This window comes from Gadus chalcogrammus, chromosome 13 (genome assembly GCF_026213295.1).
Source record: "Gadus chalcogrammus isolate NIFS_2021 chromosome 13, NIFS_Gcha_1.0, whole genome shotgun sequence".
Taxonomy (NCBI): domain Eukaryota; kingdom Metazoa; phylum Chordata; class Actinopteri; order Gadiformes; family Gadidae; genus Gadus; species Gadus chalcogrammus.
The window spans coordinates 25,494,431-25,566,519 of record NC_079424.1 but is presented as its reverse complement, the minus strand read 5'-3'; the positions used below and the strand labels follow the sequence as shown (position 1 = coordinate 25,566,519).

Genomic DNA, 72,089 nt, shown 5'->3' with positions numbered 1-72,089 from the left:
AATTGTAAGATATCTACCTTTATTTGTGTCTCATAGTAAGACATCGTTCCCAAATGATAACGACCAACTGATAATTATTTCAGGTGGAAATGTTATCTTCCACTTATGCTGTGTTCCATGGCTTTATTCACTTTAACCATGTATCATCCCCATTGAATATTTCACTTGCACAACAATCTTTCTTATGGCACAAAGATGACATTATCGCCCTTGCAGTTGTGGAGATATACTCTATTTACTTTGGGTATGTTCTTTCCTGAAAAAACTTTTCCCCTGATATCGAAAATGGTATAGAATATCGATATTTTTCCAGGTATAGTGTCAAAGTTAGAAAATCCAGTATCGTGACTGACAACACTACTAGAAACGCGATTGTGATTATTCAGTTAGAGCTACAAGAAACGTGAAAGTTAAAAAATACATATCTTTGCTACTACCTCTGACATTTAGTTAAGTACATTTGCATGAAATCATGCAGGTCTACACATAACTTGGCGATAGTTTTAATAGGTTGCAACGGTGGACTGAAATCACTTCATGGCGCGATGTGAGCTAGGATGATTTTTCTGAGCCCCCCCAAAACCAGGCCGCGTGCCTGGCAAAAAGAGGCCTGTTCAAGATTCTGATTATAATTTGGGCAGGTGAACATCACATTCGGGCAAGTTGAACCTGACCTGATGGGCAAGTGCTTTTGAAACCTTAATGTCAACCCCTGCCCTTTCACAGGATGGATGGAGAATATGTTTGGGAGGTGGAAAGGCAGAATCCAGTAAGTGCCCGTCGCGGGAATAAATGCAGAGACCGTGTTAATTGTCACCGGCTGCCGTTGTATTCCCTGCGCACGAGGGCTACTGCATCTGCTGATCACCACAGCAGTGGGCGCTACAGAAGTGCCAAGTGCCATTCAGGCTTACATTACCTGAGGGGCCCGACCCTATCCAGCTGTAATATCTAGAATAGTCACACCTATACTATTCTAGTAGAATCGACTGTATTTAAGATAATCAATATCCCGGATTTACTTGAATAACACATTTTAAAACAACCATACCAGACTATGTTTGTTATTGTGTAGTGTTGCTTGGTTGCGAGTGCAACCCGTTATTTCTGAATCGCTGCATTGATAATGGTACTGTTGATCTTTGAGACGGTTGTTTACAGGCCATCTGTTGCTGACACGACGACAACGGAGAACCTGTTTGGAGATTCCCATGATGTAGGAGTAACCTCTCGTTGAGCCCTTGACAAGGAGGGACGAGTCTTGGGTTCATGAATTACAGGCCCGACGGCGACAGAAGAAACAATGGCTACGATAATAACAACGCCCAAAACCACCCACATGCAACAGCGAACCAATGCACGAAGATCACCTGAACCACCCGAATCCATGCTAGGCTATCAATAATCTTGAATTTTTTAAAATTGTATTATGACTACCAATTTTTACTTTACTTTTGCACATGATGAAAATTGTATGACCTTGTAGCACATGACCAAAAGTATTAGCTAAGGATTTCTATGAATAGTTTTTTTTGTGTGCTGTTTGGCCATGTGATTGTATGATAACAAGATTTATGTTCATTGTTGTATTGTTAAATAATGACCTGTATTCCCAATGAGACCCACAAGGTGAATGCCGTTACAGTGTTATGGTAATCCGTGATGGTTTTTGCTCGGTAAAAACCGAGTTTTCCCACTCGGTTGGTGGTGTTGATGAATTATCCTACTTTGACTATGTTTTCGGTGTGGTAAATGGTGTTTATGATTTAAAATATTATTGTATGGTCATCTAAGATGACCAAGGAGGGATTGTTACGTATTTTAAGAATCTAAGTTACCCACACATAGTGGTGCCGAGATGATGCCTCATGAAACGTCAAAGCCTCTCAGCCAGATGAACCACCAAAGTGGTTCATGCTCGAAGCTTCAAATGAGTACGCTAGGGACATCTAGTGGTGAATGAATTTATGACAACCCAACCCAAAATGTGATTTTTGCTTCGTGTGCCGATACAACATTAAATCATTTGAGAATTGAAGTCACTTCAGTGATAAATGTGTGTGAGTGTGACATTCATAAAATGGCACAGAGCTCATGCTAGAAAATAAATAATTTGGCAAAAGTGTGTCTTAGCAGACGCTTTTATCCAAAGCGACTTACATCGGTAAATACACACATTGACCCACCGACGGCAGAGTCAACCATGCAAGGCGACAGTCAGCTGTCAGGAGCAAAGTGACAGGGACACAACAACACTCAGTCAACTGCTCTACCTCCTGAGCTAAGCCGAGCCACCCTGCTTAATAACTGAGAAGGAGTTATTAATTTAATAGCCATTAAAGTGTTCTGGACAGTGGTTATTGAATTCTCTTTTTGGCAAACTCCATGATGAATAATGAACGATTGATAGTACAGAAAATGCAATGCTCAAACTACTACGATCACAGACTAGTGGTATATTGAATATACCACAAGGTTGTGATCGTATACGGGACATCTTTATAGTCGAAATCTCCCGCCAATGCTGAACCCATATTTCGAAGCAGTAGCCCGAGGCAAAGCCTCGAACGTTCACACCCTACGTTCGTTTTCAGCTGTTTTCATTGAAGACGTCAGCCCATTCTGATACACCTACTTCTAGACATCGTAACTCATTCATTTTTCAACCGTTTACCATCGTTCAAACCATTAAACAAATCTACACATTTGTATCTTCAATACTATCGAAACAGAATTTTTATAGCATTTATATTTTTTTCAGAATCACAGTTTTAGTTTCAAACCGGCATCGTTTTCAGTTGCTTATAATAATTGAGGTCACCATAGCAACGCCGGTAAACAAACCCCGCCGAATAGTCGAATCTCTGGACTGAAAAGGCAGATCTGATTCGACTCTAAAATTCAGAGTCGGGGACCCTGAATGAATCTGTGTAAACTGGCAGTTTACACAGATTAAGATGTTCAAATTTATTTAAAAAAGGTTAAGCTAAAACATGCTTAGATAAAGTTGTTAAATTGTGTTAAGAAATATGTTTAAAAACGCATGTTGTAATGTTTCAGAAATATGTTTAAAATATGTTTCAAAAATATGTTTCAAATGTTTTAAAATTATGAATATGAGATGTTTAAAATGTGTAAAATAATTAAGGTAGCTTTCAAAACACAGGTATTTAGAACTTTTTTTTTGGGGAGGGGGGGGGGCTCGGCTGAAATTTTTTCTCTGAGAGGGGGCTCACTCTCTCACACTTTCAAAACCCCTGGATTACACTAACATTCAATAATGTGCATTAATGAAGATTTTACCTTTGCAGATAACTATGGATGAGAATAAAGGGGTGCTGTAACGTTAGGGCTGACTATAATTACATTTCATGTGTTTGAACGTATTACTCCTTCCTTTGAAGTTAACTAATTATCTTTATATTTGCCTTATGTTCCTGTATGGAATAGCCTTATAGATAATGTAAAAATACTGTTTATACTCTGTTAGGCTCATCCACATCATTATATATTATACTTGTTTATCGACCTCCGACAATATATAGAAATGCTTTTAGATACAACTAATGAAAAAATAAAATAGTAATAGTAATAATAATACTAACCTTTCAACTAACGTTAGCGATCCAGCAAAAGGCTATAGGGGCTAACTTGTTGAAGCTAACTTCACTGCTCTTACTAAGACTAACATTAGTTGCTTTATATTTTACATACATTTGACATAAACCGCTACGTAAATATAAATAGCATGACGACATCAATGATGAATCTTATAAAACCCATTTCAAACAAAGAAATTATACAAATTAAAAAATAATTTGAAGCATGCTGATCTTACCAGAGTTCGGAGGAATCTACGGTAATACTTCAACGCTGCTTGTTGTTTTGTTGACATTGACATTAATGGGCGCCCCCTGTTGGTAGTCTTCCATTAAGCAGGTGTACTCTTCAAACTGAGGCCGTTTCTCAATTCCTAGCACGCGTACTACGGACTCGATGACTTGGCAAGGCAAGTCCATACTTCAAGCACAGACTTGCGGACTCGATGACGTCACCACCTCTGCTCGTCCGTAAACTGTGCTACGGCCTAATTTAGTCATATACTACTGAACAATGATATAAAACAAAATCCCAGCCTCTTTCATTTTCAAATAGTATGTAAATATTCTGAATGAATAAAAATTGAAAAGATGCGTGTCCTGGCATGTGTATAAGCTATACACACACGACTTTATATATATAAAGGGTTAAATAAACTCAATTTATTTATTATTATTATTATTTTTCCACAATGTCTTGTTTTTAAACGATTTATGATAACTTTATGCTCTGTAAGGTGACCTTGGGTGTCTTGAAAGGCGCCTCTAAATTAAATGTATTATTATTATTATTATATATTTATATATTATCTTATATTATTATTATTATTTATTATATTATATATTATATAAATATATATATGTGGGAAATGCATCCTGGGATTTACAGCGGTTGCAAGTACACACGAGCCACCTCCGATGCATGCGTACTTCGAATTGGAACAGTGCTCGGGCAACGACTGATGACGTTTCACGAGTCCACGAGCACATGAGCACGCACAAGCACGCAAATAGAAACGGAGGCGAGGACCGGCTTCTTCTTCTTCGCTGGTGGCCAGGCTTAGTTAATGCTAAATGATAACAACTGTACCGAGAGGATGTGGCTGCAGCAGGCTAACCTGACAGCAATCTAAACAATACTTCACCCCTGCTCTCAGATATACGTGTTTCTAACAAGATGATATCATTTAAAGTTACATAAAGTAACGGTTTAATAACACAAACGCAGGAAACACGTGAGCTGCGAGTTTAGCGAAAGCAGCGTCCCTAGAAACCTGACGTCGTTGAAACATGCGAGCGAGCCGATAAAATCTTCCTAATAACTATAAAACAAAAGATCAGACACAACCACTGACTGAATATTATGAAAGGAAAATGTACATTTCTCACTAGAAATGTCAGTAGAAACACGTTTAATGGTTTATCTGTCCTAAAATATTGCATTTCCCATTCAGATAATGACGATTAATATGGCTACGTAACAATTTCACCAAATGCTAGGAGAATGTATCGCCCCCTGTTGGTGCTATTCCCCCATTCATTTCGAATGGAGAAGGACGCGTGTTCAGGGTGACGCTTTGGTCAGGCAAAGCGTGACCCTGAACACGCCTTGGCGTGATACCGGGTTGGTAAATGACACTGATATTCGGTGGCACACTGTCGCGTTCTTGAAGAAAGTAGTTCCATCCGGGTCGCGTTTAACTGACTTTATTTGTTAAAGTATTTCGGTATGGCAACTATGAAGCAAAAGGGGGGCAATTGTATCTAACACGCATGGAGAAAAATACCACAAAGCTAATTCAAGCCCCGGGGCTTAGCCCCGATCCTCTCAACAGGGCTGTCATATGTTTCTGACCTCAAATCTGACTACCGCTCTGGTTAGTAACAAGTAGGCGTGGCCTATGTGACGTATTGGCTCCGCCCTCCTCACCTGTCTAAAGGTGCTGCCATCTGTGGCTGGAGTAGCATTGCAGCTTGTGTGTTCGATCCTACTTCCTAGTGGCTATGTGGGGGCAATGCAGCTTGTGTGTTCGATCCTGCTTCCTATTGGCTATGTGGAGGCAGCTTATGTGTTAGATCCTGCTTCCTAGTGGCTGTGTGGGGGCAGTTTATGTGCTTAAAATACGTAAAAACACACACAGATCCCTGTTTCAACGAGCGAGTCGACCACGGGCGCTTAACTCAAAATCTGTGTTGCACTCACGGAATCACGTTTAGAATCACTATTCGCCGCGGACAAACTGCCCTTTTCAGGGCCACCTGAGAGCGCTCCTGGAGCTAGGTCATTTTCAGGACACCTATGCGCCTCCTTTCCCGCCTCCCTGGCACCGGGTGACGGGCACTTGGCGTGCTTTCGGTGCCTCGGCGCCGACCACGCTGCGGCTGCTATGGCGGCCCCCGTATCCTGTGTCGCCTGCCGGGAGCTGACTGAAGAGGGGATCCTCTCCAGGCATCTCTTCTTTTCCCCTGCGGTGGACCTCGCTGACGCCATCGACCTGTTCAGGGCCGGCCCTGACGACGATCTTGACGAAGAAAGTAGTCCAATCCGGATCGCTTTTAACTCACATTATTTGTTAAAGTAGGCATGTTTCGGTATGGTAACTATGAAGCTTAAGGGAGGGAATTGTATCTAACGCGTGTGAGGGACAATATCGTGAGCCTCAAGCCCCGGCCTTAAGCCCGGTTCTCTCCGCGGGTTACCTATAGTCTGTCCTCTCCACTTTGAATCACCCGCTACTGCCCGTCAAGTGGGCGTGGCCTATGCGAAGTGGGCGTGGCCGGGGTGACGTAATGGCTCCGCCCCTGTCTAAAGGTGCTTGCCTTCTGTGGCTGGAGTAGTTATTGCAGCTTAAGTGTTCGATCCTGCTTCCTAGTGGCTATGTGAGGGTAATGCAGCTTGTGTGTTAGATCCTGCTTCCTAATGGCTATCTGGGGGCAGCTTATGTGCTTAAAATACGTAACAATCCCTCCTTGGCCATCTCAGATGGCCATAATATAAAATTTTTAAGTCATAAGCACCATTTACCACACCGAGGACATAGTCAAAGTAGGAAAATCATCAACACAACCGACCGAAGTGGAAAAACTCCATAGTGGAGATAAACCACAACGCGTCCCCCTAATACTGAGACAGCATTCACCTTGGTGGGTCTCATAGGAAATACAGGTCATTGTCAACAATACAACAATAAGCATATGGATAAAAGGGGAGCGTGTCTATGTTCCCCGGGTCCTATGTTCCCCGGGTCCTATGTTCCCCGGGTCCTATGTTCCCCGGGTCCTATGTTCCCGTCTTTGTATGAGAGTCCTATGTTCCCTGCTTTTCCCAAAAAGGGTCCTATGTTCCCCGATATGTATGCGACCGGGGAACATAGGACCCGTTTTCAAAAAAAGGGTTTGCAGCATTGTTCAAGGAAAGTGGTCAAATCCGGATATCTTTTTAGGTTACTTTATTTGTTAAAGTATTTCGGTATGGTAACTATGGAGCAAAAGGAGAGGAAGCGTGTTGGACACGTGTGAGAGAGAGAGAGGGTGAGCTACTTCGAGCCACGGGCAAAGGCCCATGTCTCTCTGCGGGTGTGTACCTATCGTCTCTGGCCTCTCCACTTCGAATCACCCGCTAGAGGACGTCAAGTGGGCGTGGCCTATGCAGTGGGCGTGGCCGGGGTGACGTAATGGCTACGCCACTGTCTAAAGCATGGACATAATAAAGGATGGACCACAGACTGGAAAATGGCCGCCCATTCATTCCTATACAAACTGCTCAGTGGCGCAGGGTAACATACAGGAGCGATTTGCTTCCGCGTTATGGGGCCAAGACACATGACCTAGTCCGTGACATACCGGATGCAGAGATCTTCTTCTTCTTTTAGTTTTGTGGAGGATCATAGTTTTTCCCCATATACCGCCACCTACTGGACTACTACACAGGAGTTTGTGACAAGGACGTTGGCAAATGATACTTTAAATCATAAAAATAAATTCAAAGAAAAAACCAAACTAACGAAACAAAATAAAACAAACTAACAAAAGAAATGAATAAATACAAATAAAAAATATATATACTTAAGGCACCCAGTGCAACTTTCGAGGCTTAAAAATAAACATTCAATTTCTCGTCTTTTTTACACGTAGTAAGTTTCAATAACTTCATACCATTGCATACCGACATTCAAGCAGCAAAGATGAGACGTCGTTGTGTGGTGAGAACTGATAGAAAATCGATAACAACAACAATGCCACCATTTTCTTTATTTTTTGTAACCTACAATAAATAAAGCAGGCTTCCAGTCAATGGAAAAATGGCTTCTCCCCACCGGTGATTGTTGTTGTTTACGATTTTCTATCAGTTCTCACCACACAACGACGTCTCATCTTTGCTCCTTGAATGTCGATATTTAATGGTATGGAGTTATTGAAACTTACTACGTGTAAAAAAGACTAGAAATTGAATGTTTATTTTTCATTGAATGTTTACATAAAGTTGCACCGGGTGCCTTTAAGGTTAAATTCTTCTAATTAGGTTAGTATCTTTTAGCTAATTTATCAGCAATTTCATTGCCATATATTCCATGGTGGGCTGGAATCCAACAGAACTGAATAACTAAACCAAGGCTTATAATATTAAAAGAAGATGCTTTACCTCTATCACCAAATCTTCACGTATTGAATTATCTGTTATAAAACTTAGTATCTACAACCCATCTAAGAGCGGTTATTATTGTGGCCATCTTGATTGAGTATACTGATAAAGTCACCCACTCTATATCCATATCCTTTTTCAAATTCTGGAATATATATGCCAATACCACATTGTCCTTTGGGATCTTTAGAACCATCTGTAAATATTTTCAGATATCCATAGAATGAAGTATTTAAATAACTTGAGCAGGCATTAGCAAAACTTTGCTTGGTGAGATGCTCGCTTTTTCGAAATGGAATAAGATGCAGCTGGGTAGGCGCTGAGAGGTGATGCATGAGGCATGATGGTGGCACGGCAGACAAGTAGAGGAGCATGATGGACTGGGATCTGATGAGGAAACAAAAAAGATTATCTAACTTAAGATAAAATATACTCTGAAGTTTCCAGTGTCTGCAAACAGAAGAGAAGGGGTTTAATTAAGGCTTTGTATCATTAATAAGATAGACTGTGAATAACAAATGAAAAAATATAAAAGGCCTGGCTTAGTTTAAAGCCCACTCACCACGTCAAGGTGCAGGCCAAGAGTGGAAACATAGAACAAAGACTCACATCACAAACTCAGACAGTCACAACATGTATATGAATACGAGACACAATAGAACAAAGACTCACATCACAAACTCTGACAGTCACAACAGGTAAAAAACATAAATACATGAAACATGCATATAAATACGAGACCAAAGACTCACATCACAAACTCAGTGTGGGGGGTGATCCAGAACGTACCGAAGGAATTACTCTGAAAATAACTTTTGTTATAGTTTAAGTATTTTGGTTGTGATTCAAAGACAATAAAACAATCTCCCGCTGAGGGACGCCAACTCCGACTGCGCTCATTCCTTGGAACCCGTTACAGTGGCGCCCAACGTGGGGCGAGCGCACAGAAATGGACCAGTCCCCGTTGGGAAACGTGCTCGGGCACCTAGCCCAGATGGCGGAGAGACAAGGCCAGCTCCACCAGGCGCAGAACGAGGCGCTCACGGACCTGGCCCAATCCTTGGCCGCCGATCGGGCCATGCTCCGGGAGCTCCTCGCCTCCGGTGGACACGGCGAAGGACCCCGAGGGGCGGGACCCGCTACACACATACACGTCCCGAAGATGGGGGAGGCAGACGACGCGGAAGCCTTCATCGAGACCTTCCAGGGGGTGGCCGAGGTCTCAGGGTGGCCCCGCCCGGAGTGGGCGCACCGTCTCCTGCCGCTCCTAACAGGAGAGGCGCAGCTTGCGGCCCACAGTCTGCCGGCTGGGGCCCAGCGAGACTACAACGCCATCACCAGGGCCATCCGAGACCGGCTGGGCCTCTACCCGGAGGAACATCGCCGGCGGTTTCGGGCGCTGGCCTTCCGTGAGGGAGACCGACCCTTCGCCTTCACCCAGCAGCTGATGGACCAGGCAAGGAGGTGGCTGGTCCCAGACCGGAACACGGCAGAGGACAAGGGGCCCTGGAGAGGTTCGTGGAGGGGCTGCCGGCTAGGACCTCCGCCTGGGTCCGATACCTCCGACCCGAGAGTCTCGCCGCCGCGGTCGTCCTGGCGGAGAGCCACCACCAGCGGGCCAGCGACCACCGACACCGAGCCCACGTACCGGTGCGGCTGCCCCACGGCGGGACAGACCAACCCCGGCGCCGAGGGCGAGATGGGGGGGCGTTCCAGAGCGGGCACATTAGTCGCCTCCCACCCCCACTCCACAGACGGGCGCTCAGGCGGCAGGGGAGGGGTGCTGGCGGTGCGGGCGGCCTGGCCACTTCCGGCGGGAGTGCCCTATGATGGAGGTGGGTCAGGTCGTCCGCGTCACCGGTGCCCCGTCTCCTCCCCACGGTCCCAGCGAGGCGTACCGTATCCCGGTGAGGATACAGCGGGGTACGCACCAGGCGCTGTTGGACTCGGGCTGCATGCAGACCATGATCCACCAGCGCCTGGTGCGGTCCGAGGCATTGGTGGAGGCGTCGAGCGTTTCGGTGCGCTGTATACACGGGGATGTGCACGAGTATCCTTTGGTCCCTATCGAAATTCGTTGTGGGGGGAAAAAGCATAGTGTTAAGGCGGCGGTTAGTCCGAGTCTCACGCACCCCTTGATTCTTGGGTTGGATTGGGCTGGGTTTCCACAGGCGGTTAGGGGGACTATGGGGGTGCGGGAACGACCGGTAGGGACATGTGAGTCATGTGCTGTGTTCTGCGCAGAGGCGGGGGCGAACGACGCTGCTCAGGGATTAGGGGAGGCGGGGGATCCCGAACCTGAGGTCCCAGCGCCCAGGTTCCCACCGGTGGAGGATTTCCCCCTCGAGCAGGCTTGTGACGCCACACTGAGCTCAGCCTACGACCAGGTGATGGTTATTGATGGGAGTAAGGTCCGGCCAGACGCAGCACTGACTTACCCACACTTTATAGTGGTTAGGGATAGGCTTCATCGGGTGGGTCGTGACACCCAGAGTGAGGAGGTTGTTACCCAGTTGCTGGTACCCAGGAGCCACCGGGAAATGGTTTTCCAGGCGGCGCATTTTAACCCAATGGCGGGCCATTTGGGGTACAATAAAACACTTAACCGGATAATGGCCCGGTTCTATTGGCCGGGGATTCGGGCGGAGGTGCGCAGGTGGTGCGCATCCTGCCCCGAGTGCCAGCTGTTGAATCCCCCGGCCGTCCCCAGGGCTCCCTTACGGCCCCTTCCCCTGGTGGAAGCCCCGTTCGACCGCGTTGGCATGGACATTATCGGGCCATTAGAACGTTCCTCACAAGGGTATCGATTTGTGTTGGTCCTGATCGACTACGCAACCCGATACCCAGAAGCAATTCCAGTGCGCAACATCTCTGCGAAGAGTGTTGCGCAGGCGTTGTTTCATGTCATATCGCGGGTGGGAATCCCGAAAGAGATTCTCACTGACCAGGGCACCAATTTCATGTCACGCACGATTAGGGAACTTTACGGGTTGTTAAAGGTCAAGGCCATCCGCACAAGCGTCTATCACCCAGCCACGGACGGCTTGTGTGAGAGGTTTAACCGGACGTTAAAGTCTATGATCCGTAAATTTGTACACGAGGATGCTCGGAATTGGCATCAAAGACTGCGGCGGTCGCGGCCTCCCCTCGGCCCAGGACCAAAAAGGAGGTGAGGCGGTTCCTGGGACTGGCGGGCTACTATCGGCAGTTCGTGCCGAACTTCTCCGACCTGGCCAGCCCCTTAACCGACCTCACCCGTAAGAGAGCCCCAGATACAGTCCAGTGGTCGGAGCCATGTCAGGTGTCGTTTGAGGCTATTAAAACAGCCCTCTGTGGAAAGTCGGTCCTGTGTGGTCCTAACTTTGATCTCCCTTTTTCCCTGCAGACGGACGCGTCGGATAGGGGGTTGGGCGCGGTCCTGACCCAGCAGGTGGAGGGGGTCGACCGCCCGGTGCTGTACCTGAGCCGGAAATTATCAGACCGGGAGGGTCGGTACAGCACGGTGGAAAAGGAGTGTCTCGCCATCCGGTGGGCGGTCGGCGCCCTCCGCTACTACCTGCTGGGGCGCGCGTTCACCCTCTACTCCGACCACGCCCCACTGCATGAAGGACGTCAACGCGAGGATCACCCGGTGGTACCTCGCGTTGCAACCCTTTAACTTTCAGGTCGTGCACAGGCCTGGGGCGCAGATGGCCGTGGCGGACTTCCTCTCCCACTCTGGGGGGGGGGAGTGAGTTGGCGGCCGGATGTGACCCCGGCCTGTGTCGGGCGGTGGGGGTGTGTGGGGGGACGTGCGACGTCTGGCCTGCAGGGGGAGTATGGGCAGGTTGGGAGAGCACCGGATTGGCTGAGGGGGATTGGACCTGAGTGCGAGCAGGTGTCGGCACTCAGGCCAATCAGGGAGTGTTTGTACTTATGTGCCTGCTTTGTGTTGTAATGAGGAGGAAGGTGATCCAGGGGAGAACGGACCAGAGTGATCCAGAAAGTACCGAAGGGATTACTCTGAAAATAACTTTTGTTATAGTTTAAGTATTTTGGTTGTGATTCAAAGACAATAAAACAATCTCCCGCTGAGGGACGCCAACTCCGACTGCTCATTCCTTGGAACCCGTTACACTCAGACAGTCACAACATGTAAAAAACACATAAATACATGAAACATGTATATACAAGACCATAGACTCACATCAAACTCAGACAGTCACAACATGTAAAAAAACATATAAATACATGAAACATGTATATACAAGACCATAGACTCACATCACAAACTTAAGACAGTCACAACATGTAAAAAACATTTATTTTTTTATTTTTTTTATTTAACCAGGAGAAAACTATTGAGATTAAGAATCTCTTTTTCAAAGGTGACCTGGCAAAGGCAGGCAGCAGCACAAAGAACCACAGTTACAGAAAAACACACAGGGACAACAATATAAATACATGAAACATGCATATACATACGAGACCCAAACTCAGACAATCACAACACGTAAAAAACATATAAATATATGCAACATGTATATAAATACGAGACAATAGAATTTATTTTATTTTATAGAGGTTACAGAGGTCACTGATCGGAGGTGCTGTTCAAAAAGAAATGTACTATTCAACTATGCCTTGTGCTCCGTTATGCAAGCTCCAAGTCTACCATTGAACAATGTCTTTGTGCAGTTTTGAGTGCTTTGTGCCAACTTGTGCTCCGTCATGCAAGCTCCAATTATTACACTGAACACTAAACTGTACAAATACAGATCTTATTGGCTGGAGGGTGGTTTGAGATATGCTCTACATGTTCCACTGTTGACAACAATTATCTTGTTTTCTATGGAAGTAAATCTGTGCCATCGGGTTTTGAAAATAAAAACACATTGAATTATAAGCACAGAATATTTATGCATTGAAATAACCTACCTGAATTTTTTGCCTCTGAATTTAACTCTTTACATTTTCAATATATCATATTCACCTTCATTTTTCAATGTTAAAAAATTCAACGTTAAAATATTCAACTCAAATATTTTCAGCGTCCAAAAATTCAGTCCGCCAAAGTCACTATCAAAATTCAATGTACGAAATTCAGTGTTAACATCCGGGGACCCAAGAAAGAGCAATCGATCCTAGATGCTAGATCGCGGTCAAACGAGTGGTCGCGTCATTCGGGTCAGAGGAAAAAACTAACCACCACAACGATGGAGTTTGGGGGATTTATCAATGTTTATTTTGAGCTTGGCCTCAAATATTCGGACATCAAATCAATACTTGCCAGTAGGCACGCCTTCCACATAAGTGAGAGACATCTGAAGAGGATACTGCGAGATAGGGGACACTCTCGCCGCAAGGCGTACTCTGACCTGTGGGTCCTGGTGGATTTTATTAGCGACCAACTGCAGTACTCTGGATACCTTCACGGGTACCGATGGATGTACGCTAAATGCAGGGAGCATCGACTGCGTGTGAGGAAAGAGGATGTGCGGTTGTTGTTGAAAGAGCTCGATCTCAGAGGAGTGTCACGTAGGGCGAGACGTCTCAGACGACGAAACTAACTCCAGTGTAGATAATAGATAGTGTACATAATAATACAACTAGTATTACTTTTCATACCCTGACATGTTTTGATTGTAAATGTTCCTGCAGTCTTCTTCTAAATGTCACATGATGTTGCTGTGGTGTCAAGACAGCTGATTTTATACAGGTTTCAGGTCATCCTACTTGAACCGGCAGGACGACCGCACCCCCTGCTGTATACAATCAGCTGTCTTGACACCTTAGCAACATTTATGTGACATTAAGAAGAAGTCTGCAGGAACTTGTCATGGTATGAAAAGTAATACTAGTTTGATTACAAGAATAATTAAGTCAATTGTTCTTGAACAAGTACAATCATTAATTCATTAAGTTTTTCATCTAGCTAATGTGGCCAGTGAAAAATATGGAGAAAAAAATCAGGAAACAGCACTAAACTTGTTTGGCAATTTTTTGTTTATTCAGAGTTCCACATACGGGATAGCAATATAGTTACAGTAATAAAAAATCTTCCATTCTCAACAAAAACATGAATAGCGTGTGTTGTCGTTTTTTAACCCCTCTCTCAGTATTTGAAACGACAGGTTGTAAATGCAGATAATTTCAAAATGCTTTTCTGTCGGCAACATGTCAATATTTGTACTGATTGGCCATCAGAAGTTCAGAGTTCGATAGATACATACATTTTTTTGGTCCCATCATTTGAAATCCAATGATATTCTATCATGAAAGAAAGTATTCACATTTAGTTACTGAAGCCAGTTACCTTTTTTGTTAAACACAATTCTAACTGAAAAAAGTGATACATTTGTTAAAGTAAAGTTCTGAAATTGATACACATTTGATTTACTTTTTACAGGCTATAAAGCCCCCCCTAATTTCTGTGTTTCTAAACTATCGTTTAAAGGAATATAACATTTGCCAAAAGCTAGAGATGTTGAGCTATGACTTTAAAGGAAACTTATAAAGGAAAAGGACAGCAAGGTGAATTACTTATGTGACCAAAAAATCCTGCCACTTCGAAGCTCAACACAAGACACAACTAAATACGCCTGACCTACACACATGCCCTGATGGCCTCTCTGAGGTGCATGTACAAATTCACTGCCTGATATGAATCTGTTGCTAGAGTGAGATTGGACTCAGCCATAAAGATGTTGCATAGTTCATATAGATCTGGATCACACGGTTTGGTCTGGCGAAAGATACATTCATTTTTGCACAGTTGAAAATCATAATCTTCAATTGGGGAAAGGAAGTCTCTTGTCCCAGAGTTCAGGTAATGCAAACATCACGTTCGGCCGACCGCTGGGGACGTTAAGGTTTTTCGATGGCCTGATGGTGTGTGTGTTCCAGGCCTGTGCAGTGTCATCCAACTCATCCTGTTAAAAGCAAGAATATAAAAACAGTAAATACATTAAGGAAGAACTATAAATGCATATCCAGGGCTGTTCGCTTATTTTTTTTAAGTGGTAGCACTGGTGCCAGCAAGCACAAAAATTCAGTAGCATAAAAATAAATTTTGTAGCACAGTGTGATATTGCATAACCATAACCCTTGCATTTCACTCTAATTACCTTTGAGCATGTCCTCTTGGTCCATTGGCCCATAGAACAATAATATTAATATCTATATCTGTATATTGTTTATCTATACACATAATTATCATAATAATGATAAACATTTTTAGAACATTTCCTTTTAATTAAAACCAAACTTTATACATTGAACACAGCCTATTCAATTAATTAGTATACATATTTCTACAATCTAGGATAAATTAAATAGATTGTTGTGAATGTTTTTGGAGTAGTTCTTCCATGGCTTATTTCAAAATGTGTCTATATAGGCTACTGTTGACTGCTCTCAGCTCTCTGCAGCTGAAGGACAAGATGTGTCCAGCCAAAGTGGCGGGTGGACTCAATAACTTAAGACTACTTTACCCAGTTTGGCGAGTGTTAATTTTGAGCCCTCTAAGCAGTGTTGTGCATCACTTATGGAAGTAAATCTGTGCCATCGGATTTTGAAAATAAAAACCCATTGAATTCTAAGCACTGAATATCTATGCATTGAAATAACGTAACTCAAAATAAAATGTTTGTATTATTGGATATTTTGAATAATTATTAGCTATTGCATATATAAACCCATGCAAAATCCCATTCACAAATATGTACAAGTTTTAACAATACTTGCTACACTTTTGTAGTTGATGTTATTTATTTAGTTTAATTGATTATTTATGTTTTTTCTTGAAGTGCTATTTTTTTTTACATTACATAGATTGCACATACTGCACCCCTGAAATCTTCAATATATACGTTATAAAACAATGTACATGGGGTGAGTAGTGGTGTAAAATAACGTGATTCTGCAGTGGGAGCATTATTTGATAGAGCCAATTGGTATATCCACATACTGTGTAACGTGCGATGGTACAGTAGGTCAGGGTTAGCATGAAGGAGACAACATGCGAGATTCTCCTCACGGTACTTTTAGTATACTATAAGCTTTTGACCATACCACGCCAGGTCTCCACGGCACTATATTTAACACACAGGTGGAAAGTCCGGGATTCCTGCCTACAACAAATCAGTAACTAAATAACTCATATTAAAAAGGGAGACTTCGATCGTATACAGCTGTTTATTCTAGCCGAGCGAAAGAGCACGCACTTCTTCACTGTACGTGAAGAAGAGGGAGGCGCCACCTAGTGGCGCTACATATTATAAACCTGACTGTTAGAACTGTACCCCTGAAATCTTCAATAAAGACGTTATAAACCAGCATCAAAATATGCCCGTTGACTTGTGGCTAGCCTAGCTAGCCTAGTCTCCAATGATAAAGAACACCAAGGCTAACTTGGGAATCAGGCCCTATGTCCAAAATTCCGAACTACCCCTATTTTTCAATTCGATCTCCTTCTTATGTACAAGTGTCCGTTAGTATTGTCCATTGCTGAATCTTACAGAAACAACCCATACGAATGGCATATATATAAAATGTACTCACCGAAGGCAGCACTATTACTGCTGCTGTTGCCATTGGACATGGCTAAATCTGTTTTGCCTTCCCGCGTGAGAGAGTCAGGTATCCAACGACGCGCACACTCGTTTGACCGCGATCTAGCATCTAGGATCGATTGCTCTTTCTTGGGTCCCCGGATGTTAACACTGAATTTCGTACACTGAATTTTGATGGTGACTTTGGCGGACTGAATTTTTGGACGCTGAAAATATTTGAGTTGAATATTTTAACGTTGAATTTTTTAACGTTGAATTTTTTAACATTGAAAAATAAAGAAAATGTAAAGAGTTAAATTCAGAGGCAAAAAATCCAGATAGGTTATTTCAATGCATAAATATTCAGTGCTTATAATTCAATGTGTTTTTATTTTCAAAATCCGATGGCACAGATTTACTTCCATAGTTTTCTAAATCTTATTTACAATTTTTTTTTTGCAAGGTTTCAATTTATAGTATAAAATAGTTAATATTTTGACATGGTTTAATTCCAATTGTTAAAATTAGGGGTGGGGGAATTTTTGGTATTACGTATGTTTGCTATCTATCTATCCTTCCCAGTAATGTGGTTTACTGGTGATGAAAATGGATGAGCTTTGTGAATTTATGTCTAATAGAGTCCTTATGCAGACTCTCTGTTGCCCGTCTTGCCAGATGGTTCATCCTTATTTTACAATATAAAGAGGATGCCATTTTCACCAGAAGATGTACGTGATTGTCCTCAACAGTGGTTTCGAACATGTGGTTGTGCAGGTCTGGGAACAATGTCTTACCAGCACTGTATTCCAGTACTTGAATGACAATGGCTGCTGTTATACCATGTCCCTGGGGGAGTTTGCCGGAAGTTGTTCTCAAAATTCTCTGAAGGCAACGCTCCGACTCCCTGCACACAGCAACTATCCCGTCAGATGGTTTGGACAAACCTCCACGATTCTTCAACAGAATGAAGGGATGTACGGTGGATGAAGAAAGAGCGTCAGCGCAAGGCATGCAGGTATGCTTTTCCTTTAGCTTTTTGACCACAAACCCAGCAATGTAGTTGATTGCAGCATCCTTGTAGTCAGACAAAGTATCAACATTTGGGCAGAACTGGTATTCATGGTCAGAAAGCTCCACAGGCTTCAGATCAAACCTGCGCAAGGCGTTTGCTGCAGCAGGTGTGACATCCATGATGGTGGTATTATCACGGAGGATGCAGTTGCCTGTACCTGTCTTTACTTGGGACTTCAAAAGAAGACGCTTGTAGGCAGCTGTAAACTGTCTTGATGTGGGATTGTTGTTGCATCCACCACGTGCTCTAAAACAGGAGAAGAACAGCTCAAGGTGATCTTGGCTCAGCTTGTAGGTGAGGAGGTAACGGCAAGGTGCATTTGGCTGGATGACCACTTCAAGGAAAATATTCCATGCACTTGCGCAACTGGCAATAAAGCCAACTACACACGTTTTCCTGGGGCCTAAATGCACCAGCTGGCCTTTGCTGTCTTTCAGTTCCAAGAGTGACCTTTGAGCCTTTAGCAGGATTTCCTGTACCCGGTCTTTGTTGGATGTCCTCATTGGGGCTTTAGACCCCTTCCCCAAAGGGTTCCTGCTGTTAAGGACATCGAAGGCGGCATCAATGATTCTCAGGAACTTCACTGTCTCCTCGCACCCGCTGAACTGTGGAAGATGCAACTGTGTGTTACAGTACTCAAGAGCATCTGCTACACTGCTGCTGAACACCTGAGCTGCAAGCTTCACCTTCATCTTCTGTTTCTCCCACCGTACATGAGCCATTTTTAACTTGTTTCCAAGTCGTAGTCCCTCCATCTCTTGAAGTTTATTCAACTCCTCAATGTATTTCCAACAGATTTCTCCATTTGGAATTTGGAGTAAACCCCCGTCAGCCAATGTGTGTCTGATCAGCTTCAACATATGGCAAACATCCAGCAGCACATGGACCAATTGTGGTGGGTCAGCAGGATGTGCAAAAGAGGATCTCATGTTATTGACATCCAATTTTACTCCCAGGGCTCTCATCATGGAAAAGTGGCATGATGGTCCATCGCACGTCAAGGAGACTGTACGAACTCCGGTGGCATGGAGTCGATGAAGGCATTCCCTGATGATGTTGGCACGCTCTTCACCATTCATTCCATCAATGAGGAAATAGGCAACAGGGATTTTCCAGGAGTTGGTGATGGCTACAACCATGAGGACCAAGGCATCTTTGGCTGGTGGTAGACTGTCATCAACAGTGCCACAGCCAAGGTCCACATATCCATGGAATCTTCCAGCTGCATATTCCACGTGCTTTTGAATGGCCACTTCATCCAACATGAGAGCACACAAGGTCTCCTTTCCTTCAACTTTTCTGTTCTGCACATGACATGCAAGAGCAGAAAATGCAGGCTTTGTAAAACCGGGATCTGCAGAAATTTGGCTGTACCACGTTCGGATGGTTTCGGGGTGAGGCAGTACAAGGTCAAAAACTTTACGCACAAAAATATAAGCTTTGGCGGAATAGAAGCGCAAACGAACGCAACTCCTCCGACACTTTCGATTTTTTACCTTGCACCTTTCTGGAGAGCAAGGTCTTATGGACTCCACTGAAGGAGTTCTCCAGCATCTCTGCACAGCCACTAGAAATTAGCAGCTTCTCCTTGACAGAAGTGATGACCTGAGTTAAGCAGGAAACTTTTATCTTCAATTTCCTACGATTCTGCTGCACCAATCTGAGTTTTTTTCTAATAGATCCCAGTTTATTTTCAGCCTGCCTTTTGAAGGATAGAGGAGATGCCTGCACTGCATAATTATGCTGAGCACTGTCTGATGCTGTGGCTTCAGAAACATTCACTTGTACCTCATCAGCTTCATCAACATCTAAAGAGACTTGGCAGTAATTGTGCTCTTGATTCATATTACTTACCTCTGCCCTTACCTTACAGGGTGCTCCAGGGTTGCCGAAAAGGGTGGGGACCGCATCTGGTTTGAGGCTGTAATTGTGCTCTTGATTCATATTACTTACCTCTGCCCTTACTTTACAGGGTGCTCCAGGGTTGCCGAAAAGGGTGGGGACCGCATCTGGTTTGAGGCTGCGGTCGATGGAAAAGCAGTCATTTGTGAAATGCCTGGCACATAATCTGCTGCAGGCATTTGGTACCCAACTCTTGCGGTTAATGTTTTTCAACCACTTGTTGAGCCTTTTCTTCTTTCGGAGCGGGAAGCTGTGGAGAAATTATGTTTATTACCTTCAAGGATATTTCAATGTCAAAAAAACAATAGGAAGGAATACTATCATGTAGTTAGTAGTTAGTTAGTAGTAGCTTAGCTTGAGGTCATTGACATAGTAGTACAAATATTATTAGTGCAATTTCAAGTCAATAATCATCTGCTTTTCTTTTTTTTTTATCCTGCCTCGTCTAAAAAGACACCCGTCTCTTGTTGTGCGAAACACTTTGAGCTGCATTCTATGTCATGAAAGGTGCTACATAAATAAAGTTAAGTATAAGGACAATTCAATTCGACAATTCAATTGAATATGTATATCAGCTTGTAATGAGGAAGTAACGGCATGGTGCTGGATGGCTGGATGAAAATATTCCATGCACTTGCAATAAAGCCAACTACACAAGTTTTCCTCAGCATTCTTTAAAGGGCAACTTCACCAATTTCACATAAGCTTTGTATTTTTAGAACCCCCCGCATATTTTTGAATGGTTTAGCATCATTTCCTTATTTTCTGGAGAGACTGGAGAGATCCGTATCGATCTCCAACACTTCCTGTTTTTTGTGACGCAATATGACGATTTTTGCGTACAAGAAAATAGGAAGTGTAAGAGGGGATGATTCTCGTAAGACTACAACCACTAGTGGGCACTAGTGGGTCCCACCCCCCTAGAGGGGGGTGGGACCCACTGACGCTACAGACCTATTAGAGCAGTGCCAGTGGGTGGGACTTCACCAGCAGAAACTAACATCCACAGCGTCTGAAGCTAGGATAACAGAGGCTGTTGATAAAACTGAAGTACATTGGCAGAGGGTACTGGATCTGACATAGAAGATGGCTCCATGCAAAAGTTCACCATTTCGAAAGAAATACAAACGAGAGCTACCGTATTTTCCGCACTATACGGCACACCGGATTATCAAGCGCACCTTCAATGAATGGCCTATTTTAGAACTGTTTTCATGTATAGGGCGCACCGGATTATAAGGCGCATAGAATAGAAGATACTGCAGTCAAACGTTTGACTGAGGTTGCGTTATGCATCGACTAGACCGAGCTGTGCTAAAGGGAATGTCAACAAAACAGTCAGATAAAGTCAAACTTTATTAAGCGTTCTGACAACTCCGGTCACTCCCATGGTAACGATGTTCAAACGTTAATGTGCATATTAACAATATCTCATCAATATCAATATCTCTTAACAATAAGCTCACTTTTTCAGTTCATTCCCCGTCTACGATTCCCTCGAATTCTTGTGTGTCCGAATTGAACAGTTGGGCGAGTACGGCATCCAACATGCCCTGATCCCTCTCGTCATTATCCGAGTCAGTGTCGCTGCTGTTGCCTGGCAGTTCAGTGATTATTCCTGCCTTCGTGAAAGCTTAGACCACAGTTGAGACTGATATATCAGCCCAGGCATCCACGATCTTGTTATAAATAACAATAATCGGGTTAAATAACTTCACATGGTGTGTCTGGTGTGTTTCCAGCATTCGTAGTGTTGATCAGCAGATAGTCCGCCAAGACGTTGAGGTTGTTTAGCAACCAGAGACGCTGTCCATGCAAGTGAATGGAGCGTTCCCTCTTCGTCATAACTATCAAACCAAACATCCTTCACATTCAACGAGCGAACATTATGAAATTAAAATACACATTTCTCGCTAAAAATGTTTACATAAACGCATTTAATTGCGTAACTATGTTACTATTTCCACCCAGAATAAAGAAAGATGTCGGCCGTATGCTTCTGTGCAAGCGGCACTACTCTAGTGACGTCGGTTCAAGCTCCACGCTGATTTGTTCCATTAGTAGATGGAACAAGGAGGTGTCCGATAGGCGGAGATGATCAGCGGGAGTGGCCGCCAGCGAAGCTGTGCATGGTGGGAGTTGTTGTCTTCAATCCACAAGCGCCAAAAAGTCACTTTCTGCCTTTTCTCGGTCAAGACTGCACCAAATTAGAATTTTATTTTATTATTCGACTACATATAGGACCCAATTTCAATACATATTCATGCCTCCACCGGTGAAATGCTCCTTTAATATGTCCATGATTCTGGTAATCCCCCAATAGTTTCCAATCGTCATTTGTACATCACTTCAATCTAAAGTTTAAAATCGCATTGCTAACATGATCGCTAAGCCTAACAAATGACTTAGCTCTTTAAGCCAATTCACTTTTTTACTAATTGTATTATTATAAATTATTTGTTTAAAAAAAATAATTCACATACCTGTAACGTGATATATTGGAACCCGTTCGATGCACGCAGTTGATAGCAGCACAACCACCACCGGGCATTTTCGTATTAATCGATGATTATCTTCAAGTGAGTTCGGTGGAAAAGGGAGAATGTTTGCATGATCATCAATGTATAGAGGTAGGGTTGCCCATCCCCCACTCCGATCTACCGTCTCTTTAATAGGTCCATGTTCCATGTGCGCAGCATCGGCTCATCGAAATCGTAAGTTTAGGCTTAACATTTTAAAGTTTCTTATGAGTTTTGCATAAAATATATTTCTTAATAGACATCTATAATGTTAAATAATGTAAAACATTACAGCAATCCAGAAATATTAAAGTATGCTACCATTTGATGTCTACAGTGGATGTTTGCTAGGTACCTTAATCCTTTTTTCTTATATTTATATTGTAGCTATTGCAAATCAAATGGAAAAGACAAGAGCTGGAGTACCAGGGCAACCCCCTATTAAAAGTAAGTATTTAGCTTGACTAAGGAGAATATATTCACAGAACATCATTTTGTATTGTCTGTGTGTCCCCTAATATGACAAATGATTAGAATTACATGTTTACTGAATTCATACAAATACTGCATATGACATAAGCTAATGACTGTATGAATAGGATATATTAAGCTATATTGTTCTATAAGTTAACAGTCCCCTCACTCTGTATTTACATGTATAGTAATCTGTGTTTTGTAATCTTTAGGGCCAGAAGTGTGGATTATCGGGGACAGCTACGTCCGCCGTGGAGAGGAGAGAGCCAAGGAAACCTGTGGCCCCCACCTTGGCCTAGAGGCCAGGGTCAGTTGGTTTGGCTGGGGCGGGCTGAGATGGAAGACCCTCATCCCTTTCTTCCTGCAGTCCCTGAGAGGAACAACAGCCCCGGATGTCCTGCTCATCCACTGTGGCGGCAACGACCTCGGACGCCTGGAGGGAGTTGCCGCAATGAAGCAGGACCTGCAGTACCTCCACCGGCAGTTCCCAGCAATGCAGATCGTCTACTCTAACATCAACGAGAGACGCCGGTGGAGGGCTGACCATCCGGGGAAGCTAAATTACGCTAGGAAATGGGTGAACAGTGTGATGAACCCATTTGTTAGTGTAGAGCTAGGAGGCAACAGCGTAGAGCATCCTGGAATAAGGTTTAACTGCTGTGGTTTATACTTAAAAGACAAGGTTCATTTCACCAATAGGGGAAATTAATTTTTTTTAAAAAGCATTTCAGTCTCTTGAAGCGATAATCTAGAGTGGGTGAAACTGACACTTTTAGGACCAATGCCTTCAGCCTTCTCCACTCTGAATTGTAATTTCAAGTTTTCAATACTGTAAAATATAATCCAGGTCCTTAATCTTTATTCGATGATGCTCTTCTCTGCGTATTTGATAAATCAGTAATTATAACCTTTTTGGTAATCATTTGCGTTTATCACACTGTTCATTCATTTCACTGTTCTTCCTCTCATTCCTTTCCTTACTTCTTCTTTAGGCTACCTGTCTTTGTTTCCTCTTCCACTCTTCTGCCCCAGCCAAACAGCCAAAAAAAGTGTTTTGTTAAAATTTGGGGTGGGGGGTCTTGTAATAAAAGCTTTTTTTATTGTAACACTTGGTTCAAATCCTATTTCTTACACATGCAGCCATTTGGACACCATTCTATGATAGCTGATAACCAAGGTACACACTGTAATACTATAATCAAGAGGACATACAGGCAGTTCAAATAAAAAGAGATAGAACTTTATTGATTTGGAAACTTCATTAATATGTAAGATTGCTCCATATAATACCATAGTAACATAGTAAACGTATGTAGGCCTAAAAAATTCAGTTCAATGTTATTGCTTAAGAAACAGATTCCTTCCAACTAACTATTTACGAAAAGTAAATGTTTACATATCGACCAGCAACAAAGTTGGAGTAGCCTACCCAAATAATGAATTGTAATACACCAACATTGTCAACTGTCATATGTTGGGAAAAATAACCTGCTGAGTACATCACATGTACATTACAAATATAGCTAACTCCTACCCTAGCCTGATGAGCACATCACATGGCAGTCACATTACAATATAGTCAACTTTTAACACATAACACAAACATGATAATATAGTCAGGTCAAGGCCAGAGCCAAGGCCCCATTTCCCAAGCAGGCAAATGGTAGACACTCAGACAATGCACCAGTCATCCTCAAGAACGTGAGAGCCACATTAAATTATCACACAGGAGACACTTCGGGGGGGCGCTCCCCCGTTTTAATTTATCACACAGGAGACATTTCGAAGCTCTCCCAGGGCCTGGGAGCCAAGGCCAAGCAAAAACACACAGAACCACACACACCTCAAACGCACACACCTCATCGAGAGGAGGATACAGCATAAAACGGTATCACACAGGGACTCTGGATCTTCTTCTGAAGCAGACCTTCCACGGAGGAGAAGCTCTGGACGAACCATCAGCGCTGATTAGGGACTTAGACATATTCGATTTCTCACGCTTTATGACTCTGTATAACCGTTGCCACTTTACTTAATAAATCCAAGGTCCTCGTGCCGACAGACTTTATTACCTCTCCGTCTCATTTCATCTGGTCCAGTAACTAGACAGACCGTTTTTCCCCTCACATACATAGCTAACCATAACCCTGTCATACATAGCTGAACAAGCAAATGAAAATGAAATACCTACCAACGCAACTGAAATGTTAATATTAGACAATTAACAATATTATGAAAATTACGTAGGTCTCCCATAATCATTCAGGTAATCAATACGTCCGTGCCTGTTACAGCTATTTCAATGATATGTGTGTTATATATCCGTGTTCAACGCCATTCATGTTGAGTAAAAGGACAAATCTCAGACTTAATTAGTTAATGGAGTTAATGGAAGTTAATTCGGAATTTAATTAAATTCGGAAGTTAATGGAGCCATGCACTTCAAAATAGGTCCATAGCAAGGAGCCGTTTGTTTCAGTACGACTCCTTTCAGCTGCCCACCCAACATAAACTGCTAATAAAATGCTTGAGGAGGCGTTTTGAAAAGAAAAAACTTACATTTTTTTAGAACAGGGTAGAAATAAAATTGTGAGCCTTTGATTGATATCCAGACATTTTTTGCGGAGACACAATCCTGTTCCCCACTTGTATTGGAGTGGACGGCGATATCTACTTCTGGGCCACATGAAATGACGGACCCCCGTCAACGGCCAGCTTAAAGAGCTGCAATACCAGGCTTGGCCTCTGAGCACTGGTGGATTGCGGAAGTATGCAATATCATCCGACTGCAGACACAAATGGGTGTTCCCGTGTCGTGGGCGTTCCCGTTCACGCAGACTAAAACGCCCCCCCCCCTGCGTTCTCGTGTGTTGGGCGTTCTCGTTTACGCAGGCTGGAACGCCCCGTTCTTCTTCGTCGATCTAGTAGTATGGGCAGCATAAAACTGACGTTAGCGCCCCCTTCTTCTTCGATCTCGTAATACGGGTACGTTAGCCAGCTAGGCCTACAGAATGTTAGCTTACTTTTATGTGTCGAATCTCGGCCCAAACTTTGCATCAAACTTGATGCAACCCGATCATTACAGGGAGGGAGGCTCCATGATCTCATGTTCATTATCTTCTGGGTTAGTATAGGTAGTGTATTAGGTATAAGTGAGATGTTTGGTATAGTTTAAGTATGCCCAAATTAAATAATTAATAGATTAAAATAACACTTGGGACATTATGCAGTTCAAATCCAGTTACCAGACACTATGAAGGCTCAAACAGTAGGCCATTTGACTCCAAGTGTTCACTTACTTTTCCCACTGAATGTTTTCAATAAAGACAAAATACAGTAATTGCTCTGTAACAATTAACCTTACAACATACATCGTAGGCACAAATGTATGTTACATACATCGTATAGCATTTGTCACAAAAACAAAAAAGAAAGGAGTAATAAAATACCAGCATTTCTGGGCAGATACATTTACTACAGTAGTATGTACATTTACAAATGAAAGGGATTGCAAAAAAAGACGTCCCAAATAAAACGAAAAAGGAGTAATAAAAGAACATTATGCTAGGCAGACATCTTTTATGACAAACCTGGCATATACAACGTGCCTCAGTACCAGGGGTGCGCTAGGCCAATTCTTCTTTTTTGAGAAGCCTTTGAGGCGTAGCGCAAGGCCACTGACACAGCCTGCATTGTTGTACATCTTTCTAACCGTTATGTATATGAGATTGTCTTTATTAAGCTTAATGTCCCCTGCCAAACTGTCATTTATATATATGGAATGATGGAGAGGCTTGATAAGTTCTCGGAATGTGTTTGAAACCCTGTTGAACATGCCAAGCATCGCCATGTCAAGTCTCAGCGTCTCTTGTACAATTTGCTGAAGGACTTCGGGTGGTAAGAATGGCCTGTCCTCTGTTGTGCCAGATTGGAGCGTGTAGCTGAGATGGGGAGATGGAGAGGGTGAGCTTGGTGTGCCAGCTAGTCCTGCAGGGCTAGAGAGAGCGAGAGAGCCAAAAAAGAGTGAAGGAGAGCGAGAGAGAGGGAGAGAAACAGGGATTATGATCAACCTTCAATCACACAAGCCCAGACCAACACTACCCACACCATTAAACAAAAAGGCAATCACTGATCGATCAAAAGTCTGAGAAAGAGCAAGAGAGAATATACGTAAATAGAAAAGTATGGACATAGTATGTAATACCTTTCACTGCTTAGTGATTGGAAGGTGTGACTGAGATGGGGAGATGGAGAGGGTGAGAAGGAGCCAGCTAGTTCTGCAGGGCTAGCCTAGAGACGGAGAGACAAGTGTATTGGCTACGATCTTCGTGAGCACCAAAAATAAGTAAATAGCAACATGGACACAGTATATAAACCTTTCAAGCATAAAGGTCTCCAACAGCTGTCAAACCACCACCTCCTGATAGAGAGCATGTCCCCCTGAAAAGTAAAATGATGCTTTAAATGACTTCATAGCCCAATACAAATCCATGTTACAGTACTGTTTGTACTGTAGCCATCTCCTCCCGTAAGTGCAGTACCTGAAGACAAAGTAATGTGTATGACCTATGATGCATGTTAATTGTAGCCTCCAGTAAGGATGACTAAATTATTAAAAGCCTTATATTTCATGCTACACATCTGATTGAGATTAGAAAGAACTCACCTCACTGAAATCATATTGCTTTTGAGGGTAGAATACATTGCGTACTGAAATTAACATGCAAATGAGTTAGTTGTTTTGCAAACTAGTCATAATTTCTGAAAATAATGCATCTCACCATCAGCATAAACACCCCACAGCTGTTGCTCTGATACTGGTGAGGTGCGTCCTGTGGTGGTAAAAGGGGAATGTGATTTGTCAATGATTCTTATTAGTATATAATGCCTATAAACTATAAAGTGATATCCACCCTCATTTTGTAACTACATACAAAAAGTGCACAATGCACTTTCAACAAGCATTTAGCAGCAACCAGGGCCCATGAGCGTCACATAGGAACACTTCATTAAATCATAATAAACAATCTAGAGGCCTGCCTGTCTACCAGTGAATGCTACTCTACGAGATGCAATGAATCGTGCGCCAGCCACACGTTTTACCTCGTCAGCCAAGTAAAGTCCCTTCCATGGTCCATTGGACAAAGCATGTGCCAGGGTACTGAAAAGGTTTGGAAGACGTGTAAGTTGCAATTCATATGCATCATCATCAACACGCATTCAGTACACACTACGCTTCGATTTCACCCAAGGGTGAATTAAAAGTACATGTTTTCCTAAACGTTGGTCATCAACGAGGTAATAAAGTAGTAACTGAGGGCACATCTGTCATCTGTTTTTCAGAGTGCTAACGATCTTTATTCATTCGTTGCGCCGCGACCGAACTGACAGAATTCTTTGATATGCCATGCATGTAAACATACTAGTTAGTTTAGACGTACTAGTACGTTTACATGCACAGTTTAATCCGATGCGTGTGTCACCACAACGAAGCAGAGTGGCCGCGATTTCATGCCTCTTACCATGCCAGCTGACACCTTAACATCCAACTTAACAATGTACTTTGGTAATGTTAACCTCACAGTAAAATAATCGGCAAAGCCTTCGCTGCAAACTTTACCCTCTACCTACAAACCGTCTTAAACGTTGCTGATTTCTGAATAGTATATTCAACGTTTATGGACGATAGCATAGCATTCGCTGCCACCGAACCATGCTTGTCACGAGTATTTATATCCGATTCGAATTCGGATACAACGATACCACAGCTTATCAGTGATTTAAATGAGAATACTTCACAGCAAATGTTGTCAATTAAACAATATCATACTTACTGACATAATCTCTGATCATAACCCTTTCGTTTTTCTGGAAAGTTACTACGAGGTAAAACCGCCAAAAAAGGAAGGGTAGCATACCCAGCATGCCTTGCGAAACTCACTCACCTCTTCTTGAGTGATCGATGAAACGCTACAGGAACGCCTGATGGGCGTTTTTGTGTCATGACGGGAACGCCCGATGGGCGTTTTTGTGTCATGACGGGAACGCCCAAGCCTGCAGCTGGACCCTTCTCGAAGTATGCGCCTATCCTGGGGGCCTGGTCTAAAGGTGCTGCTATCTGTGGCTAAAGTAGTTATTGCTGCTTAAGTGTTCGATCCTGCTTCCTAGTGGCTATGTGAGGGTAATGCAGCTTGTGTTTGAATCTGCTTCCTAGAGGCTATGTGGAGGCAGCTGATTGTTCTTAAAATACGTAACAGGTTCAATGTTCCCCGGTCTGTTACGTTTTCCACCATTACTGCCAAATTCCGAGATAACTACCATTGCATGTCTTTACCTTTTGTGGAAGAGGGAGAGACGTCGGAGAACCTGACGCAGTCTATTCATACGCCGGTACACAAACCCCAAGAAGAAGCCCAAACGGCAAACGGCAACCATCACTTTCTCCTCCATGCTGCAGTTCACCCCGGACTGCACTGCACTGAGTTGGCCAGTTAAAAACTGATTGGCTGTTACGTTACACATGTCACTCAGTGGCCATGCTTTTGAACGCCGATTGGCTGTCATCACGCGAATGACGCGTCAAAGTTTAAATATTTTTAAAGATTGATAGATTACGGGGAACATAGGACCCTTTTTCAGAAAAAGGGTCCAATGTTCCCCGCTTTTCCCAAAAAGGGTCCTATGCTCCCCGGTATTTATGGCTACAGGGGAACATAGGACCCTTTTTTGGGAAAAACGGGGAACATAGGACCTTTTTTTTTTTTTTAAAAAGGGTCCTATGTTCCCCGAGCGGGGAACATAGGACCCGGGGAACATAGGGATGACCCCGATAAAAGCATTCATAAAAATCCAAAGTTATATGTGACAAAGTTATACAATTTTCGTTAGCATAAAAGTGAAAGGTACAAAAATTAGGCAACATATTTGCAGCATGCATTGAAAGTAAAAAGTAAAAAATACAAAATCATTTGACATAATAAAAATTAAAAAATTCGAGATTATCTGTGGGTCGCATGGATTTGGATGTGCAGCATTCTTCAAGTGTTCTTTCGCACATATGCTGACGCATCAGCACCTGTGGTGAACACCTAAAAATAATGTTTAAAAATAGAAAAAAACATCAGAGATTGTGAGGCTGGGTTCCTAACATCTCCCCAAATAGTTTTTATGCAGATTCATATGATATATTTCACAATTTAAAGGGCAACTTCACCCATTTCACATAAGCTTTGTATTTTTAGAACCCCCCGCATATTTTTGAATGGTCTAGCATCATTCCCTTATTTTCTGGAGACACTGGAGAGATCCGTATCGATCTCCAACACTTCCTGTTGAAGCCATGGCACACAAATATACATTAACTTGTATATTTGTAATAATTAATTAATCCTCATCAACTAGGAAGCTGACACACCGTTATTGTTCAATAATTAATAATGAAATAATAATATTAAACAGAGATTTTGTCCATAGCAGAGGACATGCCCTACGGAGAGCACACACACACAAACACACACACACACACACACACACACACCAACCCGGTATCACGCAATTGCGTGCTCCTGCGCACGAACGTTAATCTATTGAAGCGTGTTCCCGAGCACGATAGTCCGACTTTTTGCGTGTTACACAAAACGAAATGTAAACCAATGCATTCTGAATGGGAGTGTTCTAAGACAATTAACGTGCTCCACAAAACGGTACGAGAGAGAGAGAAAGAGAGAGCGGGAGGGACAGAGAGAGAGAGAGAGAGAGAGAGTGAGAGAGAGGCTTCAGAAAGGGTGTGCGCAGATAGTACAGTGCACCCTAGTTATGTTTATGCCAAAACCTATATATATAATTAGGCTGTGGAAATTGCAATAAGTTAAGAACACAACTTCGCACGTTGAGCACACAGCCGTGTGACTCGTTTATTTTGTAAAAAAGAAAACCGGAAAACAAAGCGTGCTGAAGGTAAACAAATCCAGCATGGTCTGTGACGTCATGAGACGCACGTAATCCAACCACCAAGAACGTAAATGACATGCAGTAAACAACAACACAATTGAAAGAACAACACATAACGAAATACTGTAGTTGAATTATGTTACGGTCACTACAAGGCTATAATTATATTATTTAGCGTGTAATGAGACAATCTATAGCCAAATTGTCGAAGATGCCCGAGAATCAGCATGGGAAATCGGCGAATCAGACCCATGAAGGGGGGGGGGGGGGGGGGACACGTTAGTTGAAGGAGGGGGGGGGGGGGGGGGGGGGGGACACGTTTGTTGAGGGGGGAGGAGACACGTTTGTAGGGGGGGGGCACGCTCGACAACGAGAGTTGGTTTTTATTGAACGCTCGACAACGAGAGTTGGTTTTTATTGAACGAGACTTCAACACGGAACAGCTGCACGAAACGATGGTCACGTCACTCTCGGTGACGGTGTCGACAATAATGAACACACGAACAATGTTAATAGAACAACACACAACCACATAACATCCCGAACCCATTAACCCCACTTAATCCTAACAACAAAACAAGTTAACAAAAGCCCCATTTGTCAACTGAGAACCCCAATTCCCAGAATCCCCCGCGGCTCCGGAACACGGCGTCGCTTATATTAATCTTTATTATCTGAATGGGAAATGCAATATTTTAGGACAGATACACCATTAAACACGTTTCTAATGACATTTCTAGCGAGAAATGTACATTTTCCTTACATAATCTTCAGTCAGTGAATGTGTATGATCTTTATTAATCTTTATTATCTGAATGGGAAATGCAATATTTTAGGACCGATTCACCGTTAAACGTGTTTCTAATAACATTTCTAGCGAGAAATATACTTTTTACTTGCATAATCTTCGGTCAGTGATTGTGTCTGATCTTTAGTTTTATAGTTATTAGGATTTGATCTGCTCGGGAGCGACGTATAGTCCGGAAAATACGGTAATCATTTGAAATTCTAAAAGGTATGTTACAATCATTTTGGTTTATATTTCCGACGTACATTATTTCAGTTTTGTCTATATTTACTTTAGCCCCTGCTGCTCTCCCATATATTTCCATTTTTCCCATTATCCTTTTCACGCTATTCATATTTTTTTACCATACATGAGGTGTCATCAGCGTATTGCTGTATTTTGCTTTCACCCCCATTTGGCAATTTTATCCCCTCTATTTCCTTATCCTTCTTTATCATTTCCGCGAGACTTTCTGCAGTTAAGCTGTAAAGTACTGCCGATAGCGGGCACCCTTGCCTCACGGATTGCTCTAATGGAAAAGGATCTGTTATAGCTCCATTTATTTTTATCCTACTCCTTGCATTTTTGTACAATAATTTAATCCAGTTGATTATTCTTTGCCCAAAACCAAATTTTTCTCGCCCTTCATAAATTCAATTATGTCCCTGATACTACTTATTGTGTCCGCTATGTCCCTACCTGGTATACTATATGCCTGTGTGCTTCCCACCACCTTCCCTATTACCTGCTTGACCCTGTTGGCTAACACCCTTGCTAAAACTTTATAATCACCATTCAGCATACTAAGTGGCCTATAATTCTGTAGCTTAACCCTACTCCCTTTCTTGTGTATCATAGTTACTAACCCTGTCGACATACTCAGCGGCATCTCGCCCTTCTCCTCTATCCATCTAAATAACCTCTCTAGCACTGGCACTAATTCCTCCCTAAACTCAACATAAAATTCACCAATTAACCCATCTATCCCTGGACTCTTATTTCTCCCTAACCCTCCTATCGCTTCATTTATTTCACCCGTCCCTATTCCTGTCTCACACATCTCCCTATCATCATCGCTCAACCTGGCTTTCACACTATCCAACACCTGCCTCATACTCTCCTCATCCACTTCTTCTTTCCTAAATAAATCCCTATAAAAATCTTCTACTCTTTCAGCTATCCCTACAAAATCAGTAATCATCTCCCCTTCCTTTCCTTCCACCTTTTCTAAATAATTCTTCTGCTTCGTATTTTCTAATCCTAAAAAGAATCCTGTACATTTCTCTCCCTCAATCACATATCTGGCCCTACTTCTGACTATTGCACCCATACACCTCCTCTGTTCTATCTCCTTCAGTTCATCTTTAATTCTAATATACTTCCCCAAATCATAACCTACCACCTCATCCGCTCTCTTTGCCTCTCTAGCTAAATCTCCCTTTAACCTCCTCTCTCTCTCTCTCTCTCTCTCTCTCTCTCTCTCTCTCTCTCTCTCTCTCTCTCTCTCTCTCTCTCTCTCTCTCTCTCTCTCTCTCTCTCTCTCTCTCTCTGTATCATATTCCTGCCTCTACTATAACCCATACTCAATTCCTTTATCTCTCCTTTCAAACTCTCCCACCACCTCCCAATGTCCTCCTCATACATTCTCTCATTCTTCCTCCTCAATATACATTCTCTCACTTTCTTTTTGTACTTTTCTTCTCTCAGCAACTCACCATTCATACACCACACGCCTCCCCCTCTCCTCTCAAACCCCTGACCTAAATTAAACCCTAACACCATGTGATCACTGAGCGTAGTAACCTTATACTCAATTCTCCCTATCCTACCTGCAATGCCGTTTGTACTCAAGACAATCTATCCTACTCTGTTTTAAAACTCCTCTCACCACTTGCCTCCTTGAAAAAACCCTCCCCTCTGGATTCCTTTCCCTCCACACATCTATTAAACCATTGTCTCTCATAACCTCCTCCAACACACCTCTTGACAAGTCATTCCTGAAACACATACTTGCAGACGCATCCAACCTCCCACACCACACGTTAAAGTCACCCACCACCAAACAGTTTTCCACACACGTACTAAAAGTACTAAAAAGTAATTCCTATCACCCTCCCATCACCATCATCCACACACTTCGTCACTTTCTCAACCACTCCCCTTTTCACTAAAATTGCTACCCCTCTTGATTTAACACCACCATTATTCACATACATGTCCCCCATCCATTCTCTCTCGACCACCCTCATAACCTCCTCATCCCAATGTGTCTCTTGTAAACATATTATGTCTGCCTCACACACCATCAAGGTTTGCTGCCTCCTGTTCCTGTCCCTTAGCCCATTAGCGTTAAAAGAAGTTATCCTGATCATTAAAAGTATAAATGAGAAGAGATTCCACACGTTATATTATTAATTTGCACTTTTTTTCCCCTTATCTTCTCTCTCCTTCCTCCCCGATGGTATTTTCCTATTTCCACCCACCACCTCCATGTTTTCCTCCCCACTGTCTGATATATCCGAAGCCACCCACTTCCTACTTTCTGTTATATCAGAAGCCCTCCACCCCCACTTAATCCCCCTTGCCACCGACCTTCCTCCTCCCTGTCCCACCACAGTCATTCCACTCTTTCCCCCGTTCTTCTCCCCTCCTTTCGCTCCCTCACCCGCGCTGCTCCGCTCCTCTCGTTCGTCCGTCCCTCTCACCGCACTGTCCGCGCTGCAGCCGTTCTCCTCCCTTTCCTTCTCTCCTCCCGTCTCCGTTGTCTCTTCTGCTGCCGTCTCGTCCTCTGCCATTCCTTCCTGCTCCTCGTCCATCTGCTTTCCTTCCCCGCCGACTCCCACGCCACTTCCTTCCGCTTCAGTCGCCTCAGCTCCGCTACCGCCTTCTCCTCTCGGTCGCTCCTCCTCCTCGCCGACGTCCGTCTCCCGGCTCCCGCCTTCTCCTCCTTGTTGCCTCTGTTCCTCGTCTACGCCACACTCCCTTGCGTAGTGCCCCTGTCCATGGCACCTGTGGCATCTGAACTCCGGACAGTCCCTCAGGATATGCCCTGGCTGGATGCACATCCTACACACCTTCTCCTGTCTGTCGTGGATCACCCGGAAGTACTGGGGACCCGTAGCTGTGCTGAACTGCGTCGAATACGGCAACGACCTGACCAAGTCATTAAATTTCACCTTCAGAAACCTGGTCCCGTCTGCAATGTTAGTGCCAGGCCACATTCTTCTTTTGATAGGTAAGGCAGCAGAAACCCCCCACCCCTGTAGCTTCAGAATCACGTCATTGTCCGGGGTGTACGCCGGAAGCTCCAAGAACGACACCACCGTTTCATCACTGGTGAGCTCCTTTGCAATTATACTAACCCCTCTTATTTTAAAACCGTCCATACGTTTATTCTTCCCGCTGAGATGTCCCATTGTCAATTCATACTTTTTCAAACCGGTTTTACGGCACGCCATCAACTCCCCGCACACCTCTCTCGTCGCTCTCATGAACTCCATCACCGTTATTGGATCTTCCCCGATCAGTTCCACACTCACGGTCAGTTCTTTGTCGTATTTAATCTCTTTATCACCAGCCTCTCCTCCCTTCTGGTCTTTCTTTCCGCAGTCTACTTCATCCGAGCCTTTCCCGTTTCCATGATCTGTTTCCATTATGTCCGTCCGCATAATAATCCTTCCCCAAAACAATGGGAGAACTATGTTCCCCCCAAACAGTACCTCACTGTTTGGGGGAGATGTATCGAGGAAAATCAACAAATAAAGTACTTAAACAAGTATAAAGTTAGCAACAAACACTCGCCTGCTCTCTGCTCACTTCCTGCTTCCTGCTTGCACACCTGAACGAGATCTGACGAGATCGGGCGTGCCTAAGGTGGTATGGCCGTAATCAATTATAGACTTGACCATATTAGCTTTTATACAGGAGGAGGACGTAAGGAGTGAGAGTGCTGCCGTGGCCAGAGACGGGACTTGTACAGAAACAATGATTAGATCCATAATGAATGAATGAATACGTTATTCCAGACTCAGAGTTACATATTTGAACGTAATGCATTACACTGCTTGGGCGTCATCGTTTGCGTGATCTTTTGAAGAAACGTAGCGTTGCAAAACCTGGGATGGACTAAGGTGGACCGCCATCATTGCAGCTCTCTGCTGCTCCCTGCTAGCAGCGTCACTACACTGTCCACATGTTTCACAAATAGAGTTTGAGGAGACGTCGTCAGAGTCTGTATGTTGCTTAAATTCTCCAAAACAGTGGGCGCTAAAGATCAGCGCACGGTAGGCCATTGCATCCAATGAGCTCGAGTTGAAAAAGTATAATGCTTACAGCACCTGGTATTCCCAGGCGGTCACCCATCCAAGTACTAACAAGGCCCGACCCTGCTTAGCTTCCGAGATCAGACGAGATCGGGCGTGCCTAAGGTGGTATGGCCGTAAGCAATTATAGACTTCACCATATTAGCTTTTATACAGGAGGAGGACGTAAGGAGTGAGAGCGCTGCCGTGGCCAGAGACGGGACTTGTACAGAAACAATGATTAGATCCATAATGAATGAATGAATACGTTATTCCAGACTCAGAGTTACATATTTGAACGCAATGCATAACACTGCTTGGGCGTCATCGTTTGCGTGATCTTTTGAAGAAACGAAGCGTTGCAAAACCTGGGATGGACTAAGGTGGACCGCCGTCATTGCAGCTCTCTGCTGCTCCCTGCTAGCAGCGTCACTAAACTGTCCACATGTTTCACAAATAGAGTTTGAGGAGACGTCGTCAGAGTCTGTATGTTGCTTAAATTCTCCAAAACAGTGGGCGCTAAAGATCAGCGCACGGTAGGCCATTGCATCCAATGAGCTCGAGTTGAAAAAGTATAATGCTTACAGCACCTGGTATTCCCAGGCGGTCACCCATCCAAGTACTAACCAGGCCCGACCCTGCTTAGCTTCCGAGATCAGACGAGATCGGGCGTGCCTAAGGTGGTATGGCCATAAGCATTTATAGACTTGACCATATTAGCTTTTATACAGCAGGAGGACGTAAGGAGTGAGAGCGCTGCCGTGGCCAGAGACGGGACTTGTACAGAAACAATGATTAGATCCATAATGAATGAATGAATACGTTATTCCAGACTCAGAGTTACATATTTGAACGCAATGCATTACACTGCTTGGGCGTCATCGTTTGCGTGATCATTTGAAGAAACGTAGCGTTGCAAAACCTGGGATGGACTAAGGTGGACCGCCGTCATTGCAGCTCTCTGCTGCTCCCTGCTAGCAGCGTCACTAAAATGTCCACATGTTTCACAAATAGAGTTTGAGGAGACGTCGTCAGAGTCTGTATGTTGCTTAAATTCTCCAAAACAGTGGGGGCTAAAGATCAGCGCACGGTAGGCCATTGCATCCAATGAGCTCGAGTTGAAAAAGTATAATGCTTACAGCACCTGGTATTCCCAGGCGGTCACCCATCCAAGTACTAACCAGGCCCGACCCTGCTTAGCTTCCGAGATCAGACGAGATCGGGCGTGCCTAAGGTGGTATGGCCGTAAGCATTTATAGACTTGACCATATTAGCTTTTATACAGCAGGAGGACGTAAGGAGTGAGAGCGCTGCCGTGGCCAGAGACGGGACTTGTACAGAAACAATGATTAGATCCATAATGAATGAATGAATACGTTATTCCAGACTCAGAGTTACATATTTGAACGCAATGCATTACACTGCTTGGGCGTCATCGTTTGCGTGATCATTTGAAGAAACGTAGCGTTGCAAAACCTGGGATGGACTAAGGTGGACCGCCGTCATTGCAGCTCTCTGCTGCTCCCTGCTAGCAGCGTCACTACACTGTCCACATGTTTCACAAATAGAGTTTGAGGAGACGTCGTCAGAGTCTGTATGTTGCTTAAATTCTCCAAAACAGTGGGCGCTAAAGATCAGCGCACGGTAGGCCATTGCATCCAATGAGCTCGAGTTGAAAAAGTATAATGCTTACAGCACCTGGTATTCCCAGGCAGTCACCCATCCAAGTACTAACCAGGCCCGACCCTGCTTAGCTTCCGGGATCAGACGAGTTCGGGCGTGCCTTTTTTTTTATTTTATTTTTTATTATTAACACAAAATATATACATACACCATCATACATAAATAAAACATAAAACAAATAAAACAAGAAAGATACTTCATCAAACCAAAATAACTACAAATACTGGGTTAGCCAGGATGCTTTTGTAAAAACCTTCAATACACTGGCCCCTCACCAAATCAAAAAAGTCATGGACTCAAAACACTAATTACCAAGAAATAAAAATAATCAGTCATCCTGCTGACCTCTTAGCCGCACCTCCAGCCCGTAGGCGCCCCCTTCGACTCATCCGAAATCCAACTCCACTCCCCCAACGTCTCCAAGCACAACAAAAGTACTCCCCTCCACAAACCCTCCAAGGAAGTCCTCTTCCCCAACATATCTATGAACCATATTCACATCTCTTCTCATTATACTTTTAAAAACACTCCATACCTCAACTCTCTTCTTCTCATAATGGGCCAAATTCCTCCTGAGCTTGACAGCAAACCTTGCGTGGCTTAAAACATAATTTAACAGATTAACATTACAACCCTCCACCTTACTTATCACCCCAAACAGCCACAACTCTCTCCATTCCATTCTCTCCACAAACCCTCCTCCCCAACATCTGTTTATTAATCCTTTAATTTTCCCAAATTATCCAACAAACTACATTCAACAAACTCATGCATACACGTTTCCACCCCCACTCCGCACACATCACATTCCTTCCTCACATTCACATCAAACCTACTGATTATTAAATTGTTAAACACCCTGTTGTGCCGCAAAAGGAAATCAAAATCTTCACATTCAATACAATTCCATTTCACTCTTAAATTCCTCCATATTCCCCCTACATCCATATCAATCAACACTCTAACCCATACTTTCTCTGCAGCCGGTCTCCTCACTTCTTTCCCTCTTAAACATCTATACATTACTCTCGTTTTCACACTCTTCAGACTCACCCTCCTTTCTCCTTCCCCCACATACATTTCTATCTCACCTTCTCCATTCACCACAGCCTCTATCTCAATCATCCCAACCCATTCTCTCGGCATACCCTCCTTGATCCTTTCCAACACTCCCTGTGCCGTACCCAACCATATTTCATCCCCTCTTTCCCTCACCTCGTCGACCATTACCTGTGCCCTCATGAACCCAAGTACATACTCATAAACTAAATCCTTCACCTTCCTAACCCCTGCTCTCCAAATCACCCTGTTATAAATTGTGTTCCCTTCAAATGTTATTTTTGGATTTAAAAACACTGGTTGCTCCCATACCTGCTTAACATCCTTACACTCATACTTCACACGTTTCACAAACTCTCCCCACGCTCCCAACACCTCCTTATAAAACTCAGACACTCCTACCAACATACCTTTCTTTAGTTCCATATACTCTCCACACCCACCGCATTTATTAATTGCTTCCCTTAAAAACACCTTCCATATATGATCCCTCTTGTCCTTTAGATATCTCACCACCATTTTCACCCTAAGGGCTTTCTTTCTCCTTTCTAAATTAATCAATTTTAACCCACCATCCTCATACTAATTTTCCATCACCTCCCTGACTATCCTAACTCCCTTCCCACCCCACACAAACTCACTCACCATTCTCTCCACCTCCTTCAAAACTCTATCAGGCACATCCAAAACATTCATTGCATACACAAGCTTGCTCATTACCAGCGCATTCACAACTGTCACCTTCCCCTTCAGCTTCAACCCTCTAAGTTTCCAAAACCTTAACGTCTTCCTAATACCATTCATTATCCCTTCAAACTGCATATCTCTCCCTTCTTTATCCTTTATCCCTAAGTTCACACCTAATATCCTAAAATAATCCTTTTCCTCTTTCAATCCTATCTCCCTCCTACCTGCTCTCTCCACACCTACATACATGATTTCTGACTTTTCCATGTTTATTTTCGCCCCTGATGCCCTGCCATACAACTCTACACTACCTAAAACCTCAACTACACTTTCCCTGTCCCTAACTGTAACTGTCGTGTCATCCGCATACTGAAATAATAAACTAACCCGCCCCTCTGGTAACTCTATCCCCCTGATCCTGTCATTCTGCATTAGTAGTGCCGCTAGCGGCTCTGCCGACAAGGAGTACAGCAGAGCCGACAGCGGACAGCCTTGCCTAACCGACCTTTCCAGTCTAAATGTGTCTGTGACTATCCCATTGATTTTAACACAACTCACTGCCCTGTCGTACATCCTCTTTATCCATCCTACCAACCTGCGCCCAAAACCAAATTTATCTAACACTCTATATAAATAATCATGATCCACCCTATCAAATGCTTTGTTCAAATCTAAACTTACAACTATCCCCCCTTTATCTCTCTTCATAAATTCAATTATGTCCCTGATACTGCTTATTGTGTCCGCTATGTCCCTACCTGGTATACTATATGCCTGTGTGCTTCCCACCACCTTCCCTATTACCTGCTTGACCCTGTTGGCTAACACCCTTGCTAAAACTTTATAATCACCATTCAGCATACTAAGTGGCCTATAATTCTGTAGCTTAACCCTACTCCCTTTCTTGTGTATCACCGTTACTAACCCTGTCGACATGCTCAGCGGCATCTCGCCCTTCTCCTCTATCCATCTAAATAACCTCTCTAGCACTGGCACTAATTCCTCCCTAAACTCAACATAAAATTCACCAATTAACCCATCTATCCCTGGACTCTTATTTCTCCCTAACCCTCCTATCGCTTCATTTATTTCACCCGTCCCTATTCCTGTCTCACACATCTCCCTATCATCATCGCTCAACCTGGCTTTCACACTATCCAACACCTGCCTCATACTCTCCTCATCAACTTCTTCTTTCCTAAATAAATCCCTATAAAAATCTTCTACTCTTTCAGCTATCCCTACAAAATCAGTAATCATCTCCCCTTCCTTTCCTTCCACCTTTTCTAAATAATTCTTCTGCTTCGTATTTTCTAATCCTAAAAAGAATCCTGTACATTTCTCTCCCTCAATCACATATCTGGCCCTACTTCTGACTATTGCACCCATACACCTCCTCTGTTCTATCTCCTTCAGTTCATCCTTAATTCTAATATACTTCCCCAAATCATAGCCTGCCACCTCATCCGCTCTCTTTGCCTCTCTAGCTAAATCTCCCTTTAACCTCCTCTCTCTCTCTCTCTCTCTCTCTCTCTCTCTCTCTCTCTCTCTCTCTCTCTCTCTCTCTCTCTCTCTCTCTCTCTCTCTCTCTCTCTCTCTCTCTCTCTCTCTCTCTCTCTCTCTCTCTCTCTCTCTCTCTCTCTCTCTCTCTCTGTATCATATTCCTGCCTCTACTATAACCCATACTCAATTCCTTTATCTCTCCTTTCAAACTCTCCCACCACCTCCCAATGTCCTCCTCATACATTCTCTCATTCTTCCTCCTCAATATACATTCTCTCACTTTCTTTTTGTACTTTTCTTCTCTCAGCAACTCACCATTCATACACCACACGCCTCCCCCTCTCCTCTCAAACCCCTGACCTAAATTAAACCCTAACACCATGTGATCACTGAGCGCAGTAACCTTATACTCAATTCTCCCTATCCTACCTGAAATGCCGTTTGTACTCAAAACTAAATCTATCCTACTCTGTTTTAAAACTCCTCTCACCACTTGCCTCCTTGAAAAAACCCTCCCCTCTGGATTCCTTTCCCTCCACACATCTATTAAACCATTGTCTCTCATAACCTCCTCTAACACACCTCTTGACAAGTCATTCCTGAAACACATACTTGCAGACGCATCCAACCTCCCACCACACGTTAAAGTCACCCACCACCAAAGTTTTCCACACACATTCCTCCCAATCCCTCAAAAAAAACCCTCCTCTCCTTCACCTCATTCGGCGCATACACATTCAACAATCGACATATTTTACCCAAGCACTCAAAAGTAATTCCTATCACCCTCCCATCACCATCATCCACACACTTCGTCACTTTCTCAACCACTCCCCTTTTCACTAAAATTGCTACCCCTCTTGACTTAACACCACCATTATTCACATACATGTCCCCCATCCATTCTCTCTCAACCACCCTCATAACCTCCTCATCCCAATGCGTCTCTTGTAAACATATTATGTCTGCCTCACACACCATCAAGGTTTGCTGCCTCCTGTTCCTGTCCCTTAGCCCATTCGCGTTAAAAGAAGTTATCCTGATCATTAAAAGTATAAATGAGAAGAGATTCCACACGTTATATTATTAATTTGCACATTTTTTCCCCTTATCTTCTCTCTCCTTCCTCCCCGATGGTCTTTTCCTATTTCCACCCACCACCTCCATGTTTTCCTCCCCACTGTCTGATATATCCGAAGCCACCCACTTCCTACTTTCTGTTAAATCAGAAGCCCTCCACCCAAACTTAATCCCGCTTGCCACCGAACTTCCTCCTCCCTGTCCCACCACAGTCATTCCACTCCTTCCCACGTTCTTCTCCCCTCCTTTCGCTCCCTCACCCGCGCTGCTCCGCTCCTCTCGCTCGTCCGTCCCCCTCACCGCACTGTCCGCGCTGCAGCCGTTCTCCTCCCTTTCCTTCTCTCCTCCCGTCTCCGTTAACTCTTCCGCTGCCGTCACGTCCTCTGCCATTCCTTCCTGCTCCTCGTCCATCTGCTCTCCTTCCCCGCCGACTCCAACGCCACTTCCTTCCGCTTCAGTCGCCTCAGCTCCGCTACCGCCTTCTCCTCCCTCTCCTCTCGGTCGCTCCTCCTCGTTGCCGACGTCCGTCTCCCGGCTCCCGCCTTCTCCTCCTTGTTGCCTCCGTTCCTCGTCTGCGCCACACTCTCTTGCGTAGTGCCCCTGTCCATGGCACCTGTGGCATCTGAACTCCGGACAGTCCCTCAGAATATGCCCCGGTTGGATGCACATCCTACACACCTTCTCCTGTCTGTCGTGGATCACCCGGAAGTACTGGGGACCCGTAGCTGTGCTGAACTTCGTTGAATACGGCAACGATCTGACCAAGTCATTAAACTTCACTTTCAGAAACCTGGTCCCGTCTGCAATGTTCGTGCCAGGCCACATTCTTCTTTTGATAGCTGAGGCAGCTGAGACCCACCACCCCTGTAGCTTCAGAATAACGTCATTGTCCGTGGTGTACGCCGGAAGCTCCAAGAACGACACCACCGTTTCGTCACTGGTAAGCTCTTTTGCAATTATACTAACCCCTCTTATTTTGAAACCGTCCATAAGTTTCTTTTTCCCGCTGAGATGTCCCATTGTCAATTCATACTTTTTCAATCCAGTTTTACGGCACGCCATCAACTCCCCACACACGTCTCTCGTCGCTTTCATGAACTCCATCACCGTTATTGGATCCTCACCGATCAGTTCTACACTCACTGTCAGTTCCTTATCGTATTTATTCTCTTTATCACCAGCCTCTTCTCCCCTCTGGACTTTCTTTCCGTAGTCTACTTCATCCAAGCCTTTCCCATTTCCATTTTCCGTTTCCATTATGTCCGTCCGCATGATAATTCTTCCCCACAACAATGGGAGAATTATGTTCCCCCAAACAGTACCTCACTGTTTGGGGGAGATGTATCAAGAAAAATCAAAAAATAAAGTATTTAAACAAGCATAAAGGTAGCTACAAACACTCAACTGCTCACTGCTCTCTGCTGTCTGCTCTCTGCTCACTTCCTGCTTGCGCACCTGAACGGGATCAGACGAGATCGGGCGTGCCTAAGGTGGTATGGCCGTAAGCATTTATAGACTTGACCATATTAGCTTTTATACAGGAGGAGGACGTAAGGAGTGAGAGCGCTGCCGTGGCCAGAGACGGGACTTGTACAGAAACAATGATTAGATCCATAATGAATGAATGAATACGTTATTCCAGACTCAGAGTTACATAGTTGAAAGCAATGCATTACACTGCTTGGGCGTCATCGTTTGCGTGATCATTTGAAGAAACGTAGCGTTGCAAAACCTGGGATGGACTAAAGTGGACCGCCGTCATTGCAGCTCTCTGCTGCTCCCTGCTAGCAGCGTCACTACACTGTCCACATGTTTCACCAACACATTCTCACTCCGAGCGCGTCGATTTCTGACGAACGGTCAGTGACTTTTGCTTCAGTTTCTGACGCAAAAGGGTACCCTTGCGCTTCTTTTTTAGACGCATGGGGTTTTCAACTAGTTACAATGTAACCCTTTGACGGGGGACCCGAAGGCTGCACATAGAGACGCTATGAGCATTCATATCCCATTGGCTAACGGAGGACCTTGCGCTTCTTTTTTCGACGCAGGGGGTTTTCCACTCATTGCAACGTAATCCCTCCACGGCAATATATGAAGCTATGAGCATTCATTCCATTGGCTAACGGAAGAGCCGATGGCTGCACATAGAGACGCTATGAGCATTCATCCCATTGGCTAACGGAGGACCTTGTGCTTCTTTTTTCGACGCAGGGGTTTTTTCCACTCATTACAATGTAATCCCTCCACGGCAATATATGAAGCTATAAGCATTCATCCCATTGGCTAACGGAAGAGCCGATGGCTGCACAATAACGGCGATTTTACAGTTACATCTGTGACATTCCTCAACACAACTACACCAACGTGTCCTTGTTAACAACCCAGTCGCCAAGAAAAAACGTTGACGGTGTACGTTTCCATGAACACTGGATACGTAGCATTTCAACGTAAAAAATAGCGTGTTATACCTACAGTATCCACGTGTGCCGCTGTGGAGGCGGGTTTCGGGGTTTGGGTTTCACGGCTTTCGCGGCAAATTGTGGACACGATTGTTTAGGGGGGGGGGGGGAGACTGTTGTTGACCGGGGAGGGGGGGGGGGGGGGGGAGACACGTTTGAGGGGGGGGGAGACACGTTTGTAGGGGGGGGGGCACGCTCGACAACGAGAGTTGGTTTTTATTGAACAGCTGCACGAAACGATGGTCACGTCACTCTCGGTGACGGTGTCGACAATAATGAACACACGAACAATGTTAATAGAACAACACACAACCACATAACATCCCGAACCCATTAACCCCACTTAATCCTAACAACAAAACAAGTTAACAAAAGCCCCATTTGTCAACTGAGAACCCCAATTCCCAGAATCCCCCGCGGCTCCGGAACACGGCGTAGCTTATATTAATCTTTATTATCTGAATGGGAAATGCAATATTTTAGGACAGATACACCATTAAACGCGTTTCTAATGACATTTCTAGCGAGAAATGTAAATTTTCCTTACATAATCTTCAGTCAGTGAATGTGTATGATCTTTATTAATCTTTATTATCTGAATGGGAAATGCAATATTTTAGGACAGATACACCATTAAACGCGTTTCTAATGATTTTTCTAGCAAGAAATGTACATTTTCCTTACATAATCTTCAGTCAGTGAATGTGTATGATCTTTATTAATCTTTATTATCTGAATGGGAAATGCAATATTTTAGGACCGATTCACCGTTAAACGTGTTTCTAATAACATTTCTAGCGAGAAATATACTTTTTACTTGCATAATCTTCAGTCAGTGATTGTGTCTGATCTTTAGTTTTATAGTTATTAGGATTTGATCGGCTCGCTCCATGGACATAATGGCTCGCTCGATGTTTCAATGACGTCAGGTTGCTTTCGCTAAACTAGCAGCTCACGTGCTTCCTGCGTTTGTGTTATTAAGCTGTTACTTTATGTAATTTTTAATGATATCATCTTGTTAGAAACACGTATATCTGAGAGCCAACCCAGTCGCCAAAAGCATACGTTGACAGTGTACTTTTCGTGAACACTGGATTACGTCGCATTTCAACATAAAATAGCGTGTTATACACACACACACACGCACGCACACGCACAGACACACACACACACACACAAGCGCACACACAGACACACAGACACAGACACAGACAGACACACACACACACACACACACACACACACACACACACACACACACACACACACACACACACACACACACACACACACACGGTGCATTTCGCTGCTAAAACAACAACAAAAAAATATTCCCTCAAATATTATTACTTTAAAAACGTTGGCCAAAATGGCCAATAATATCATTTTTTATTTGGGATGCTTCTACGACATTTTGGGTGGATTTTGAACGGTATGTGGGGGGCACGTTTTTTGCAGGACCTGGCAACCCTGCGCTGTTGCCCGAGATCTGGATCCACCCCGGCGTGGTGCCGTCTCCTTTTGACCTTTTGACCCCAGACTTCTGGGGGAATAGCTGAATCAATTCATTAGTCAATCAGAAGCATGTAAATATCTTCCCGGTGACGTAAGAGGACGAACAAGGTGTCCTTCAACATCTACGCTTCCAGGAGATTGCAACGGTGCCACACATGAGCATATTCGAACATGTTTAATGGTAGTAATTAGCTGTCGAAATTGGAGGCCTTAATCAATACTGAGCAGCTATTGATTTGCTTCCCGATAAAGATTTGTCACAAATGACATGTTATTTAGCATCTACACGTTGAGCTGAGTCCAATGACACCAATAACGACACTCTAGCTAATGGTAACATGTATTTTACATGGTACACCTAGGTCTAGGACATGATCTCGGTGTAGCAAGGAGGGCCGAGCTTGATCTCATTGGACTCAGCTTAACGTGTAGATGCTAATTAACATGTAATTTGTCAAAAATCTCCATCGGGAAGCAAATCTATAGCTGGTCATTATTGATAAAGGCCTCCAAAATCGACAGCTAATTACTACCCCGAAACATATTCAAATATGATCATGTGTGGCACTGTTGCAATCGTCCTCGAAACGATAGATGTCAAAGGACACCTTGTTTGCTCCTGTTACGCACCCCGGGAAGATATTTTCATACTTCTAATGGATTGATTCATATTTTAAGGTTCTCGGAGTGAGACTTTAAGATGGCTGCAGCAGAAGTGTTGAGACGAAAGATGATATCAAGAGATTTATAGAATATTCCCATTCACATTATGATTCTTCGTCGTAACATCCGACCAAACATCCTTTACATTCACAGAGCGAAGATTATGAAAGTCCAGGCTCAGCAAGTGCTCCATCTCGTTGCACCTGCACCCAGCGGCTCGCTTGCAAGATTTTGGCCTGAAGTTCTTCCCAGACCTACACCCTAGCCATCCAACATGCATATCTGAGAATCAGGCCTCTCTTTAATAATGACAAAAAGTTATGAGAGAAGCACACATTAACTTTTTGTTATCTCATAAGTGGCGTGGTGCCGGCTCCTTTTGACCTTTTGACCCCCGACTTAAAAAACGTGGCCACATGCCAGCTGTGTCTACACACCTTAGCCACAAATGTACACCTCCATCCCACAAAAAATGGGGACTAGAAACTAACCTCTGTCTTATGTACATTTACTGTACTGTTGGAGGTCACGCCCCTTTGCCGACCTTTTCGAGATAGCTGGGGATGCTAAAATGTTTACACACATTTCCCGGGGCCCCGTGAACGACATATCCGAGATTTGGAGTTCTAGCCCTTAGAGAAAAAAAGTTGTCATTTGGACAAAGCCCCTCAGAAGTGTAGCCTGCAAGACCTAATGGTTCAGAATGTGGTGGAAAAACAGTTTTTGAGATAGGAAGGTCCTACCGCCCTGAAATTTTAATACCTTATTCTAGGGCCTAACTGGGACATCCACACCGAAACTTGGCCCGGTCGGACCCCGAGGGCAGGAAGGGGGGGCCTGCCCTCGGGGTCTGACCGGGCCAAGTTTCGGGCAGGAAGGGTCCCCCCTTCCTGCCCTCGAGGTCCGACCGGGCCAAGTTTCAGGCTACACTTCTGAGGGGCTTTGTCCAAATGACACTCCATTTGGGAAAACTTTTTTTCTCTAAGGGCTAGAACTCCAAATCTCGGATATGTCGTTCACGGGGCCCCCGGGAAATGTGTGTAAACATTTTAGCATCCCTAGCTATCTCGAAAAGGTCGGCAAAGGGGCGTGACCTCCAACAGTACAGTAAAGACAGAGGTTAGTTTCTAGTCCCCATTTTTTGTGGGATGGAGGTGTACATTTGTGGCTAAAGGTGTGTAGACACAGCTGACCTGTGGCCACGTTTTCGAAGTCGGGGGTCAAAAGGTCAAAGGAGCCGGCACCCACGCCGCTTATGAGATAACAAAAAGTTAATGTGTGTTTCTCTCATAACTTTTTGTCATTATTAAAGAGAGGCCTGATTCTCAGATATGCATGTTGGATGGCTAGGGTGTAGGTCTGGGAAGAATTTCAGGCCATCTTGCAAGCGAGCCGCTGGGTGAGTTGCAACGAGATGGAGCACTTGCTGAGTCATTTCCTGTAGTGCTGGAGCCACAGGTTGAAGCGTATGCGTCCTTTGAGACCCTCTTTGATATATAAGAGACCCTATACGGTCTTAGGTGTGTGAGATAGCAGAGAGAGAGGTCATGTTTCCCGAAGCTCCGCTAGGCATTGGAAAAAACTACTTAATTCATCATTCAGATCTACTTTATCTTATTTTATTTACCTAACAGTATATAGTTTGTTTCCGTCGTCCTCAATCGCTCGATTCAACAATACATTTTGGCACTTTTTACTCCCGGATCAGACCGCAGAAAAAGCCTTGGACTTTCCTATCGCCAACATGCCTCTGTATTCGGATATCTCAGGCACGGAGACTGGGAAATGCACAGACTGCGCCAAACTGAAACAGACATTGGCTTTAATTGAACGAGACTAGCAGCAGTAGAAAAATGCAAAGGACTATCACAGGATACAGTGCCGATGGGTGAGTTTGCTGAGCTCACTCAGATACAGCAAGATGATCAAAGCTACACTGTATCCTTCCCGAAGCTGGACAAGAGAGAGACAGTTCCAGCTGCGTCTCACTGGCTCAGAGTCGGCGCTAAGCCAAAGCAACATACCAAAGTGAATCAACAAGTTCACTCAACACCAAATGCTAAGCTACCCAAAGCTAAAGTTACATGTATCAGCCCGATTAGCCCGTCACTCAAATCAACCCTGCCACTGAAGAACCGGTTCCTGCCACTTCAAGAGTCCACGAACGCGCCTGCCACCGATGCACCCCTGAGCCCCGAGATGCGTCCGGACGGACAGTGCAGACAGAGACGGAACAACCAGTTGCCACGGAGGCGGGCTGCGCATGTGTCTGCCACCGTCCAACAAGGGCCCATCTCAGAGAAAGCAGATGAACCAGACACTCTGATTATAGGAGACTCAACTATCAAGGATATAACCGGTAAGAAGATCAAAACATGCATCTTCCCATATGGAATGGTTAGTGGTATCAACCATAAACTAGCCAAAGTCATATTGGAGAACCCCAAAATCTCACAGATTATTGTGCATGCAGGATTTAATGATGTTCAAAGAGAACAGTCAGAACTTCTGAAGAGGGATTTCACTGATCTATTGGATACACTGGACAACATACACATCAAGTCTTCCATCAGTGGACCCATACCAACAGTTGACAGGGGAATAAACAGATTCAGTCGTCTACTTGCACTGAATACATGGCTTTCCAGAGTCTGCAATGAAAGAGGAAGGGACTTTATTGACAATTTCAACTTATTCTGGGGGCGCAAATATCTTTTCAGAGCAGATGGCCTACACCCAAACAGGTTAGGCTCAAAACTGTTGAGGGACAATCTTCTCTTCTCGCTTAACGCACAGGCCACAATCTTGCCATGGTCTGACGCACAGGCCACAATCAGAGCACAGGTTGAGAAGAAGCGAGACTACAGCCTCCCCCACACAACTACTCTGTCACTATCTGACACACAGATAGCAGACAGCCCACAGACCTTGAAGAGAGACAACAGCCCGCCCGACGCCATCAACACTGTGCCCTCCCCCATCGCTGATGCTGGCTTGGCGAGGAACGGCCACCCCCCTCCTCTGCATTCCCCCATCGACGATGACCTCCAGCCTCATCTCTCCCATAGCCACAACAACACTCCAGCTCCGATGTCTCCCTTTGCGATTTTCCAGCCGAATTTAAGAAACTGGAACATGCTGGCATCAAACTTGCATCTGTGTCAATGATAGCATCGCCACGTCATGGCCGCAGGCTGCTAACACTGCTAACACCCAGGAGGATGGCGCCCCACCCCCGCCCCAGTACTGATAGTAGTCCTGAGAGTCCTGAGTATTACTGAGACAAAAAAGGGTTCAGCCGTAGACACAGTATAAAGGAAGTTTCTCATAATCTGCTGAACCCAAGGTTGCCTACGTCAAAGCAGGGCAACTTTCGCATTCATGCTGTAACCACTAAGAGAGTAAACAAAGGGAAACTTAGACACACTGCTAACCTCACAAATCTCATATCTATTGCCTCCAAACCAAAAACAACCTTAAAGCCTATCAACAGCACCATCAGGATGGCTCTACTTAATGTGAGGTCTCTTAATAACAAATCATTTTTAGTTAATGATCTTATTAACACTTCTAAACTGGATTTTATGTTTTTAACTGAAACATGGCTGGAACAAAATAACAGTGCAACCGTTCTGATAGAGACAGCTCCTCCCGACTATAACTTTTTTGATGCATGTAGATCTGGAAAAGAGGTGGAGGGGTTGCTGCTATATTTAAAAATGTATTTCAGGGGAAACAGATGTTATTTGGTGATTTTCCATCGTTCGAATACCTTAGTGCTGTATTGAAATGCTCCCCCAGAGTTCTCCTATTAATTATTTACACATATTCTGCACATTTTTTCGATGACTTCACAGAATTATTGTCTAGCATCTCTACAGAATTTGACTGTCTAGTTATAACTGGTGACTTCAATTTTCATACTAATGATTTGAATGACAAGTGTGCAAAAAACTTTTTACCATTTTGGACACATTTGAACTGTCCTCAACATGTGAAAGAGGCTACTCATTGTAAGGGGCACACTCTAGACCTGGTTATCACAAAGGGCCTCAATGTTTCTGATCTCTCTGTGACTGATCCTTCCTTGTCTGACCACTTTTGTGTTTTCTTTAACCATATCTTTATTCCCGACATACAGACAACAATCAAACACTGTCAAAAAACGGTATATCAATGAAGATTCTAATGTACTTTTTAAAAGGCCATCTCCTTGCTACCACCTCTAACCCATGTTCTGCTGATGATCTTGTAGAAAACTTTAATTTGAAAATTTTGAAAGTCATAGCATGTCATTGCACCTTATAAGGTTAAAACGATTTCTGGAAAGCAAAAGGCACCCTGGAGAAAAGCTGCTTCCTGTAACAGCACAGAAAAAAGGAATGCAGGAAGGTTGAACGCATCTGGCGTTAAACAAAACTTCATATTCACCATGATATCTATAAAGAGAGCCTCCGTGCCTACAATTTAGACTTAAAAAATGCTAGAGAAAACATTTTCTCCAATATCATTAAAACCAACACTAATAATGCAAAAACCCTATTTGCAACTGTTGACAGGACTGACCAACCCCCCAACAGAAATTCCACCTGATCTCCATTCCCCGCAGAAATGCAATGAGTTTGCAGCTTTTTATATTGATAAAATTGAAGGTATCAGACGCGCCATCAATATCTCCACGTCAAACAAAAATGTTGGACTACCACCCTGTTCAGGCAAAAATTACGTGGCAAGGATGGCATGCTTTGATGTTATAGACTCTCAAAATCTTGTGGAAACTGTGACACAACTAAAGCCATCCACCTGTTGCCTTTGATACTATACCTACCAACCTCTTTAAGAATGTTTTCGACTGCCTAGCAGTAGACATATTGCAGATAGTTAACAAACTCTCTCCAGTCAGGCAAGTTCCCAAAAGCTTTGAAAACTGCAGTTATTAAACCCTTTTTAAAAAAGCGGAGCCTAGATGCCTCTATTATTAACAACTACAGACCAATATCAAATCTACCCTTCATAAGAAAATCATTGAGAAAGTTGTCCTCCAGCAACTAAATCACTTCCTGGCATCAACTGGTTGCTATGACACCTTCCAATCAGGATTTCGACCCCTGCACAGCACTGAGACCGCCCCCTTTTTAAAGTTGTAAACGACATCCGTCTTAACACAGACTCTGGCAAAACCTCAATACTAATGCTACTTGACCTCAGTGCTGCATTCGACACTGTAGACCATACATTACTTCTGGGAAAGGTTAGAAAACTGGGTGGGGCTTTCAGGCACTGTCTTAAAGTGGTTCCGGTCCTACCTACAAATAGGAACTACTTTGTTTCCATTGGCGATTTTGTATTCAGAATCAACCAACGTGACATGTGGAGTCCCACAAGGTTCGATCTTAGGACCTACTTTATTCAACATCTACATGCTCCCACTAGGGCAAATCATGCAAATAACACATATTGACCATCATTGCTATGCTGATGACACGCAAATTATGTATCGCTATCACCAAATGACTATCGGCCCATAGATCTGCTGTGCCAGTGCATTGAGCAAGTGAAGGAATGGATATTGTGCCGAAATTTCCTTCAACTAAATGAGGACAAAACAGAGATAATTGTATTTGGTTCTAAACACGGACAGGCTTAAAGTAACCCCAACACCCTTCACTCTCTGTCCCTGAAAACCTCAATCAAAGCCAGGAAATCTAGGGGTTATCATGGATTTCAGATTTACATTTTGACAGTCACATTCAAATCAGTTTACAAAATCGGCCATATTATCACCTTAAAAATGTAGCAAGACTTAGAGGGCTCATGTCCACGAAGACTTACAAAAACTTGTACATGCCTTTATCACTAGTAAGCTTGATTACTGCATGGTCTCCTCACAGGTCTCCCAAAACAAACTCTGAGGAAGCTTCCGCTTGTTCAGAATGCTGCTGCTAGAGTTCTAACAAAGACCAAAAAATATATTACACCAATTCTTAAATCGTTACATTGGCTTCCTGTAGGTCAGAGAATTGATTTTAAATCATGTTGCTAACCTATAAATCACTACATGGTTTAGGCCCAAATATTAACTGATATGCTTCCACTACATCAGCCTTCTAGACCACTAAGATCCTGAGACCAATCTGTTAATTATCCCCAGAGTAAACACAAAAAATGGGAAAGCAGGATTTAGTTACTATGCAACAAATAGCTGGAATAAACTCCCAGAGGATTTAAGACTTGCCCCAACTCTGAGAACCTTTAAAACAAGACTGAAGACTTTTATGTTTGCTATAGCCTTCTGCTAAAATCTTAAATACATTGCACTTTCTAAAAAACTTTTTAACTTTGCCTCTATTTTCTATTTTAATCCTTTTTCTATTTTACCCATTTCTTTGCATATGTTTTTCTTTTACTTATCAATTATTTTATTTTATTGTATGACAATGTTTATATGTGAAGCACTTTGAGTCTGCCTTGTGTATGAAAAGTGCTATATAAATAAAGTTGCCTTGCCTTGCCTTGCCTATACATATGCAGCTTACTTAAATGTTGTCGACTCAGTCACCTATTGCATCACTTCCTTTAAGGCTTCGGCCTCCTAATTGATCATTGTAGGCTATAATTGAATGCCCTCTTTCATATATATGATACCTCCACCACTGGGACGTGGCAACAATTCTCCAAATCCATATGGGGAGGGGGGGGATGCTTGTGGACAGTAGGGTTGTACACTAGACATAAATAGGAAGCAAACTCAGGAGAAAGAATAACCTCTCACAAATATTTATTTAATAAATTGTTTCAAATAACCCTGCCTCGTTAAATCAATGAGCTTAGTGTTTTGCTTTCAAAAATAGGTTATAGAAGAAGTCTAAACTGCAGAAAATAAAAACATCCAAGCTGCCTTTTAAGGATACCTTGGAATATCTGTCTATTTTTTAACCATCGGACCCTAGTTTACGACAAAAACAACACAATTTAACGGCATCTCCTTTGCCGCGTGGTTTTAGAGCCCATGTAAGTATGAGGGGGCGGTCGATAGCAACCACCCATAGCAACCATGACGGTCAAGTGACTGGATGCAGCCCCGTTGAAAAAAATAGAATACCACCCTCAGGAGATTAATGATATTTAAATTATTATGACCATGAAGTCTTTATTTGCATGGGTTTACATTTCGTTGTGTAGCATGGAAAAATCGGAGAAACACTCCCATTCAGAATGCATTGGTTTACACTTCGTTCTTTGGAGCACGGTTATTTTTATTTATTTATTTTTTTTCCGTTTTTGAGGAGTTGAGGATTTTTCTGCAATAATCCAAAATCCATTGGAAAACCCGTTGGCTTTTTGTCAAGGGAACCGAGGGCGACGCTCTACCACTCTATACTGTAAAAACACATGTTCAAGATGAATGATAATGCATTCATTTATTCTTTATTCTGCCATAGTAACACGGTAAATAAATGGCAAAAATAGGCTGGGAACGAATTCGTATTTACGATATTGTAGCGACCCTGGGACAGTTAAATAGTTTGTGTGTTATGTGTTGCATTGTATTTCGTTGTCCGTTATGCCAGTTGTTCTGTGTGCATGTATTGTAATGTTCTTCTTGTCAATCAGTGTGGGGGCGAATCATTAGGTCAGCTGGGGGAGGGCCTTGGAAGAACACGAGGGTGGGGGCCTGCACATGAGTGAGACCGTGTTGGGGGTTGCCGGGGTAACCGGGGTTTGTTTTGGGTGGGATTTCTGCCTTGGTTACGGGTTTCAGTGACCTGGTTTTGGTTCATTAAAAGTTCCTTCAATTACTAATGACTCGACATCGTTATGTCACCGGCAAGGTCATTACAATATGTTCAATAAAACGTAATCACGGACAAAATACGTTTTTTAGACAAACGTAATTGAGAATGCCGAATAGTTCTCTGGGAACGTAATTTTGATGAGAAAGGGTTGCTCTGTCAGTTGTCAAAAAAAGCGCACGGACGTGGCCTCTATAGCAACGACCTCAGCGTCAGAAACTGAAGCCACTCCGAGCGCGTCGATTTCTGACGAACGGTCAGTGACTTTTGCTTCAGTTTCTGACGCAAAAGGGTACCCTGCTTTTTTCGACGCATGGGGTTTTCAGCAGCCATCGGGTCCCCCGTCAAAGGGTTATTGTAACTAGTTGAAAACCCCATGCGTCTAAAAAGGCAGCGCAAGGGTACCCTTTTGCGTCAGAAACTGAAGCAAAAGTCACTGACCGTTCGTCAGAAATCGACACGCTCGGAATGAGAATGTGCATCAGCCCTTCCTCCTCCGCCTCTTCTATTCTTCTTATTATTATCCTTCTTATTATCCTTCTTATTATCCTTCTTCTTATTATCCCTCCTCCTCCTCCTCCGTGATAGTGTGTGAACTGGTTGATATGAGTGTGTCTCAGGGCCAAATGGTGAGACTTGGCAGCTCTGTCAGTTGTGAAACAAAACGGACGGACGTGGTCTCTATAGCAACGACCTCAGCTACCCAACACTGATCAAAAAAACGATTGTTTCTCTCAATCAAAGCACCAAACAGGACAACTGATGCCCAGAGCCTTAACCCATACATGTTGTGTAATTAACAAGGACACGTTGGTGTAGTTGTGTTGAGGAATGTCACAGATGTCACTGTAAAATCGCCGGTATTGTGCAGCCATCGGCTCTTCCGTAGCCAATGGGATGAATGCTTATAGCTTCATATAGTGCCGTGGAGGGATTACATTGTAATGAGTGGAAAAACCCCTGCGTCGAAAAAGAAGCACAAGGTCTCCGTTAGCCAATGGGATGAATGCTCCTAGCGTCTCTATGTGCAGCCATCGGCTCTTCCGTTAGCCAATGGAATGAATGCTCATAGCTTCATATATTGCCGTGAGGGATTACATTGCAATGAGTGGAAAACCCCCTGCGTCGAAAAAAAGAAGCGCAAGGTCCTCCGTTAGCCAATGGGATATGAATGCTCATAGCGTCTCTATGTGCAGCCTTCGGGTCCCCCGTCAAAGGTTACATTGTACTAGTTGACAAACACCATGCGTCAAAAAAGAAGCGCAAGGGTACCCTTTTGCGTCAGAAACTGAAGCAAAAGTCACTGAGCCGTTCGTCAGAAATCGACGCGCTCGGAGTGAGAATGTGTTGGGTGAAACATGTGGACAGTGTAGTGACGCTGCTAGCAGGGAGCAGCAGAGAGCTGCAATGACGGCGGTCCACTTTAGTCCATCCCAGGTTTTGCAACGCTACGTTTCTTCAAATGATCACGCAAACGATGACGCCCAAGCAGTGTAATGCATTGCGTTCAACTATGTAACTCTGAGTCTGGAATAAATGGAATAATGGAGCGCTGCCGTGGCCAGAGACGGGACTTGTACAGAAACAATGATTAGATCCATAATGAATGAATGAATACGTTATTCCAGACTCAGAGTTACATATTTGAACGCAATGCATTACACTGCTTGGGCGTCATCGTTTGCGTGATCTTTTGAAGAAACGTAGCGTTGCAAAACCTGGGATGGACTAAGGTGGACCGCCGTCATTGCAGCTCGCTGCTGCTCCCTGCTAGCAGCGTCACTACACTGTCCACATGTTTCACAAATAGAGTTTGAGGAGACATCGTCAGAGTCTGTATGTTGCTTAAATTCTCCAAAACAGTGGGCGCTAAAGATCAGCGCACGGTAGGCCATTGCATCCAATGAGCTCGAGTTGAAAAAGTATAATGCTTACAGCACCTGGTATTCCCAGGCGGTCACCCATCCAAGTACTAACCAGGCCCGACCCTGCTTAGCTTCCGAGATCAGACGAGATCGGGCGTGCCTAAGGTAGTATGGCCGTAATCAATTATAGGCTTGACCATATTAGCTTTTATATAGGAGGAGGACGTAAGGAGTGAGAGCGCTGCTGTGGCCAGAGACAGGACTTGTACAGAAACAATGATTAGATCCATAATGAATGAATGAATACGTTATTCCAGACTCAGAGTTACGTATTTGAACGCAATGCATTACACTGCTTGGGCGTCATCGTTTGCGTCATCGTTTGCGTGATCTTTTGAAGAAACGTAGCGTTGCAAAACCTGGGATGGACTAATGTGGACCGCCGTCATTGCAGCTCTCTGCTGCTCCCTGCTAGCAGCGTCACTACAATGTCCACATGTTTCACAAATAGAGTTTGAGGAGACGTCGTCAGAGTCTGTATGTTGCTTAAATTCTCCAAAACAGTGGGCGCTAAAGATCTGCGCACGGTAGGCCATTGCATCCAATGAGCTCGAGTTGAAAAAGTATAATGCTTACAGCACCTGGTATTCCCAGGCGGTCACCCATCCAAGTACTAACCAGGCCCGACCCTGCTTAGCTTCCGAGATCAGACGAGATCGGGCGTGCCTTTTTTTTTATTTTTTTTTATTATTTACACAAAATATATACATACACCATCATGCATAAATAAAACATAAAACAAATAAAACAAGAAAGATACTTCAGATCCATCTCAAACAAAAATAACTACAAACAATACTGGGTTAGCCAGGATGCTTTTGTAAAAACCTTCAATACACTGGCCCCTCACCAAATCAAAAAAGTCATGAACTTGAAACACTAATTAACAAGAAATAAAAATAGTCAGTCACCCCTGCTGACCTCTTAACCGCACCTCCAGCCCGTAGGCGCCCCCTTCAACTCATCCAAAATCCAATTTCACTTCCCCATCGCCTCCAAGCACAACAAAAGTGCTCCCCTCCACAAACCCTCCCATAAACTCATATTCCCCAACATAACTATACACCATATTTACATCTCTTCTCATTATACTCTTAAAAACACTCCATACCTCAACTCTCTTCTTCTCATAATGGGCCAAATTTCTCCTGAGCTTGACAGCAAACCTTGCGTGGCTTAAAACATAATTTAACAGATTAACATTACAACCTTCCCCCCTACTTGTCACCCCAAACAGCCACAACTCTCTCCATTCCATTCTCTCCACAAACCCTCCTCCCCAACATCTGTTTATTAATCCTTTAATTTTCACAAAGTATCCCTCCAACTCACAACATTCAACAAACTCATGCATACACGTTTCCACCCCCACTCCGCACACATCACATTCCTTCCTCACATTCACATCAAACCTACTGATTATTAAATTGTTAAACACCCTATTGTGCCGCAAAAGGAAATCAAAATCTTCACATTCAATACAATTCCATTCACTCTTAAATTCCTCCATATTCCCCCTACATCCATATCAATCATCACTCTAACCCATACTTTCTCTGCAGCCGGTCTCCTCACTTCTTTCCCTCTTAAACATCTATACATTACTCTCGTTTTCACACTCTTCAGACTCACCCTCCTTTCTCCTTCCCCCACATACATTTCTATCTCACCTTCTCCATTCACCACAGCCTCTATCTCAATCATCCCAACCCATTCTCTCGGCATACCCTCCTTGATCCTTTCCAACACTCCCTGTGCCGTACCCAACCATATTTCATCCCCTCTTTCCCTCACCTCGTCGACCATTACCTGTGCCCTCATGAACCCAAGTACATACTCATAAACTAAATCCTTCACCTTCCTAACCCCTGCTCTCCAAATCACCCTGTTATAAATTGTGTTCCCTTCAAATGTGATTTTTGGATTTAAAAACACTGGTTGCTCCCATACCTGCTTAACATCCTTACACTCATACTTCACACGTTTCACAAACTCTCCCCACGCTCCCAACACCTCCTTATAAAACTCAGACACTCCTACCAACATACCTTTCTTTAGTTCCATATACACTCCACTCTCTCCACACCCACCGCATTTATTAATTGCTTCCCTTAAAAACACCTTCCATATATGATCCCTCTTGTCCTTTAGATATCTCACCACCATTTTCACCCTAAGGGCTTTCTTTCTCCTTTCTAAATTAATCAATTTTAACCCACCATCCTCATACTAATTTTCCATCACCTCCCTGGCTATCCTAACTCCCTTCCCACCCCACACAAACTCACTCACCATTCTCTCCACCTCCTTCAAAACTCTATCAGGCACATCCAACACATTCATTGCATACACAAGCTTGCTCATTACCAGCGCATTCACAACTGTCACCTTCCCCTTCAGCTTCAACCCTCTAAGTTTCCAAAACCTTAACGTCTTCCTAATACCATTCATTATCCCTTCAAACTGCATATCTCTCCCTTCTTTATCCTTTATCCCTAAGTTCACACCTAATATCCTAAAATAATCCTTTTCCTCTTTCAATCCTATCTCCCTCCTACCTGCTCTCTCCACACCTACATACATGATTTCTGACTTTTCCATGTTATTTTCGCCCCTGATGCCCTGCCATACAACTCTACACTACCTAAAACCTCAACTACACTTTCCCCTGTCCCTAACTGTAACTGTCGTGTCATCCGCATACTGAAATAATAAACTAACCCGCCCCTCTGGTAACTCTATCCCCCTGATCCTATCATTCTGCAATAGTAGTGCCGCTAGCGGCTCTGCCGACAAGGAGTACAGCAGAGCCGACAGCGGACAGCCTTGCCTAACCGACCTTTCTAATCTAAATGCGTCTATAAAGAGGATGCCCTGTCGTACATCCTCTTTATCCATCCTACCAACCTGTGCCCAAAACCAAATTTATCTAACACTCTATATAAATAGTCATGATACACCCTATCAAATGCTTTGTTCAAATCTAAACTTACAACTATCCCCCCTTTATCTCTCTTCATATATTCAATTATGTCCCTAATACTGCTAATTGTGTCTGCTATGTCCCTACCTGGTATACTATATGCCTGTGTGCTTCCCACCACCTTCCCTATTACCTGCTTGACCCTGTAGGCTAACACCCTTGCTAAAACTTTATAATCACCATTCAACATACTAAGTGGCCTATAATTCTGTAGCTTAACCATACTCCCTTGAATATCTCTTTGAAAATACAGCCATAAATGAAGTTGGTTATCTAACAGGAGCTGATGTTGCTGTTTTCTTTATTTTCTTCAGGGTGAGGTGTGCTTACACAAGACTACATTGAACCAAAAAGTTTTGTGGTGGAGTATCATGGAGTTTTGTCTCTGAGCGACAGTGCGGATGACAAAAACAGCAAATATGCATTTGAGTTCATGTGGAATGGGAAGCACTATTGGTAAGATTGCTGCTTGTTCATCAACGTCTTACTTGTTCAAAGAGAAGTTGTGTTTTTTTTGTAGGGTACATTCAATAACAACAAAGCTGGACCAAAGGTGCTTTACAGAGAGATTTAAATTGCATGATTATTTAATTTATGGGTTGGTCTGTGGTTTCATATTTGAATTTCTGAAACCCTGGATTAAATGTATCAATCAAGTCTTATTAATCTGACCTGTTACATACTATCTTCAGTGGTGGTTCAAAGCTATCAACCTACACCCAGTGTTGAATTAGATATACAGGGATAGGCAATTACAGACAAGTGAACTTAATTATAAACTTTGATCAACAACTTTATGCACTACAAACTGTTTACATGTCCAAAATGCTTAGGTTTTCCTGGATAATATGAATGTTAATAGAGCAGATAGAATGTGCGACTTCCTGATGTCATCCCTCTGCTCTCTGTTCACCAATAACTAACCGACGAATACTACCAGTGGGATATTTCACAAAACTAAGATAAGGGATTAAGCTGGGATTCTCTGGTTATCCTGGATGAATTTAGCTGTGTTTCAGTTTCATGAAAGCGAAGGCACGTAAGGTACTATGGAGATTTGTTCTGTGCAGCTAGCCTGCTCCCGACCAGGCAGGCTTTATTAATCTTGCTGTTTAGACAGCAACCACTCTCATCTGAAACCAGTGTGTTTCTTGTTTATTTTTTAAAAATAAATAAAATCAAAGAACGTGTGCTTTCCTAGATGACAGATGGACAAGCCTTTTTTAACTGGCAGGAAGTCAGACACAGGAAAGGCACAAAGCATCCGGTCAATTTTCAAAAATAAAACACTAGGCTATGTGCAGACTACCGCCTACTTACCCACAGTAGAAGCACAAAAAACAGAGAAATATAACCAAATCAAACCTTTATTTTTGTACTAAAAATTTCTATTTCTCACAGCATAGATGCTTCAAAAGAGGACGGAACACTGGGACGACTAGTGAATGATGATCACATACATCCCAACTGCAAAGTCAAGAGGATAATGGTCAAAGGAAGGCCACACTTGTGTCTATTTTCCATCAAGGAAATCTTTCCAGGCGAGGAGATAACATTTAACTATGGTGATTCCTCTTGGCCATGGCGCTCAGTGGTGAGTTTAGGTCCACGGGGTCTCTTATAAAATTAACAAATCATAGTATGTTATTTTTATTACTGTTAACCAATAAATGGCATTAGTGGACCTGTTATTGTCCTGTATATCAGCCCAGCTGCGATTTGGTTGTAGAGATGAGGCCACAGGCAAAGAGCAAGAGCACGAGTGTGATATTGCTTAATTAACAAATATTTGAACAGGTTCACAGTAGGAATGCGCGATATAAACGATATACGATATAAACGATAAAAAATGGCCTACGATCGAGATTTTAGTTATATTGCTCTATCGCGATAATGTATGTTTGACGCGATCTATCCATGACTCGCGAAATATAAAGAGCCACGAGCTGCAACCGTCTGCAACGCATCGTCCGCGACCCGCGAATTTTAAAAAGAGCCACGAGCTGCAACCAGCTGCATCGCATCATCCGCGACACGCGAAATTTAAAGAGCCACGAGCTGCAACCGGCTGCAACGCATCGTCCGCGACCCGCGGAATTTAAAGAGCCATGAGCTCTAACCGGCTTCAACGCATCATCGTCATCTAAGTAAATATGGCTGAAAGCGAAACGGAGGAGCTGGTGATTGCTCTCATTTCATGTTCATTTCAAAATTTTATGCGTTCATTTACCACTTATTGTTTTATGTTTTAATAGTTAAAGTATCTGTGCACACACTTGGAAGATTTTTCTTTATTTAAAATAGCCATGCCTAATACTGGACGTATTTCCCTAATTCACAGTATCCGTTTCTTTATTAACAAGACACCACCAATTTTTATTTCATTAAGAGAAGTATACGTCATGACACAGAAGATTTTTTTTCTTTTTTAAAGTCTCTGCAGCTACAACATTAAGTTGTATGATTAGTTTTGCACAATAAATGTTCTCAAAAAGACATACATTTAGCAGTTTAGCTTTCCTTAGAGTCTATGTAACCTGTTCTGAAATGGTTCTATTATGATTTATATATCGTGATATATATCGTTATCGCAATAGGTTGCATGTATATCGCAATATGGATTTTAGGCCATATCGCCCATCCCTAGTTCACAGCATTAGGTGAGGTAGAAGGTCAGCTGGGTCATTGTAGATGTTGTTTTATTTCTTTATTTAGTTTATAAAGGACAGTGTGCACTTAAATTAATCATTCATGAGAATGTGTACATCTGCATAACTGTGAAAACGTTGAGATTGTAGAAATTGGTTGTAGACCTACACATTTTATGCTACATGACTCATTACTCCCATCTTCTTTTTCTTAATGACTACTAAGTGAAAACGCTGCCAGACAAGTGACTAGTAAATTTCCTCTGTACTATTTCAGGCACCCTGTGAAGAACCATCTGACCCAAACTTGACGAAAAGTGAGCCAGTCTCAGAAAAGGCAAGTTGTGATTTGCACCACCACAGTCACTTGCTGTATCACCTTCAATACGTTATAAATGGTTCTGGTCCTTCAAAGTCTATATGACAGGCTCATTACTCCTGTCTTCCTTCTTTCTGCTGACTATTAACTAACATTTCTGCCATACACATGGTTGGTGTCGTGACACAATGTTTTTGAAATGAAAATGAATTGGTTCATGTTCAAATGTCAACTCTGTTTCTGTCATTGACTCATTCACAGGACGTCTGTGATGGGGTTGATATGATGGCAACAGTTAGTTCAACTCCCGCAACATCCAAAGACGACACTGTAAGTTGACAGTATTCCTGTAATATGATTTTACATCCAGGCATAACACTGGTAAGTTTGAAGTTATGATGGTGCTCAAGAGTCCACACACACACACACACTGCCCTGACAGGATTATAGGGACAGTGTGTTGTAAGGACAGAAGCAAACCTGTTAAACATTCAAACTGAGATTTGTGTGTCGGATGGGCACTTCTCAGACCTGAATTATGAGGACCCCCGTTTTTCATGAATTCAATTCTGCATTTCTTCACACAATAGGTTTCACAAGTTGGTTATGTGTTATGTTAAGGATTCCCATGGTCATAGGAAACCACAACGGTTATAGGAAACCTGAAAAAGTCATAGAATATCAAATAGATTGGGCTCATTACTCCTGTCTTCCTTCTTTCTGCTGACTATTAACTAACATTTCTGCCATACACATGGCTGGTGTCGTGACACAATGTTTGTGAAATGAAAATTGGTTCATGTTCAAATGTCAACTCTGTTTCTGTCATTGACTCATTCACAGGACATCTGTGATGGGGTTGATATGATGGCAGCGGTTAGTTCAACTCCCGCAACATCCAAAGACGACACTGTAAGTTGACAGTATTCCTGTAATATGATTTTACATCCAGGCTAGGGATGCACCGATCCGATATTAGGATCGGATATCGGCCCCGATATCAACATTTTAGCTAGATTGGGTATCTGTAAAAGAAAACCGATCCGTAAGACCGATCCGTGCCTTTTTAAGTAATATTTTAAAACATATTACGCGACACGGGCTACGTCATGCATGCCGCAACGCGCGAGCATTGAGTGGAGTTGCTGCGACAGACAGCATGGGTCGCAGGAAGGGGTCTGTGATTTGGAGATATTTCAGCCTCACCACACCAACTAGCTCCACGGCTGTTGGCAATGAGTGTAAAGCGAGCGTTGCCTCGGTCGTATGCGGAGTCCAGCCCGAGGAGCTGGCTCTGCTGGCGGAGGAGTCGGCATACGACCGAGAGGTCAGCACAATGGAGCGTCGGAGAAATGATATGGACCCGAAGTGAACTGACAGCTGTCTACTGAAAACATTGCTTTCTCCTCCATGTCGCGTTTCATTATATCAGAGAATACCCCCGTCAGTTCGGCCGCGGCGCAATGAAGGAATAAAGATCGTAGTTACTAATTTACAACCTCGTTGATGAGCAACATTTAGAAAAACATGTACTTTTAATTCATTGGGTTGGGTGAAATCGAAGCGTAGTGTGTACTGAATGCATGTTGATGATTATACACTTATTATAGGGGGTAACTACATTGCCACAACATCGGCTTCCTCCATCTTCTGCGCCAGCTTTTTAAATAAATCGCCGACCCGAAGTGAGTTGACAGCTGTCTGCTGAAAACATCTTTCTACCACCGTAACAGCCCCTCCGCCGCCCGTCAGTGTTGCCAGATTTGGTTGAGCTAAATCCGCCCAATCACATTCCAAAACCCGCCCACTTCAGCAAAAAACCGCCCAATGACGTTTTTCACAGGAAAAAAATAATTTTTGAATAAACATTAAACGCATGTTGTGGTTCTAGTGTTATATGCGCCAAGAGTTACTTCTAATGGCTGCAATGTTTTATGCTCCGTCCGGTTGAGGAGTAATAATAAACATCCCTGGGGATTTTACCATATCGACTCGTCCTTCTGATTACGCGGTAACGCTACGGTATTAAACAATTAAGCCCAAATGGCAAGTTCTATTTTATTATCACAGACCGTGCATGTCACAGAAAATGTGGAAAAATGCACTTCCTGTATCCCAGTGCCAGGCCCAAGAATTAACAGCAGTAACTATCTATGGTAACATCAACCACCTGCCTTTTCGTTAGTCCTAATAGCGTATGTGTGTGCGCGAGAAAGGTGTGTGTGTGAGTGACGTCAGAGAGTGAGTGGACGAGCGAGGAGAGTGAGCGGTAGGGTGTGTGTCTAGTGAAGAAGCGAACGAGTCCGGTAGAATAAAGTATCCATCCTGTCAATAATCGGTGGCCGCTTCATTCCGACCTATAAGCAGACACACTGCCGGTGAGGTGGGCTCTTAATTCAACGTTACAATAGCCTACCTGCAACGAGCTTTGCTGTCATCTGCTGGGGCAGGCGCGATCCACGATTTTAATTCAGGGTCGGTCTCCCATTCCTTTCTATAATGTTTTTTATATTTCCCCCACTTCGGCATGATGCTTATTTCGCTAACAGAGTTGAGAGAGAGCGGGCTTTTGCCTCAGACTTCTGCGTCGGCGCACAACGGTTTGTTGATGTGACATCACGACGTGAAGTAGGCCTATATTGAAGTATAGGCCTACTGAGTTTTGTATTTGTACCGTTTTTAAACCATAAAATAACAGTTTGGTGTGCTGTTTTCACATTATTAAAAAACCGCCAGATATTGGCAAAAGCAGCCCAAAATGTATATACCCGCCTAATGCATTTTTTCCCCGCGAGATGAAATCTAAAGTAGCCCAATTGGGCGGGAACCCGCCCAATCTGGCAACATTGCCGCCCGTCCGTATACGGCATTCCCCAATTCATTCTCCCCCATGGTCAAGATAAACCACACTACGAGTCTTTACTTGTTGTGGATGTAGGATACCCGAGAGTCGGAGAACCCGACGCGGTCTTAGATTCATAATATCAATAACGTCAGTTCGGCCGCGGCGCAATGAATGAATAAAGATCATAAAGACGTCGGAAGAAATAAACGTTTATTTTGACAGATGTGCCCTAAGTTACTACTTAACAACCTCATTGATGACCCACGTTTAGGAAAACATGTACTTTTAATTCAGCATTGGATGAAGTCGAAGCGTCTGTGTGCTTCCACCTTTAATGAATGCATGCCATGCGCGCTCCCGCGGCCAGGGATACGCTTCTTATAAATGGGGGCTACATTCACCGGCTTCCTCCATCTTCTTCGCCACCTTTTAATAAATTGCCGTTTCTCGTTTTTATTATTTATTTATTATTCGATTTAGCTTGTCCGTTCACGTGCCGATTTTTGTGCGAAGTAGATTGGATAAAGGTGTTTACATGCATTTTACAAATCCTTTTGAGATCTTATTTGTTTAATTACCCGATTATGACTATTATTATGTATTATTACTATTGTACTATTACTATTACTATTATGATGATGTAAACGTGCTGACTGATATCGGATCGATATCGGTATCGAACGATACGCAAGGCCCCAGCATCGGTATCGGCATCGGAACTGAAAAAGTTGGATCGGTGCATCCCTAATCCAGGCATAATACTGTTTAGTTTGATGTTATGATGGTGCTCAAGAGTCCACACACACACACACACACACACACACACACACACACACACACACACACACACACACACACACACACACACACACTGTCCTGACAGGATTATAGGGACACAGTGTGTTGTAAGGACAGAAGCAAACCTGTTAAACATTCAAACTGAGATTTGTGTGTCGGATGGGCACTTCTCAGACCTGAATTATGAGGACCCAGTTTTTCATGAATTCAATTCTGCATTTCTTCACACAATACGTTTCACAAGTTGGTTATGTGTTATGTTAAGGATTCCCATGGTCATAGGAAACCACTACGGTTATAGGAAACCTGAAAAAGTCATAGAATATCAAATACCGTATTTTCCGGACTATAAGTCGCGGTTTTTTTGTAGTTTGGCTTGCCCTGCGACTTATATTTCGAAGCGACTTATATGCCAAAAGTGTGCGTACATAATCCTCGGCCGCAAGATGGCACCGTCATTCATTAGGCCTACAACTGAACGCTGCAAGCCTACTGCACCACCGAATAAATTATATTCTCGTCGTCATCGTCCTCAATGTCCTCCGGTTCAACCAAAGCTACCCCAGCCTTAGCTGCAATTTTGTGCAACATAGCTGTCACACATATCACAGCGCATGACTTGGCCGGCGAAAACTGGAGCCCTCCGCTGGACTTGTGAAGGCATCTACGCTCAGGCATCTACGCTCAGAACTACGAGGGACCGACACACCTATATTGCTATTGCAATTTTATTCAGTCTCTCCAGACTAAACGTTCTTGTTTAAAAATAAATGCGACTTATACACTGATGCGACGTATATATGTTTTTTTCCTCGTCATGGAGCATTTTTTGACTGATGCGACTTATACTCGGGAGCGACGTATAGTCCGGAAAATACGGTAGTTTGGGTTCATTACTCCTGTCTTCCTTCTTTCTGCTGACTATTAACTAACATTTCTGCCATACACATGGCTGGTGTCGTGACACGATGTTTGTGAAATGAAAATGAATTGGTTCATGTTCAAATGTCAACTCTGTTTCTGTCATTGACTCATTCACAGGACGTCTGTGATGGGGTTGATATGATGGCAGCGGTTAGTTCAACTCCCGCAACATCAAAAGACGCCACTGTAAGTGTAATTATGAGGACCCCGTTTTTCATGAATTCCCTTCTTGAATGCCTCCTTGCAGCTGCATAGCTTAGAAACAAGTGATGACTTATTCTGTAGGTATGAACATTTACTTTTAGGGATGCTCCGATCAAGTTATTCAATTATAAATATAGCCTACAGTGTATGTGTATAGCATTGTTATTAGGGCAGGGTCCACCATACACCAGTGTGCATGTGTTTGCGCACTTACAGTGGAGGGGGGAGGGGCTGACTGGGAGTGAAAGATGCTTTGCTGAAGCATTGGCGTAAAACACTGTATTCGCATCACGCAAGGGGAGACAGCGACATTTTGAAGATTTAACGTCAAGTTTAACACGTGGGGTATGAGCAAATCCATATCATACTTAATCCAGTGCAGCCTGTGGGTAAATGTTTATATTGCATATTTACAAATTTTCTCAATTTTATTTTTACTGATATACATTATTGCTTCCTCAGTGCCACCATATACTTACCAGCGCATTTGTCAACGCTTTGGACCATTGTGAAGCTTGCAATGGACCTGTCTCCGCTCTAAGATGGCTTGGTTACACATGCAAATGTTCGTATTTACATCACACCAACACAGTTGTTGTTGTTGTCTTTGGTGCAGTTATGTTAAACTAAAATAAAAGCCAGACTTGCTAACTTTTCATTTAAATGTGCTTTTAGTGTGTTCAAGGTCGTGGCACAAATCTTGCTTTATCAAGATGAATCCGTTGCAGGTATGTTCATTGTCTTCTATTCCATTTTAAATTTGACTTTAAAATGTTTCGTGTTGGATTGTGATTTATACAGTAATACATTTTGGGGGTTTATTTTAAACAAAGCTTCTTTTTTTTTTGCTGCATAGGATGTTGATGAGCATGTTTTCGACTCTGCAAGTAGTCACGGCACTTCCTCCGGTGATCTCTTTCACATTGACACTGAATCAAGTTGTGATGGAAATAGTGATAGTGAGGATCCACAGTAGGTAAACCTACCACATCGCAAGGGTGGACCAGTTAAATCACTTTATTCTCAGGAAAGGACAGAGAGAGTGCCACAACCTATGTCCTGCATGGAACAGGAAGACAAGGATTCTTCCAACTCTGTAAAATTCGACATTGATGATGACCACATACCTGATAGTGAACCCTGTTGTGATGATGATCCTACAACAAGCAATACCCAGACTCTTCTATCAAGTACAAAAGAGGCTTCTTCTAATGAGGCTGCAGTGGTGCCAGAAGTCTCTCTTTGCACTCCAAGAAATTACTGCTATGTTTGCAAAACACCTCAATCTAAAATATCCCGTCATCTTAAAAAACATGAAAAAGGAGAGCTTGATATTGCTGAAGCATTCTCGTTTCCTAAGAAATCAAAAGAGAGAAAAAGACTACTTGAGAAGTTGCGGAACAGAGGTAATTACGAACACAACCAGGAAGTTTTGAGGAATCATGAAGGACAACTGAAATTAAGAAGAAGACCATCACGATCAAAAATCTCTGTGACAACCCAAACGCATGTGCACTGTGCATATTGTAAGGGCATGTTCATTCGTAAGGAGCTGTGGCTCACTTGCGTAGATGCCCATCAAAGACGGTCTCCGAGAGTGAGGCTGTTGGGAAGAATAGAGTCTTAGTTGTGGCTGATATCTCGGAGACAACATTCTGCCAAGCAATTTGCGCTGGACTGTGGAAAATCCTTAGAAATATGAGGCAAGATGAGATTGCATCTGTTGTACGAAATGACTTCCTCATTCTGCAACTGGGCCAGTCTCTCTTCAACAAGCATGGGAGTGATTCAACAAAGTTTGAGTATATCAGAGCCAAGGTCCGAGAAATGGGCAGACTGTTGTTGACCTTAAGAAAGAAATATTCTATATTTAGCTTTGAAGAAGCTGTAAAGCCAAATCATTTTTACAAGATCATTGGAGCTGTCAGAGCAGTTGCAGGATATGATGAAGAGAAACACTCCTATTGCACACCAAGCCTTGCCCTGAAATTGGGACACTCGCTCAAGAAGATCGGTGACATTATTCTCTGCAGGGCCATCGCAGCAGAGGATGAAGATTTGATTAAAGCAGCAGAACGATTCACACAACTCTGCACAAAACAGTGGGTAACACAGGTCTCCCACACTGCACTGGCTACTTTGAGCAAGGCAAAATTTAACAAACCATCCACCATACCATTCACAGAGGATGTGCAGCTCTTGCACAAGTACCTGGAGGACAAATCAGCAGACGCCATTGAAAACCTAAAAGACCATGATTCTCCACAGGCGTATGCTGAACTTGCTAGGGTGACACTCACTCAGATAATCGTCTTTAATAGACGCCGTGCAGGAGAAGTCTCAAAAATGACACTTGAGGCCCTAAAAAAAAGAGACCAGACTGAGCTCCATAGTGACATAGCTGCTAGCTTGTCACCGTTTGAACAAAAGCTAGCCCAGCACTTCAGCAGGGTTGAAATTATGGGCAAAAGAGGGAGGAAAGTTGCTGTTCTATTAAACCCGGAAGTTGTCAGTGCAACAACACTTCTATCACACAAAAGAGACGCATGTAACGTCCATAAGGATAACTCCTTCCTCTTTGGACGTCCACAGTGCCCACCCACGAGCTACTACAGGGGACAGGACTGCATACGAATTTTTGCACACGCGTGTGGTGCAAAGAATCCTGATAATCTGAGGTCTACGCAACTTCGCAAGCACATTGCAACATTGTCCCAAATTCTCAATCTCAAAAATAATGAGCTGGACCAACTTGCCAATTTCTTGGGCCACGACATTCGGGTCCACAGAGACTTTTATCGTCTTCCGGAGGCAACTATAGAAATGGCAAAAATCACAAAGCTTCTACTTGCAATGGAAAAAGGAACTCTTGCAAAATTCCAGGGAATGTCTCTTGACGAGATTGAGGTTGAAGGTAAGTGGTGGTATCAACACTCTTAATAATGTGAGGTGTACAAACTTGAAACAACAATGATTTTTATTTTTGCATCAATCGTGCTTTTCTTTAGCTGAATTGGACCCAGAGCTGGAAGATGGAGATGATGAAGGCGATGGAGACGACGAAGGCGACGACGACGGAGGCGGCGGAGGCTGCGAAGTTGACGACGGAGGTGATGACAGAGGCGGCGGAGGCGACGACGGAGGCGGTGGTGAAGAGTCAGATTGTCCCCTTGGACTAAGAGGTATGTCTTGAATATCTTCCAGTGTACATTTGTGGTATTTTGTGGATTAAGAACCATGTTCAAGTTCCCTTTGCTTTATCACTGAAGTTATCATGGGTTTATGTTTGTTCAACTTCTCCCCAACTTAAAATGGCCTGGTAAACCATAAGGTATGCAAGGGACAGCTCTTTTCCGAAACAGAAATTCACAACAAACACTATTGCTTTCAAAAAACTATTTCAAATCATTCAATAATAATATTCATTTTAAAGTTGACTTTAACTTTAATGTTTTAACCTCTGGGACCCTTATGCATGCGTGCTTTTCACATTTCATTTTATGATAATTTTGTCTGAGTTCATGCATATGGCACAATAAATTGACCTAACAATGAGCTAAATGTGGCCATCAGGGTCAAGTCCATGGAGCCGCATTTAAAGGTAGTCGTGTACTATAATTATGTACACATACAGGAAACAAGAACATACTCATAAAACTTAGAACAGACACATCTAATCACTATTGCGACTACCAAAGTAGTGCATTGATCACTTAACGTCAATTGATGCTGAAGGCCATTTTTGTATTCATTTCACCAGAAAATCAAGAAATGAAGATGCCTGAAGAGCCCACCAGCTCCTCAGGTAATGTGCGGGAAAGTCATAATTTGCTATATTGTAGGCAGTACTACTGTGCTGCATGTGTTCTGACGGGGAGAAAGCAGACAAAATGCAAAGCTGTTATAACTTCTGAACTTCTTAAATCTGAACCTTCTTTTTATATATTTATTTTAGGGAAAAGAAAAAGTATGGAATTGACCCAGGGTGAGGCCAAGAGTTACAAAGGTAAGGTTTTTGTTTTTGTCTTAAATGGTAGTAATGGTCTGGGTGTTCCAGAAATCAGGTTTAGTGAACACACTGAATTTGTAAGTAAATGTACAGTTCTTAGAGATATACATTTTGATATTGTGTCATATTTACAACAATTGTTATGGCACACTGACTAGCAAGGACATTTTAAAATGGCACTTCACATTAAAACAGTTGCATAGGGCAAGTAAATCTAAACTTCAGGCAAGTAGATTTCTGACCAATTTGCCCGACCGTGAAAAAAATCCTTAACATTGAACCCTGAAGTTCAAGCTGAAGTTCAGCAAATTGTATTTTTTTGTGTGAAAAGTAAACTTCTCCATAGGTGCTTTGGATATTGTACTAGCTATTCTAACAAAATAATTTCTTGCTTCTCCAGGGGGAAACAAACTGTGTGCGACCCAGAGTGTGGCATCCAGCTCCAAAGGTAAAACTAAATCCATTCATTCCTTTATTTTTTATATGCTTAATCAGCACACATTAATAAATAATTAAATATTGACAGAATACTAAGTACAGTTCAATTTAGTACATGGTGTCATCATCTTATGTACACATCACTGTTGTTAGAAGCAAGTATATCTTTGGCCTAAAAGGTATGCAGAAATCTGGCAGCCAGACAAATGTGACATTTATAGTTTTTAGGCCTGTCAATGACCAAAGATTTTCCTGGTTGACCAGTTAAGGTCATTAGTCGACTTATCGTCATACTTTTCTGATATTAATTTAATTATATATTTTTTGCTAATATATTGTTTTAACTAGCCTGCTGTTATAAATGATCATGTAGCCTGATGTTTCCAACTAGTTTAATGGTGTAAGTCAAGTATGGCCTAACTTCTTACCTTTATAACTATATATCATTTTAATCACTTTAGATTTGTCTTTACCAGAGTCGGAAAAAGACGCTATCGTCATGCTAATGCTATGCTAACATTACTTGCGTGTTTTAGATGTTGACATGTTTACCTGCAGAGTTGCATGATGTCACCTTCTATGGGTCCTTTATCCTCTGAAATAATCCACACTATATTTCCAGCCCTTCATAATAATTAACTGTCTAATAACCACAGGGACCAGGTGTGTTTCACACTGAGGTTTACAAGTGACGAGTAGTGGCACTTCCTGTGTCCGTCATTTCAAATGAAAAGCTTTGTTTTGTTTTTTTAATCCTACGACCAACGGACCAATGAA

The 72,089-nt window shown here is 43.2% G+C and overlaps 1 protein-coding gene and 4 non-coding genes across 5 annotated transcripts in view; 1 reads left to right on the top strand and 4 right to left on the bottom strand.

The window, feature by feature from the left end:
- Window positions 1–35,801: 35,801 nt before the first annotated feature.
- On the bottom strand, window positions 35,802–35,920 carry LOC130402755 (5S ribosomal RNA). Its single transcript, XR_008904024.1, has one exon. It is a non-coding gene; the product is annotated as a 5S ribosomal RNA (ribosomal RNA).
- Window positions 35,921–36,355: 435 nt separating this feature from the next.
- On the bottom strand, window positions 36,356–36,474 carry LOC130402754 (5S ribosomal RNA). Its single transcript, XR_008904023.1, has one exon. It is a non-coding gene; the product is annotated as a 5S ribosomal RNA (ribosomal RNA).
- Window positions 36,475–36,909: 435 nt separating this feature from the next.
- Window positions 36,910–37,028, bottom strand: LOC130402751 (5S ribosomal RNA). Its single transcript, XR_008904020.1, has one exon. It is a non-coding gene; the product is annotated as a 5S ribosomal RNA (ribosomal RNA).
- A 19,119-nt stretch (window positions 37,029–56,147) lies between these two features.
- Window positions 56,148–56,266, bottom strand: LOC130402757 (5S ribosomal RNA). The gene has a single exon (XR_008904026.1). It is a non-coding gene; the product is annotated as a 5S ribosomal RNA (ribosomal RNA).
- Window positions 56,267–68,425: 12,159 nt separating this feature from the next.
- Window positions 68,426–72,089, top strand: part of LOC130401519 (uncharacterized) — a 4,060-nt gene continuing 396 nt past the window's right edge. The window contains exons 1-5 of the mRNA XM_056605326.1: window positions 68,426–69,779; window positions 69,874–70,047; window positions 70,626–70,670; window positions 70,821–70,871; window positions 71,275–71,322. Of these exons, the coding sequence (XP_056461301.1) occupies window positions 68,564–69,779; window positions 69,874–70,047; window positions 70,626–70,670; window positions 70,821–70,871; window positions 71,275–71,322 (1,534 nt within the window). The 5' untranslated portion in view covers window positions 68,426–68,563. The remainder of the gene's footprint in view (window positions 69,780–69,873; window positions 70,048–70,625; window positions 70,671–70,820; window positions 70,872–71,274; window positions 71,323–72,089) is intronic.